Below are 72,089 nucleotides of genomic sequence, written 5' to 3' on the forward strand. Positions count from 1 at the left end.
TCTTCCTCCTGGGTGAGTAGTTCAGTCACAAAATCCTATAGCCAATGGTTGAGGGATAGAGGAAAAGAAATCTTAAGCTTTAGGTGTTTTGTTCTCAATTCACAGGGCTCACATTTCTCCAAACTGTTTCTTGCCTAGACTCAATGGATTTCCTAGAAAGTGTGCCATGATTTTTAAAGGATCACCAGAAATGTGGCTGATCCTTGGCCATCTAATGGCTAGCTGAATTCTGTCAGTTTGGATTGAAGAATTTCTTTGTATCTTCTAAGGGAGTAACAGAGAATAGACATATTTTTGCATTCCCCTTACTACTTTAACACCACTGGTTCTTTATAGGGGCATCCAAGGGGGGTTGTACTACATTTGTACTACAAGAGGTCATTACAGATATGGAGTGCACTCTAGCTTTCCCTTGGTTGGTCTAATGAGGCTACATATGCAATACATAATGGAGTACATCCACCATCGCCTGATCCACCTGACCCCTGCCACTTTGTCAATGCAGTCACAGAGCCTTTTACATGACCCCTATTGTAATGATGCAGTTCAACCAATATCCTGCAGAATCTCAAACACAGTAAACAACCCAAAGAGCAGACCACGTATTTCTTGACATGACCTCCTCCTCCCCCTTCGCCCTCTCCAAATCCCATCTGGACCACTGGCCCATCAGACATATGGGGGTCCTTTAACCAGCTGGAGAGATTTTCTTTGCTTGGAAGGGGTAGGGGGTCCCTTGTAGCCTAGACCAACAGCTGCTCCTAGGGTGTTGTTTGTGGCTAGGCCTGAAGAGGGAGGGACAAGTTGCCTCTAAGCCCAAGAGCTAATGGGGGGAAGGAGGCTGCTCTGTTTGGGAGGCAGATGCCTTTTTTTTTACTCACCGTCTACTCCTTCAGGGTAAGGAAGATGAGAACTCTATCGCCTCCAGGAAACAGTAACTGGGAGTCCTAAGCCTTAGCCTCCTGCCTTAACAGACAAAACAGAAATCTAATGATGTTCAATAACATCATATTATAGATGAAGAAATGGTGGTTATGCATTCCAAAAGAGGGCTGGGTATATTCCAAAGGTGCTGTGGTCCTGGCAGTGTCCAAGTTCTCTTTTTCTCATGACCCCTTATGCATCCCCCAGTAAAGGAATAGGCCACAGGCTGAGGCTCTCTTCCATTGTTTGGCACTTCAGGACTTTGTCCATCATGGCAGGATAAAGGATAGAGTGAGTGTGTGAGGGAGGGAGAGAGATTATATCAGATTGGTGCTTCCAAGGGTCTGTTATCTATAATACAGAGGATGTTGATGAATTCACACTGAGATGCTGGCTAAGATTTCCTTTGTACAAATGATCTGTTTCCCTCCCTGGGCTCTTTCTCCTTTACATGGACTGACCCTGATCCCAAAGTACAGTGACTTCCTCTTGCCCAACCTTGTTATAATCAAAAATGGAGTAGCCAATATTCACAAAAACAAAGAGAGAACTTGGAAAGGAAGAATAATATAGGCTGCTGGAGTCAACTTCTACCCAAATCACAAGTCCTTTCCATAATATCCCAACAAGAGACCATCTGGCTTCCACTCCCCAATGAACTCTTTCCCTATGATTGAATCCAAACTGGCACATTCTGTAACTTTTACAAGACTTCAATATAACTGGGTTTATTCTGTGGAAAAGTATGTAAGATTTGAAGTGAGGGGACATGGTTCAAATCCCAGCTAAGATCCTTATTGACTGTGTGACCATGGAAAAATCATTAGCCTCTCTGAGCCTCACAATTATCACCTAAAAAGTGGAGCAGATAATATTTGCACTGCCTACTTCATAGTTTTATGAAGGAAGCACCATGTAAACATGTAATAGGAGGCTTTTATTTAATGTGAGTCATTATTATCCCTGAGGACCATTCTGACACTCCCATCCCGTGGTGAGAATTGATGATTTCCAGACCCTAAGACAAAATTTGTCAGCCAATGCCAAGAGATTGGTTCAGGCTAGTGATTTAGGACAGTGATACAGCTAGTACTTTTAACTAATTTGAATAGAGGTAGAATTCTCTAGGAAGCATCATTCAAGCTGGACCATCATGGAGAAATTGATGGCTTCTATATGATGCTCCCAATTCCTTCTAAGACTCATCACCCCACTTCCTTGGTCATTTCACTGCTCAGAATTGAGGCTTGGGTTTCCTTTACCACATGTCATTCCCTTTACCAAAAGTTTGCTCCACTTAGGGGACCTGACCCCCAATCTATAAGACTCTCCCTCTTACTGGTACCTCCTTCTTCCTCCCTTTCAATTCTCTTGCTTTTCTAGTTCTTCCCTTGACCTTCCCAGTCTGTGTTGAAAGGATCAACAAGAATCTGAGAAAATCAATGTCAATCCTACCAATTTATGCTTGGTCAGATGATTTCTGGTGCCTCTTGACTTATTTCCCTCATTCTGATCCCTTAGCCTTGAACAACCTTCTCTCTCCCTTTGCCTTCTCCATGAACACATATTTCTTTCCTGTTTCCCTCCAGGTCAAGTCCTCTGATTCTGGATTTCCGCCTTTTTGCTTCAATCAACATTCTGTTGCTTAAATTTTTAAAGTCAATTTTTAGTTTTCCTGGTATTTGAATATATGAATGATTCCAAAGTAATTTCTATTAGTATTTGGGCTATTTTTATAACCCTCCCCCCTGAAAATTTGGCTCCCTAATTATATTTTGCTCAGGCTAAAGCTAAAATTATTTTTATTCTCTGAGTATATTCCTCTGAAGGCAAAATTGGCTGGGAAGGGAGAACTGACCACTCTTAGGGCAAAATTGACCACAAAGGACTTTGTGATAGCTATATTTATTTCTTGATTTTTGGGTTAGGTTTCTGAACAGCTCCTAGCATCCTCCTAAGAACTCAAACTCAGCAGTCGCTGTTTTAACCACAGTTATGATCAAACATGTACACTCTGTGTGCCAGCAGCCAGAACTGTGGTGACTGAGAGAAAGCAGGAGAGGGATGGAGAGGAAAAGGGGTGGGGGAAGTGGGCCTGGAGATAATAATAATAGCTAACAAAAATGAAAAGTCTTTAAGGACACCCTGGTTTGCACTTTAAGGTTTCCAAGGTAATTTATCTAGTTGGATCCTCAAAACAACCCTGTGAAGTAGATGCTGGTGCATCTTTTTACAGATGAGGAAACTAAGGCAGGGAGGAGTTAGATGATTAGCCTAAAGGTAATTCAGCTAGAAGATGTCTGAGACAGAATTTGAACTCAGAATTTTCCGACTCCCATCATATGCAATGTGCCTCCTAAGTGTACAAGAACCAAAGAAAGGGAGTGACCCTCCCTGGTCCAGTGGCCAGACAACACAGCTTCCCGAAGCTGGGGGGGGGGGGGGGGGGCTAGGGAATTGCTTCATTAAGGAGCCCTGACTCCCTTAGGCTAGACTTGCTGCCAGGGTTATGTCTAAGGAGGGTATTGGGCAATCATTGTATGACCCATCCCCACTCCCTCATCCAGGCTCCTTAACATTTTTATCTTGGTGAAATCCTGTTAAAAAGAATATTCTCTTGAAGGGGACAAGAAGAGGTAGTTTAAAAAAGGACAGCATGCCATCTGGGGACATGTTGAGGAACAGTTGTGGTTTCCAGGCAGTTAGATTCAACCTTGCCACATTGTGCATCTCTGTCTGTCTCTGTCTCTGTCTCTGTTTCTCTCTCTCTCTCTCTCTCTCTCTCTCTCTCTCTCTCTCTCTCTCTCTCTCTCATACACACACACACACACACACACACACACACACACACACACATTCGAATACACAGAGAGCTATTGATTACCTTGATTTCTCTCTATCATGGAGATAGCTCTTTATGCATGTAGCCCCAAGTTGTTTTAAGGGGTCTTGCTTCTTTTCCCAGCCTTCACCCTGTCCCTGCTTACTTCCCAAATGGAGAGCTGAGATGATCAAGGCTTTGTTGCAAAAGGAAAAAAACTTCTGCAGCAGAAGCCAAGATTCTAGAATAGAGCCCACTCTAGGGAAATAGTCTGTCAAATTATTTCAAGGAAATGGCATTTCGACAGTCACAGGAGGTTTTCTTCCCACTTCCTGCCATCTATTTCAATCTCTCTCTGACTCTGTTTCTCTCTCTCTCTCTCTCTCTCTCTCTCTCTCTCTCTCTCTCTTTCTCTCTCTCTCTGTCTGTCTGTCTGTCTCTCTCAGTGTATCTACTTGTCTACATGACTTTGTCTTTTTCTCTGCCTCTCTGTCTCTCTCTCTGTCTGTCTCTGTCTCTGTCTTTCTCTGTCTCTCTTTCTCTCTGTCTCTCTTGCTCTCTGTCTCTGTCTGTCTCTGTCTTTCTCTGTCTGTCTCTGTCTTTCCCTCTTTGTCTCTCTCTCTCTCTGTCTCTTTGTCTCTCTGTCTCTGTTTCTGTCTCTCTCTCTGTCTCTTTGTCTCTCTGTCTCTGTCTGTCTCTGTCTCTCTCTCTCTTTTTAATCTTCCCATTCTACCTTCCTCCCCTCCCCCCAAGTACTGTGGCATATTCCCTCCTCCCAGGTCAACTGAACCACTCCTTTTCTTTTGATCCTATCCTTTGAAAATCCCCAAATCTTAAGCCATTTAAAATTCCTCCCCTATATCCTGCCAACTGCAAATTCCCCTTCCCCAGGCTCCTGATATGACAATTTATGGAATTCTGGAAGCTAGTTGTGAATTAGGAAAAGAATGAGATAAACTGATAGCTATAGGAAGGACCTGGAACCTCATTTCTCTCATTTATACCCCCCCCAGGCTCCCCTATTCAGAAGACCGGGGAACAAATGCCACAGTGAAAAGAATGATGACTGAATCATGTTTGTCATCCCAGATCTGACTCTAGTTAGCTATATGGCCCTGGAAAAATATTTCTGCTTCTCTGGGGCCCATTTTCCTTATCTATACAAGTAGGATTGGGTTACTATGTTTTTGCCTTTCTTTAAATCTATGGTACTTAGTACCTTATAAATTCTTGTTGACTGACTGACCAACTATAAGAGTTGGAGGAATCCTTTAAGATTTCTTTACTCACCCCTCACCACTTCAACTTCTCTTTGTGTTTTGTCATATATCATTAGATTTGAAGCTCATTGAGGGAAGGAACTGTTTTTCTATTTTTTTTTTGTATTTGTATATCCCATGTTTGGGACATAGTGGGTGCTTAATAAGTGTTTATTGATGATTGACTCATTGTGGAGTGCAACACAAGAAACATATATCCATACATGAAAACTCCAGGGCATGTATATACAAGACTCATGAAAGCCCACTCTACCACAAGATCCAAACAAAGTTCCAGTGATTCAGCAAAGAGCTATCCAAACCTAACACTGAGTAAGATCACAGGCAGAAATCGGTGGTGAGACTACAGGACTCAGTCATAGCATCTCACAATATCATAGGATCATAAATCTAGAACTGGAAGGAACCTTAAAGACCATCTAGTCAAACCCCTCACTTTATAGAAGAGGAAAATGAGATCCAGGTTGGTGAAGTCACTTGCCATAAGTTACAAAGGCAGAAAAACTTAATAAATGTTTTCTCCCCATACTCTACCCCAATCAAAGTAGATAACATTTGTGTATATGTATAACCTTGGGTCCTTCCCACCTCCAATCACTTAGAAAGAGATAGGTAGATATATGATGATGATATTTGTCCTTTTTTCTTGAAGACCATGACATCAGGGAGTTGATACCATGACATGCCTGTAAATTAGATTTGAGTGAAGAGATGCTGTTCTAAGTCACCAGCCCCTATTTCTCCTCTGAAACCATCTGAGCCCAGTGGCCAAGAAATGGATCAGGACAACTGGAGATGACTCTGGATTTAAGATGACTAGGGTTAAGTGACTTGCTCAAGGTCACAAAACTGCTAAGTGTCAAGCAGCTGAGGCCAGATTTGAACTCAGGTCCTCCTGATTCCAAAGCTGGTGCTCTATTCACTGCACCACCCAGCTGCCCATAGATAGATAGATAGATAGATAGATAGATAGATAGATAGAGATAGATGAAGATAGAGATAGATGAACAGAGATAGCTAGATAGATGAGTGGATTGATATAGATAGATAAAACAAAAGCAAGGTGGGGAGGGGCCAAGGTAATATGTGTTTTCATACATACAGAGAAGTATATATATTTAATCCTAAAGATAAAATAGGTAATAGTTCTAGAACCATCAAAATATATTGAGATGGGGGAAGGTAAGGTCAGACCAGTACATAAAAAAATTATTTTGATAGAGAATAGATTGGAGAGGAGACTTGTGACAGGGATACCAATTTAGAAGCTATTGCAAAGGTGATGTATGAGATTCTAAGCCAAGTGATGTCTTGTGTGAGTGGAGAAAAGGAGATGGATGAGAGAAATGCTGCAAAGATAGAACCCGAAAGGTTTTGCAAGTGATTAGATAAGTTTAGGGAGGGAAAGTGAATAGTTCAGAATGACTTGGGAGCCTATAGCACTGGAGAAACGAGAGAAAAGATAAAGAACTTTTTTGGATAGTTGGATTTGAGATGTCAGAGGGACATCCAGTTTAAAAGGTCCATTAAGCAATTCTTGATTTGAGATTGGAGCTCAGGGAAGAAATTGGGGCTATTTATATAGATCTGGCAATCATCTACATAGAAGTGATAATTAGATCCATGAGGGTTGATGAGATCACTGAGAATGCAGAGAGAGAAGAGGAGGCCAGCACAGAACTTTGGTGTATATCCACATGGAGCATAATAGACTGAGGCAGAGGGGTGGCTAGGTGGCACAGTGGATAGAGCACCGGCCCTGGAGTCAGGAGTACCTGAGTTCAAATCTGACCTCAGATACTTAATAATTACCTAGCTGTGTGGCCTTGGGCAAGCCACTTAACCCCATTGCCTTGCAAAAACTAAAAATAAAAAAAAAAAAAAAAACAGAAAAAAAACTGAGGCAGAATGGTCAGATAGATATGAAGAGAATCAAGAGGGAACAGTATCCCAAAAACCCAGAGAAGAAAGAATATGTGGATCAGCAATACCAAATGCTACCCAAAAGTCTTAGAAAAGGCTGCCAAATTTATCAATTAAGAGTAATGAGCGGCAAAGGCAGGATTCAAGCCCACGTTCTCTGACTTTCCCATTTCTATTGCCTCCCTCAATATGCCCATTTGGGTTAAATCTCAATCTCACAGTTAAATGATAACTTGTAATACCTACCATTTATCTCATAAATTTTGACCCTTGATGATAACTCTTTTTATACTTTCCTATTTACTGCCTTGCATGTCTTTGAATATGCCTCTTATCTCGCAAACTAGACCATCAACTCTGAAAAACGATATATCTCAAAATCATATACTTCTTTAGCCTCCCAACAACTGCCCAGCATAATACCAGTTTCAGGGTGGCTGCTGAACATTTATTGCTGAGTTGAATTAAGGAAAGCTGGGGCTTAAATGTAATTTGTAGGGTTTTGTTATTTTTATTTAATTTTATTTTGTCTTGATAGAAAATCGTCTTTCATTATCATTCTATCATTTGCTTTTATATTTCAAAGAGCATGGAGGACCCATCAGTTGGCCTAACTAGGCAACTGGATGGAGAAGTGAGTAAACTGGCTCTGAAGAGAGGAGGACCTGAGTTCTAATCCATCCTCAGATATTTACTAGCTATGTGACTTTGGGCAAGTCACTTAATGTGATTATTTCAGATTCAGGATTATCTCCAGTTGTTCTGATCCATTTCTGGCCACTGGACCCAGATGACTCTGGAGGAAAAAGTGAGGCTGGTGACTTAACACTGGACCCTCCTCACTCAAATTCTTTTTTAAAAAAATTTTTTGGGGGCTGCTAGGTGGCACAGTGGAAAGAGCACTGGCCCTGGAGTCAGGAGTACCTGAATTCAAATCTGGTCTCAGACACTTAATAATTGCCTAGTTGTGTGGCCTTGGGCAAGCCACTTAACCCTGTTTGCCTTGCAAAAAACCTAAAAAAAAATCTTATTTATTTAAGGCAATGGGGTTAAGAGTGACTTTCCCAAGGTCACACAACCAGGCAATTATTAAGTATCTGAGGTCACATTTGATCTCGGGTCCTGCTGACTCCCGGGCAGTGCTCTATTATTCACTGCACCACCTAGGTATCCCCTCCTCACTCACATTCAATTGGCTTGCATGTCATGGTATCACCTTCTTGATGTCATTGTCTTTGAGAATGAAGGCCAGGGGCAGCTGGATTACATAGTGGATAGAGCACCAACTCTTGGAGTCAGGAGAACCTAGGTTCAAATCTGGCCTCAGACACTTAATATTTACTTAGCTGTGTGACCTTAGGTAAGTTATTTAACCCCATTGCCTTGCACAAACAACAAAAGGACAGAATGAAGGACATTATCATCAGAAAGACCACCAGATTAGGAGATATGGGACCCCAAAGGATGAATTCTTGTTTTGCTACTGACTGGGAAGTCTTGGAGGAGTCCTATATCTATTCTGTTTCTCAAGAGCCTTAGTTTCCTCATCCGTAAAGTGAGGGACTAGTAACCTTCAAGACTCATGCCAACCCTAATATTCCCTGTGACCTTGGCCAAGGGAAGCATCATCTATATGATGAGAGAGTTGGACTAGAAGACCTTTAAGGTCTTTTCCAGTTATAAATCGTACAGGAAAGCGTCATCCTGTAGCACAGGGCCAACAGTTCTGGAAGAGATTGAAAGAAGATGGGCCAAAAACTTCAGCAGATATCAAATGGAGTTGATTTGCTTCATCCATCTCTGTCCCAAGGAATTCCAGAAAAGCAACACTCAAGTGACACGAATCAGTCCCAGAATTTACTTGAACGCATCGTCAAGAGGCCGCTATCAGAAGACCAACACCCTCCGTGCCAGGCCCCTGGAGCAAGTAGCCACTTTCCAAGCAGGGGCCCTAGCCAGAGTGGATGACCTCAGCCACTTCCAAGCGAGAAGAAGAAAGTTCCAGGAGGTGAGCGAGACAGGTGTCCAAGGGAGCTGGCTTGGAAGCAATCTTGACCCTTGACCATACGCGATCTCCCTCAGAGTATTGCCGGCTGCTGGGGGAAGCGGTGTCCATCAGAACTGTCTCCCCGGACACGGGTGAAGGAAGGGAGGGAGGTTCTGGTTTTGAAAGGTGCCCTCCCTAGACGAGGCTCAGGTCCACGGGAAAATTCCCTGGAGGGGAATTATGCAGCGTGGCAGACAAGACCGGTTGAGCTGGCTAGCCTTTCTGTTGGCGACCGAGGCGAGGAGCTAAGCCTAGGAGCCCAGGAGAGGGGACAGGGGAGCGGGGGATGGGAGGCAGCCAGGGGAGACTCCCAGCTATTCTGCCCAAAACCTGGGATCCTCGGCACAGAAGCCCGGGGGGGGGGGGGGGGGGGGGGGCGAGACGAGAAGACAACAAGTTGAGGGCTGGGGGGGAGGGAAGAAGGGAGAGGAGGAGGTGGGGGGAGGCGTGTGCGGCTCTGTGCGCCTATGCCTCGCTGTCTGACTAACTGGCCCCTTTCCAAGGTGATTTCCCATAAACCACATGCTCCGAGAGGCCGCTTTAAAAGGCCGAGCCCGCCCGGGCCAGTGGCGCTCAGCTCGGCTCCAGAAAGTGAAAGCTGGCCTCGGGGCTCCGGCGGCGCCCCCGGATTATCCCTCTGGTCGGCCGGCCCCCCTGCGCCCCTGCGCCCCCTCGGAGCCCCCGGACAGTCGCCCCGATGTCCCCGCGGGGCGCGGGCGGGAGCTGCCCACGCACGGTAAGCTGGGCTCCCCGGAGCCCCGCTGGCCCGGGCTCGCCCTCTCCTTGCTTTCCGCCCCATCTTTCTCTTCCTTTGCTTTCTGCTCGGCTGCCCCCACCCCCATGCCGAGCAGCCACTGGCGGGATTCCTCCGGGGGTCCCTCCGCCGTCCCCTCCTCCACCCCAGCCCCCTCCAGCCGGTGACCCGCGGACCGCTGCGGGGCTGGTCTCGAGTGGGCGCAAAGTCCGGGAGGCGCGGGGCGCCGCTGCCCGGCCAGGGATGCTATTCCTCCCATTCTCCGGAGAGGAAGACGGTGGCCCCCGGGCAGCGGCTGGGAAGGGCCCTCGGCGGGCTCTGGGCCCCATCCCGTCGCTAAATGAGAGGGAGGGGCTCGGACCTCGGCTGGCTCTCCCGGTGGGCTTGGCCTCCTGCCTGGGGTCTGCTCCCGGGGTTATAGAAGCCAGACCGTTAGGGGGGGACCAGGGCCGGGAGGCCACGGCGCTGGCAGCCGCGGCAGCGTTGGGGCAGCCGCGAGGAAGCGCTGCCCAGCTCAGAGGATGCCCAAGTCGATGCCAGGCAGCCTGGCCTCGGTAGCCACAGAGGGGAGCTGAGACGGAGACCTTGGGACAGGCAAGCAGGGACGTGTCTCCAGCGACTGGAGTGACCCGGAGAGCTTGCCCCCCCACTCTCTGAGGGAGCAGAGATCCGGCAGGGGACAGCCGAGCCTCCCTCTCCTTAGTTAGCTTGGAAGTGACTGGGGAAAGCGGAATTGAATGCTGGTCCACTTGGGCAAGGGGCAAGAGGAAAGCAGAATTAGCACAGGGATGAGCCAGAGAGAGCTTCTGGTGCTTTTCCCCAGACGGCTGAAGCACCCCCCCCCCCCCCAAACACACAACACAGAGGCTGGTGCCACAGGCCAGCCTAACCCAGGGCTGCAAGCAGTCCCCATGCAGAGCAGCATCCCAGGGCTGAAATGGAAGGAAAAGCTTCCAGGCTTCTTCTCACAGCTAGAGCATGGGGGTGCTTAGATGTATACGGGGTCCTTGCCTCCCCCATTACTCAGATGGAGCTCTCTGGAGCACAGAACACAAAGGGGATGCCAAGGGAGAACTGGGAGGGGAAAGAACAACAATCCTTGTTCCGGTAATAAATGAGAGAAAGGTACTGACGGGGAACCCGTAGCCTGACTGAGAGAAAGAACAGGGACTGAAAGAGAAAGAGATCGGAAGGGGAGGGGGCAGATTGAAAGAAGGGAAGGGTAGAAAAGAGGCCAGCAATAACACTGCTGAAAGGAGAGGGAGGAACTGCAGGTAGGATGGCATGCAGAGAAACCCAAAAGGGAAATGGGGTTAAAAGAAGGAAAGAACCTGAATCAAGGGTGGGAGGTCAGAGGTTTTGAGAAGAGAGGGTGAAAGTCGGGCTGAAGATGTCTTTCCTCTTTGGCCTCAGCTGGGCTGCAAGTTGCTGTTCCGAAAGGGCGGGTAGGGATCCAGCTAACTGAGCCACTAGCCCGGCCTGTAGTAAAGATTCCTTTCTGAGCAAGGGAGGTTGGGAGGGGAAGGGAAGAGAGCTGGCCAGATGCAGGCTAGAAAGTTAACCCTTGGGTGCCCATTCACATTTTAATGAAGAACAAATGCAGGAGGGTAGAGATGCTCAGGGGCTCCTTTGAATACCTTCACTGCTGACTTTGTTAACAAAATCCCAGTTACACTCGGGACCAGTGAGGTAGTTAGTTGCTTGTAAATGTGGAAGATGCCCCTTCATCCAATACACTGTCCCTTCCTTAACACCATTGCATAGATTTCATCAGAATCAGTTTATTCCATTGCTCTCCCTGTGGTCCTTTTCTAAAGTGCAAATACTCCTCAGAAGAAAGAGAATGAGTGCCTGGCCTACCAGTGGGACAGGGTATTGTGTGGCACATAGAGCTCCGAACTTAGATTCAGGGAGACCTGAGTTCAAAAGCTTCCTCAGAAACTAGCAATGACCCCAGTCATTTCACTTCTCTGGGTCTCAGCTTCATCACTTGTAAAAATGATGGGGTTGAACTAAATAACCTTCGAGGTCCCTTCCAGTTCTAAATATGATTTTTTCTGAGAGCTAAGATATAGGTTAGAGCTCTAGGGAGCTGAGGTGGTGATGGGGACAGTGTCTCTTCTCTAACACCACAAATTTTCAAGGGTCAGTTCTGGTTGCCTTATCACCACTAATATCTTAAGTCTTTCTGTAGTAGAGTCTTGTCTTATTCCAAAATTTTTATCAGAAATACATTCCATAACTCCCCTTCTTTCCAGATCTACTTCGAACCTTTACTGAGTCAGTAGTACTGATAGCAACTTCTGTTGATTCTCAGACCCTCTGAGAATCCCTTAGCATGGGATAGGGTCATGTTGGCTTTGCCTTCTGCTTATCACTAAAGTGAGAGCTGAGATCTCAGGATGCCAGATCCAGGTTGCTGGTTCCAAAATCTGAATAGGGTCAAGAAAGAGAGATTTGCTTAATCAGTCCCTGGATCCTATTTTTCTTCTGAGCTACAGGATCGTAAATTTAAAACTGGAGGCCAACAAGTCTAATCTTTTTTACAGATGAAGAAACTGAGACTCAGAGAGATTAAGAGACATCTAAGGTCATACAATTAGTAAATGCTAGAGATGGGACCACTTGTAGACTATGTGATCTTACTCCAAATATCCATGGTATCTCAGTGTACCATGTGTTTAGCCTTCTCCCCAAGGAGTCATGTTCTTGGGTTGTCTCCAAATTTTGATCCTTTGGTCATGTTCCAATAACTGCCTCCTCACTATCTCACAAGCATCTTCTCTGTCTAAATCTTACTTATCCTTTAAGGACCAGATCACGTCTTACTTCTTCCATGAAGCCTTCTTGTTTATTCCAGTGAATTCTATTCTCTTTCTTCCCTGCTTGCCCAAGCATAGAGTGAACTATAGATTTTGACACTTTGGGAGAAATCATCTTATGCTAGGTTTGTATCATTCTCTATACATTTTTCTAATTTTCTCTAGTTGTTCCATGTATTTGCATTTTGTCTCCTCCATAGAACTGTTATGAAGATTAAATGAGATCATTTAAAGACTATATAAATGCTATCTGCTATTAGTATCACCTAAAGGATAAACTGACTCTGTCTTCCTCTTTTCTTTAGGTCTGCCCTCGTTTCTCACTGTCTTACCTCCAGACCCTCTTTCTTTCCCTCTGCAACTTTATTCCCTCTTTCACCACTTCTTTTTCCCTCTTTCAGCCCATTATTCCCTTCCCTTACTCCTTCTACCTTTATCCTTTCCTTTAAGTCTGGCTTTTAGTTCTCTGTCCATTCCTTCTCTCCTTGTTCCCTATGCATTTCTTGTATATCTCAACTCTTAAGCACTATGCTGTCCACAGTAGCTGGGGAGGGAAGATGAAACCTGTTCCTGAGTTTCAGGAAAGTTCTCTGACCAACCCCAACATTTTATATTCCTAAGCCAGGGGAGAGTGGGCCATACCAGCTTTTTGTTAGGAAAACTAGTTGTTAGGAAGGCACACCAAAGAGCCCAGGGAAAGCCTTGGTGTCTCTCCTCCCAATCCCTGTTTGGAGATAAGAGAAATGCAAGATTGTAGGGAGTTAGGAAGAGAAAATGACAGAGATCCAGAGAACTGTGAAACCTGTGAGGGAGAGCAGGATGCCAAATGTTCTTTCTTCTCCTGCTCACTTTTCATGGAGCATGTCTAGAGTATAATAGGGCAGGTGAGAACCCTCAGGGTGGATGCTAGGAAGTGATCTAAAGGTGATAAGAGTCAGACTGGCAGGGAAGGAAGCTCAACATGCTAGATGCCAGCTAAAGAATAGCCCAGGGAGACTGGCACCTCTGGTTCTGATTAATCTATTGGATTGGATCTGATGGCACACCCATTGCTGTGGGGTCTCTGGCAAGGGGATTGGTTCCACAATGAAACTAAATCTAGACAATAATATTTTCCAGGGGAAGAGCCAGAGGCTAGCCTGGAATGGGCAAAGAAGAAGAAAAGAGATGAGGTTTGATGTGAGAGAATAATTCAGGCTTTCAAGGTCAGATCTAGAATAAGAACCTAGGTCTTAGGAGACTGGAATATCTGAGTCTCAAAGAACCTAGCTCTGTTCTAAGTTGTTTGAGAACAAAATAAAGGGTAGACCTAACTCTTGCCTTCAAGGAGATTATGATGCAATGAAAGAGATGAAATAGGCAGGTCTTGTCATTGGAAGAACAGAATGACTTTAAGAATCACCTGGGTAGGGGCGGCTAGGTGGCATAGTGGATAAAGCACCAGCCCTGGAGTCAGGAGTACCTGGGTTCAAATCCAGTCTCAGACACTTAATAATTACCTAGCTGTGTGGCCTTGGGCAAGTCACTTAACTCTATTTGCCTTGCAAAAACCTAAAAAAAAAGAATCACCTGGGTAAATAATCTGGGCAAATTAACTGGGGTATATATGTAACACAGATGTGCAGAGTGAGGCTGCAAAAAAAGGCATGAGGAATTTGGATTTGTGGGAACCAGCTATTTTGGGGCCTAAGTGAGAAGAAACTGATCCTACAATTGACAGAATCAAGACTATTGTCATTTGATTTCTGAGGAAGACAAAAAATTTGATGGGTAGCTAAGGGACAGGGATCAGATTGACCCCTGAGTCATGGCTGGAAAGAAGACCTCAGGTTTTATCTCCCAGGAAGGACATAGGAGCCATTCTTGAATCTTCCTTGGCCTTCTCTATTTCAGACATGGCTGGGCTCTTGGCTTCTGCTGGCTAGTCTCCTGGTGGTCTGGAGCTTCCCTACTCATGGGCCAGAAAGATGTAACCGTCTTATTACGGATTATCACCTAACAAAACTGCAGGAGCTGGTGAGTGTATGTCCAGGCTCTCACCCCTCCCCCCCAACTTTCTTGATCCTTTCCCTTGGGAAATTGGTCTAACTGTAGCATGGGGGGAATGAGTCCAAGGGAAGTGGAGCTCTAGGGTAGAGTGAAGCAAGTGAAGACAAGTCCTTAATCAGTTTCCCCTCCCTTTTGTTTTATGGGAAGGGAAAGAAAGGCTTATACTATTTTTGAGCTTGGAAGACACAGTAGGAAGATGGTAGATGGCAGAGGTAGAAGAGATGGGAAAAGAGACTGTATTAAGGCAAAAATTCTAGAACCATAATTTGGGTAGAGGGATCCATATTGAGGAAGTGCTATTAGCACTTGTCTGTCATTTGTATAGAAACAGCAGAGCAAAGTGCCTGGGTTATTAAGAATAGCTAGTTAAAATAGAAACTTATCTCCTTCACGTTGTCCTACCTCACCTCTTCCCTACAATTCCTGATTCTGTCTTCTCCCCATCTCTCATTTTCTCAACCCCTACCCCAAGCCTACCAACTGAAAGGATCAAGTTTGAGATCTTTGGCCAGGTTACAAAAAGTTTTAGTGACAATTTTAAAATGTCAATTATTTGTGGTCCTTGACTTTCCTCTATCTATGCAGAGGACCAGGGGGAGAAGGGAGCCCTGAGTCCCAATTCCCCATGCCCTTGTGTACAATGGCCTGAGAATTCCCTGACCCTTGCCATTACCTTAGTTAATGATTACTCAGGAAAGTGACCCCAGGACTTCAGCAAACATTTCTGGCCCTTTCTCTGCCTCAGCAGGATGTCTTCTAGAAGGGAACTTTGCGAGGAGCCACCAAGAGGTGCTTGCTATGCACAGACTAGTCCCCTGCATGAACCCAAGTGTATCACTGACCTGATGCTGGCATTCCTGCCTTAGAAGACATAATTTTTGATTTATGATGAAAGGGAAGGAAGGATGTAATATATATATGTATATATATGTATGTATATATACATACATATATATGTATATATTAGGAGGAAAGAAACCTAGATTATATTTCTAGAGGAATCTGGATCTAAAGTCAAAGGGTTCTAAGTTCAAATCTTGACTCTCCTGCTTCTCATCTTAGCATAGAGATTTGAATGAGATGATTTTTAAAGTCTCTTCCAAGATGATTGCAGGATCTTCTCCCCCCCCCCCAGCTCTCCCCTTGAGTTTTAGGGACTGAGGTGCCCTCTGGGATTCAGAGTCCTCTCCTGCTGCTCTAGACAGAATCACTGGTTCTTGGGATTTAAAGAACCCTAAGAAACCATCTGACCCAACCAATGGATGATGAGTAAGCTTAGGGACATTCAGATGTACAACCAAGCATGACTTGTACTGTCTCTGTGGTCATGGCAGGACTTCCACAGCACCCAGGCAGCAATCCAGAGAGGATGTAGGGCCACTGTTTATGAGGTCTGGCTCCAGGGCACTGGCCATCAGACTGGGTCTCATATTTACCATCCCACAAGTTCTTTGGACCTGATTCCCCACAAAGTCCCCCTTCTCTAGATCCTCTGGATTCCAGAACTACAGCATTAACCTGTGTTTCCCGGATGAGGCCCAGAGACTTGCTCTCTGAACCTCTAGAAAAACTTCCCCTTACTTCCAGATGTGGGAATTAGAAAGGAAAGGGTTTCTTGTCCTACTCTTCTTCCCCAAGAACATACATAAACCTGAGCAGAGGACCTTGCTCCTGGTACAACAGACCACCCTCTCTCTTCCTTGATTCCATTTTTCCAATGGGTCCTTCTGTACCTTCATTGAAGTTTTATCACTAGTTTAGTGTCAGCTTCTACAGGAGGAAATGCTATTGCATCAGGAGATGGCAGAAAGAAATCCTAAAGACTTTTCTCCCCTTCATTAATCCTTGAATTCCTATATGCAGATCCCTTGAAAGACTAAGGTCTCTCTCCTTGAGTTTTTGTTTCTTAACTTGGCTACTGTCCTATTCCTCCTCCCTGGGGTCCTCCAACCATTCCCTTCATTGCTCTTTTCCCAAAAGGATGGTCTTCCTCCTCTTTCTTCATTCTTAGACACACTAAAATGTTTTTATATAATTTTGTTATTTAGAGGAACCTCAGAAATAAACTGACTTTTCTTCACTAAAGTGTCTGTATCTGTGTGTGTGTGTGTGTGTGTGTGTGTGTGTGTGTGTGTGTGTGTGTTTATGGTTAAGAAAACCATGGTCTATTGAGGTTTAGCATCCTGCTCAAGGTCACACCGGTAGTATAAAGGTGAAGAAGAATTTGAACCTCAAAAAGAGACTCTGATCTATTAAGCACATTCTGTATGCCAGACTCCGTGGGGATGCAAAGACAAAAACAAAAGTATCCCTGCCCTCCAGAGGCTTATAGTTTATAAGGGGAGACCCCATGCACACAATATAAACACATAAATATCTATAAAATAAGTACAAGGTAATTTAGAGGGGAGTAAGCAGCATTTGTGGGAGGGGAAGGGGAAGAGGGGGAGATATGAGGGGCTTCAAGGAAATTGGAGATATTAAAAGGAAGGGAAGAGGGAGTGCATTCCTGGCAAATGGTACAGCCCATGCAAAGGCACAAAGATGAGAGAGAGTGGGGGAGGGGCATGTTTCTAGTTAGAGATGGCACTTGAACTGAGCCTCAGAGAGATCCAATGCTGTTTGCCTTCTACCTTCCTGCATTCAGGAAAGATGCTCTGGACCTCCTCCAATTACCCATAGTTCCATTTCTTTCAGATTGACAGCCAGATGGAAACGTCTTGCCATATTACCTTTAAGTTTGCAGACCAGGACCAGCTGGTGAGTGACAGCTGTTGGCTTAGCATGTTGAAGGAACTCTCCCTAGACATGATCCTTTGCCCAGAAGAGCAGAGCAGCTGAGAGCAGGGTTTCCCTCCCCCTCAGTAGCCTTGGCACATCCCCAGGGGCCCAGGCTGGAGGGCTTAGCATCAGATCTCTGCTGTTCCCTCACCTTCTCAGATACTAGAAAAGAAACAAATGCAGGTTATTCTGTAGATCATGAAATGCTCCTGGGAACTACTTCACCTAAGCCTAAAGGAGTAAAATTGGCCAAATATTCAAGAGTTGATGAATTCTTGAGGTTCTGAGGACTGAGGGAGACTGCTACACTGGGATCCATCTAGAGACTTGTTTTCTTTGGTCCTGATCTCTTTTTTGGCATATAGAGCCAAGTTAGCAAATCTGGCTACTTGAAGAAGCGGGGAGGTGGAGAGAGAGAGCCAGAGAGAAAGAGAAAGACAGACAGACAGGCAAGCAGACAAGCAGACAGACAGAGACAGGGACAGAGATAGAAACCAAGACAGAGAGACAAAGAGAGGGAGAGAGGGAGAAGAATGAGGATCAGGAGGAAGGAGGAAGGGAAGAGAAGGAGGGTGAAAAGAAAGAAGGAAGGAAGGAAGTGAGGGAGGGAGGAAAGAAAAAAGGAGAGAAGGAAGAAGGGAGGGAAGGAGGAAAGGAAGGAAGGAAAGAAGGGGGAAGGAAAGAGAAAGAAGGAGGAAAGGGGAGGGAGTAAAAGAAGAAAGAAGGGAGGGAGAAATAAAGGAAGGGAAAGAAGGAGGGAGGAAAAAGGCAAGGAAGAAAAGGGAGGAAAGAAGGAAGAAAGGTATAGGGAGATGCTGAGAGAGGAAGAATAGGGAGTGCAAAGTAACAAAAAAACAGTGATGGGAAGAAGGAGGGAGAGAGTGAAAGAAGCAAGATAAAGGGGAAGAAGATGGAAAGAAAAAGAACAGGCATAGAGGGAGGGAGGAAATCAAAGCATTAGAGAAAAATAAAAGAGGGAAGGCAGGAAGACAGGGAGAAAAGAAAGAGTGGGGAAAGAGAGGGAGAGAAAAAGAACAGAAAGGGAAGAGGGAGGGAGGGAGAGAAGGATGGGAGTGGGGGGGAAGGGACTGGACTTTAGGCTCTGTTGGTCCCAGAAACAATTTTCAAGCTCATGTTTTTCAGAAAGATTCCATCTGCTACCTTAAGAAGGCATTTCCCCTGATCCAGGACATTTTTGAAGAAATCATTCGCTTCAAGGACAATTCTCAAAATTACAAGACCTCCAGGATTCTACACGAACTCTATCTGAATCTGAGGGATGATGGGTGTGTCAACAGGGAGCATGAGAAGAGAGATGAGGTTGGAGTTGCCTCTTCTTCCATGCCTTCTGCACCCCTCTCATCCTCTTCCCCTTATCCCCAAGGGGTAGAAGAAGCAATGGGAGGGAAGGAAGGGAGGAGAGAAGGCCCAGGGGTGAGGAAAGTACAATGGAACCCAAGAACAAGAGATGGGGGTTTGGGAGGACCAGAGGGACAGGACTTCTCCATTGGAAAGAGATCCTTACCTGGGATACAACTTGGTTGTCAACCTCATTGAAGACTGAGGGATTTTAGGGACTCCTCTGAACTCTAATGGGTAATCTCTGGGGTCATGTTCTTTGAGAGTGAGGTGGTTAAAGCTTTTAGGACAGCTACTAACTGACTTTCCCTCCATATTCCTCCTTCACACCCCTCAATACCCTGCCAGGTCCACACTGCCTCCCTTCCCCAATATTGTACCCCTGTGCCTAAAGGATGCTGGAAGAGAAATAAGGAAGTTTAGGGGGGGGAGAGAGGAAAGTAAGCAGGTCCCTGACCTGAGCCCTTGACTCTCTTTCTTTCCTCTTCCTTCTTCCAGCTGGGGAGTCTTCCTCTAGCCTTTAGTTTTTTTTTCCTCCAGGCCCTCACATTAGGCAGTTGGGTGGGGAGGCTGCTGAGGTCCTGGGGCTCCTCAGGCTTGTAGCTGTAGGGTGATGAGTGAACCTAGGTCCTGGGTGCCTCCATCCATCTCCTCTGATAGGTGATCTCTGACCTGGATGGTCGGGGCGGGGGTGAGAAAGGGAGAGAGACAGAGAAAGGCAAAATGGGACAAAGGGAGAAAGGACAACACCTATACAACACCTTCATCAAGATGTCCCCTTTCTTTCCTCTCTCCCATCCCCAGGCCTGTATTAGGACTTTCAATAGCACCCCTGTCCAGATACTGGAGAAGGTTCAAGATATCTTTGTAGAAACAAGGAGACTCCTTGATAATGACTGGCGGGTCTTCAATCGTGATTGCACCAGTAGTTTTGAAAAATGTGACAGTTCAGGTAAGAGAGGGCTGGGGAATGCCAGGGGAGAGGGCTGGGAGATGAGGCTTGGGAGGCAAGAGAAGGGCATCAAGGTTCCAGGGGGTTAGGGGTCCCTATGGGACTGAGGAACAGGGCAGAGCAATACTTAGATGACTTCAATAGCCCTGGGGCAGTGATTCTGCCTGAGCTCATATGTGTGCATTGCTATTTCCATGAATATGTGTGTGGGGGGGTACTTTATATGTGCTCATGGGCATTAACAGTCAAATGTGCTTTCCAGGCTGTGCCCACACGCACACGTGCTTGCTTGTCTATGCATCTACAGATTGGAAGGGCCTAGGGAGTCAGAATTTTGAGGTCCAAGGCTGGGAGGGTGGAAGGGTTCTACCTAGGCATCTGGGGGAGCCCAGAAACTTTGCATGGATCATGACTAGAGGTGCCTGGCTTAGGACATGGTATTCAGAGGAAAGTGGACTCTGGGAGTCACAGTCCTTACCCTGGGATCCCTACTAGAAATTCTCTGGGATAGAGATGACCCCGGGAGGCACCACCCCCACTCCTGCTCAGGGCAGTCATTACTCAGCCTCCCCAAGTGTCAGTTCTAGGGGTGAAGGCAGGATGAGGGGGGAGTGTCCCTTTGAACTCCGGCCCCTTTGCCCAGCATATGCATTTACTCTCTGTCCTCGTGTCCACGTACCAATGTCATGAGTGCCAGCTTGCCACGCCTGTCCTTGTTCCCTGTCTCAGCCAGTGCCTCTCTGGTCTCTGTCAGAGATAGGCGCTGCCCTCTCCTACTCCGCAAGATTCTAGGGCCTCCTCCTAGGAGTGGCCAAGGTCTCACGCTCCCTGGTGATGGCTAAGCACCTATGGGCCTCAGGCTTTCTCAATTGGGCTCTGGCCTATTCCTTCCTGTCTACTGGCCAGCCAGCCTCTCCCTCTCTTTCTGTCTCCCTTCTCATGTTGCCCCCTGGGTTCCATGAGCCCATCTCTCTGCTCTCTAATCTGCATGCAGGGCTCTGGGTCGAGTGCGTGACCTGGAGACCGTTTCTCAGCCTCCTTCACCTGGCTGCCTTAAATCTCTGCTTTGGTCCCTGGAATCTCGGGGTGGCTGTTGCCCTGGGCCATCTGTCCCTTAACACCCTCCCCACCCTTAACCAAATCTAACTAGTCTCACTGTCTTACCTGTCTCCTCCAAAGCCTGCTTCCCTTGCTCTCTAGTCACTGGACTCCACTGTTTCCTTCTCTGTTTCTAATGAGGCATGTCCAGTTGGCATCTTCTTCCCTTTTCCCTTCTCAGTAACCTAGATGCTGAGTAGGGGGGTGGTGAGGGGACCCCCAGCTTCATTCTCCCTTTCTTGGCACCCTTTGGGAAAGCTGGGCTATAGGCTGGTGACTCTATCTCCCCTCCCTTCCCTCTCTCTCTCCCCCTTTCTCTCTGTGGTTCTTTCAGATGTGGTGACCAAGCCTGATTGCAACTGCCTGTCCCCCAGAACCACCCCTAGCAGTAAGCTGGCCTCTGTCCCCATCCATAGCTCCCTCTCTCCCTCCACAGCCCCAGTGGCCAACTTGGCCTGGGGAGACTCTGAGGGGACAGAGGGCAAACCCCTCCTGCCCAGTGACCTGCCACCTCAAACAACAACCCAGGGCAATGCCAGGCGCCGATTCCCCCGGAGCACCTGTGGAAGCGTGGAGTCATTGGAGACTACGGGCACGCTCTCTGCTTCCCAGCCCCTGGTGGGATCTGAGATGGAGCCCGGGAGCAACAAGTCTCCCCCTGACTTGTCCGATTCCCCTAGGATAAAGGGCCTTCTCAACTCTGCACTCAACACTGACTCAGCTCTAGGGGATGCCTCAGGTGATGTCAGCCCTGGGTCTCAAGAAACAGAGGCTCCCCTTTTCCTCTTGGGAGGGGGACCTATCCAGACAGGGACCGCAGATCCAGATGAGCTCCTCGCCACTCCCTCGACGCCTGTTCTTGCACAGGGACTGCTGGCCCAAGTGAGGAATGACCACCTACAGGATGAGGGCAGTAACCCATTGGCTGGCCAGGCCAGAGATTATTCATCAGAGGAGATGGATGGAGGTATCCAGGGCCTGGGCTCACCCACTACCCCGCCGCTGCACTCTGAGGAAACCCAGGGCATCTCCAGCCTCCCTGATCAGCCTGGTTTCCCCAGAAGCCTCTCCTGGGGCATTCCCCGCCCCCAAGAGGAGCTGAAGGGCAAGAGAAGTACTAGGGTCCGGAGGAGCATCACCAAGCTGGAAGGAGGAAGAGGAGGACAAGGTTTGGAGAGAGGCGAAGGCCCAGGCGGGGCCCCCAAAGGCTTTAACTCGCTTCCTTTGACTGACACAGGCCCCAAGAGGCAGAATGTGGGAAGCCCTGTCCTTCAGCCCCAGGGTTCTTTCTCCTATGTACTGGTATCCAGCATCCTCCTGGTCCTCCTAGCAGTGGGCGGCCTCCTGTTCTACAGGCAGAGGCAGCGGGTAAGAGAGCAGAAGGTGGTTTGGAAGGAGGGAGGGGATGGGCTATGGATTTGAATTGGGGTCAATGCTAGACTTGAGAATGATGTCTAATTTGGGATCAAAACCTATACTGTTTTTAAGACTAATGTTAGGGTGAGGAGTTTGTGACTAAGATGAGTGTCTGACTTAAGAACAGGGTTTGGGGGGGGTATCTTGGCTGGGATTCTTTAGACACTGGAAGAAATAAAATTGGATGGAGTAAGAGAGAATGATCTTAGAATCAAAGCATGAATTGATTAAGTACAGGACTGAACCCTTGGAGATCATTGTGAAAGGGAGATAGGATACGGAAATATATTCATAGGATCATACACTTAGACTTGGAAGGGATATTAGAGATAAGGAGAGGAGAAACCTGAGGAGCAACTAGACCAAGAAATGAAAATGGACTTAAAAAGCACTGCTGTGTACCAGATACTGTTTTAGGGATAAAAATACAAAGAATGCAATAATTCTACTTGTAAGAAGCTTATAGTCTAATGGAGAAGACAATGAATACACATACAAGAGAGGAGGAGAGAGTTCCTCAAAAAAAAAAAAGGAGTCATTCCAATCAGCAAGGATAAGAGGGTAGTCAGAAGACTCAGATATGACAGGGAACTCAGTGACGATGAAGACAGAGAAGAAACACTTCAGTTAAGCAAAAAGATTATCAGAGATCGTAGTGGGTTCAATTTTTGTGTAAAGGTAAAACAAATCTGAGCAATAACAATAGTTCGCCATGTATAGAGCCCTTTAATGTTTGCAAATCACTTTACAAGTGTTAGCTTATTTTACTCTCAAAGCAACCCTGGGTGATAGGTGCTATCGTTTTTCCCATTTTATAGAGGGGGGAAACTGAGGCAACAAGATCCTTTATCAAGGTCACACATCTGGTAAATTTCTGAGACTAGATGTGAATTCAGGTCTTCCTGACTCTCGGCTCCACCTTATCAACTGTGCCATCTAACTGTCCAATAAGGGACACTCTAAAAGAGTTGGTTAGACAGCTCATCTGAAAGGTTTTGAGATGATTGGTATAAAATAGAGGAGAATCTGGAGGGAATGAATGGGGGTAAGGCAATCCAGGCATATTGGTAGTAGAAAAGGACCCAGCACCAAAGGGGAGAGAATAGCAAAAGGTAGAGATGGCTTGAGAATTGACTAGAGAGCATAAAATGGGAGCTGAGGCTCCAAGCAGGATGGGAAACCCCAAAACTGGGGTCAGAGAATAAGAAGTCAGGGACCATCCTTCAGCACAGCTTCTGGACACTCCTCTGGCAGGCAGGCAGCTTTAGGGTCTAGGTAGGCAGGACAGGAGCTCTGACAAAACTTTGAGGTTCTTGTACAAGGGGAGTCTATGAGGGACCGCAGTGACTACAGATCTGAGGCACAGAATGGCAGAATGTCCAGGGTTTGTAAATGTGAACATGTACTGAATGGATGGGGTGGGGGTGGGGAGGAAACTTGGAAACCCTTCAACCAGTTCTCTTAGAAGATGGATAGGGGTAGGGGGGATTTTCACTTTTACTTACTCTGACCTTGTCCTCTACCCTAAACTAAGCCTGTTATTTCCTTTCCCCAGAACCGCCAGGAGCTACAGCCAGCAGAAATACCTATGGAGCTGCCAGAGATCAGGTGGGTTTGGACATCTCTGGGACTTGAGGTTGGTCACTTAGAAGAGACCTAGGTATGGGGGGGGGGGGTTCTGCCTGGCTATACCTGCTTTAGAGGTGAGGCCTTTGTCTTGAAACCTGTTGCTATTCAGGGGATTCACACATTTGACTCAGGAAACCCTTGCTTCAGTAATGTGAGAAGGGTTGTGTATTGGGATAGGGGAGAGGGGAAGAGGAAGAACTTACTGTGCTGTCTTCCCAAATAACTGTAGCCATTTGGTCAGGAATCTGCAGCCTTTTTGTTGGACTTTACTGAACCAGTATCCTGGGTCTCTTGAATCTGGTGGGAGTGGTTTATTCATTTGCACCCACTGGGCCCGCTGTCCCCCTGCCAGTGCTGAAATGTCATCCCATTCTTTTCTTCTGCCAGAAGCCCCCTGAACCAGGAAGAGGACAGACAGGTGGAGTTGCCAGTGTAGAGGTCGTAATGAGGTGAGGACCTGGCTTTGAGTTCATCCTATGCTCGCCGCCCCTCTCCCCATATGAGCACTCACAAATACTCAGTATTATCAGTGGCACCCCAATTCTTTCCCCACATTTTGACACTCCTTTTTCTTTTCTTGTCTTGATTCCAGTCTGTCACCAAGTTCTGCTGAGTCTTTCTTTATAATGTCTTAAGTCTTGCCTTTTCTCATAGCCATTATCCTCGGCTCAGTCATTATTGCCTCTTGCATGAATCACTGCCAAAGATTTTTCTGTGCCCTTGGCTGAGTTCCACTCCCCATTTCCTATTCCCTGATATCCAAACAGCAGCTAAAATAACATTCCTCAAGGACTGCCTCTATCACATCTTTACCCTGCTTTGGAGTTTCTAATAGTTTCATTTCGCCACCCGTATGAGATCTTTGATTGTCCTCCTTTCTTCTGCAGACATAGTTCACCAACTTCATTTCTTTCTCCCTATAACCCTTTAAGATTCCTACATTCCAGTCAAACTAATATGCTTATCTCTGCCCACATGTGATTTGCTCATTCCCAATTTCCTACCTTTAGAATCATAGCAACTTAAAGCTGGAAAGGACCTTATAGATTATATATAGTCCAACCTTCCTCCCAGCGCAGAATACCTTTGACAGATGGTCATGCGAAGTCTCTCCTTTAATACTTCCAGTACCCAGGAGCTCACTACTTTGCAAAGCAGACCATTCCATTGTTGAACAGCTGTAATTATTATAAAGTTTTTAATAAAAGTTTTTTATTCCTTAAATTAAGCCAAAACCTACCTCCCTGTAATTTTTCTTTCTTTGAATCTAATTCTGCCTCCTTTAAAATAGTAAGGAATAAATCTATTCTGTCTTCCAGTTGATAAATCTTTAAAATATTTGAAGACAGATATAATATCTGTCCCCCTCCTAACCCATTTAAATGATAAATACTCTTCTCCATGAGAAATATTGTCAGTTTTTCTCAAACATTTCTCATTTGATATGGTTTCCAGACCCATCCCCATCTTGGTTATCCTTCTCTGGACATAGTCAATGCCCACCTTAAAATGTGGCAACCAGAACTTCACAGATGTAGTCTGACCATCTCAGAATATAATAGGACTATTACTTTTTTTTGATCTGTATATTATAATTCCACTCAGGCCACATTAAGAAAATTATAATCTTTTTAAACAGCTATGTCACACTATTAGATCATCTTGGACTACTGATCAACTAAAACCTTCCTGGTTTTTTTTTTTTCATATGAACTGTTGCTAATAGGTCTTTCTCATCCTACATTTGGGCAATTGATTATTCCAGCCTAAATATAGAACTTTACATTTATGCCTATTCAGCTTCATCTCATTAATTTCAATATAAAATTCAAATCTATTAGGATCAATTTTGAATTTTGATTCTTTTATCCGTTGTCAGCTGTTCCTCCCAGCTCTGTGTTATCCACAGATTTGATAAGTTTACCTTCCATATCTTCATCTAAGTCTTTGACCGACATGTTGCACTTTCATTCCTTGTATGTGGCTTCCCTTTCCACTACCAATATGTGTCTCTCACCTCCTTCAAAACCAGATTCAGAACACCCCTTCTCCAAGAAAATGTCCCTGATTGAACCCAATGACACTAATTGTTCCTTTATTTCATGTCCTCTCAGAACTTATGTATTCAGTTAATACTGTATCAATTTGCCCTTATTTGGATGTTACTTTGTAAGTGTTTTGTAATTGATATTCTAAATGTAATATTTTTCTATCTCTTCAAGTAGATTGTAAGCTCCTTGAGAGTAGAAACTCTCTTTTCTCTGTTTTTTTTGTACTCTTTCTGACCCAAGTGCCTAGTACAGGACTCTACACTTAGTGAACACTCAATAAATGTTATTGACTGACTGACCTAGGGCAAATCACTTAACCTCTTTGGGCCTCAGTTTCCTCATCTGTAAAATAAGGAGGTTGGACTAAATGATCCCACCCAGCTCTAAAGTCTTAATTCTAGGACTGACTCATTGACTCACTGATTGACCCTTTGATATTACTGACTCATGTTCCCATATCAATATCTGAGAATGGACAGTACAATAAGAAATGTTAGGAACAATGCAAATGCTCAAAACCATAGGGAATAAAAAAAAAGTCAATGAGGGTACCCTATCTATCCATGGTAAAACTATGACTTCCCATAGTCCTCCCTTCCCATCCCTTTTCCTCACCCCCCCCCCATGATAGTATTAAGAGGACTGAAGATGAATGGACAGGGATCTGTGGGGGGGATAAAATTGCTCAGTATCTGCCCCCAAACCCTGTTTAAACCTTCTTCCTGTTCCCTTGGTTACCAGTTTGCTTTTTCCTATCCCACACCCCAGAGCTATCACTCACAAGATTCTGTTTCCAGGGACTCAAGATAAGACTCGAATTGGGGGGGGAAGGGATGGGAATGGAATAGGATGGGAACCCCAGTTGAAAACCCCAGGTCAGTGAAGCTTTCCCTCAGGTAACGCCTGGGCCTGATGCCAGCATCTTCAGGGACATCCAGTGCTAGTCCCAACACGACTGTTTTATCTCGTTGCACAGTCTGCTTCTTGCTCTCAAAGCATTCCAACAATAAGGGACCTGGAGTCTGGGGCATGAGGGAATGGGACTTACCAATATGTCAGACCTCAAGCAGTGTTGGTGTCCTGGTCTGACCTTAGTCTGACTCTTATCCAGTTGACGATACTGTTTGGTTTCTAGTGCAGATCCCCCAATAGGGAAAGAAGAGGGGACACTATGCTCTGAGCTCCCCTATTTATAAACCCTCCCCTTGAAATACAAGAGTTCTGTCAGCTGGACCCAAAACCAATTTGAGGGTGAGGCTACAAGCTAAATCTAAAGTTAAACTTTTGGTCAGAATCCAGGGGATTTCTGCTCTGGGAACAGAGTGCTCTGAGAATTCTGGACCTAGCTATTGGACAAGGGGAGTTGGCAGGGTGGGGATGTCATGGATGACATGGGGGTGGAAGGGAAGGGAGTGCCAAATCTCTCCAAGTCCAGGGAAGCTTTGACCTCTGGGTTCTCATTCCAGATGGGAAACTTAGAATTTCCCTGTTTTGGCCTGCCTGCTGCACTTTTCTATTCAAAGTCATTATATCCTTTTTATCTACATTACCTATATTCCTTCGTATTCAAAGATGACATTGTCTAGGATGCTAGATGTCTGAGCTAAGGGCTGGAAAGAAAATTCCCTTTCTCTTCCGGGGAGAATATTTAATAATAGAAAAACAGAAAGTGAGGAATCTAGCAGAAGGGATAATGGCAATTCACTTGTCCTTTCCCTAGACTCCCAGGAGGCTAGACTGAAGAAGCTTCCTTCTGACTGACAAGTAACCCTCCCCCATTGCCCTTTTTGTCTCCTGTGGCTGGAACCTCTGCCAGTGCTTGTCTGTTGCCTTTTCCTCTCCTCTGGCCCCTTGGTCAGAGGCTCCTTGGTGGAGACAGGAGATGAGGCCATTCTGGGAAATCGGCAGTGGTGTGGGCTCCTGCCAAAGAATCTGGGTCCTTTGTGGTGACTAGGGTGGCTTGGAAGGGGGAGGGAATGCATGGAAGGAAGTTATTTCCTGCAACAACCATCAATGTCCCACAGGAACGCAACCCCTCTCCCTATACCATCCCACACCAGCCCCCTCCACTGGTGGCCCTAGAGACCTCTTCCTCTTTCTATACCTCCACCCTGCTCCATGCTGATCAGCCTTTTTTCTCTCCCTGTAGCTGGGCCCACAGGACAGTCCCTCCATGGGAGGAGAAGCCGTGGGGGCTTCCCGACACCCCCAAGCCTGTTCTCCCAGGATCTCAGCCCGCCCACCACGGAGTCCCCCGACCTGGACTGGACAGGACAGGAGCAGGCGAGGGGGAAAAGCCCTCTACCACCCATTCTTTGTCCTCTTACTCTTTATTGACTGAGAGAGGAAGGGAGGATGCACAAGAAGCTACAGATATTTATTATTATTATTATTATTTTGGCCCTGGAGGCCAGCATCCATGCTTCAGGGAGTGCCAGCAAAGGCATACTCAGAGTCTTCTGCCCTCAGAGACTGACCCACAGGGCAGCCTGGGGAGGAAGGGTAACCTACAGCCCCCTCCCATTCCTCCATTCCCTTTCATACTGAGCCTGGACCAAGGGAGAAGAGGGCTATTGGGTGGGAAACAGTCTTTAGGTAGGTATTGTTGGGAAAGCCTGGCCTGGAGTTCCTCATTGCTGCCAGGGCAAGAGCTTTGCAGAGAAATGGGCTCCCATCTTGTTTATGAAGTACCAAGAAATCCAAGCAGGCCAAAGCATGTCCCAAGAGGAAGGAGTGTCTCAAGGCTCCCAGGGCAATGCAGCTTAGCCTTCGTTTCCCAAAAAGGGGTGCAGCCCTCAAGATGGGAGGAGGAGACAGATGCCAACACCTTGCTGGTCTACACAGACTCTGGGGAGGTGTCTACACCCTTCTCCTGAACCAGTGTTCTCAGTCCCCTCTGAGTGACAACTTGGGAGCCATAGCCCACAATAGCTCCTTGTCACCTTTGAGTCAGGTCTCTTTGGGGACTCAGCTTCTGAGAAGCCCTATTCCCCAAATTGTGATGCCAGCCAAGATCTGTGTTGAAAACAGAGCTCAGCAATCATTGTGTCCCAACCTACCCCCATCATAGCCTGGGCTCTCTTCCCATCTTCCCTCACAATTGTTAGCTGGGTCCTAGAGCTGCCCCAGAATAGCTGGGTAGCAGGAACCAGCCATCTGATGAAGGAAACCTTTGCACTGTGAATATTGAATCTTCTCGCTGTACTGTCCTGACCCCTTCCCCTAGGCAGTGTCTGTCCCTTGCCTCCTGTGCACATGAAACTCCGGAGCTGGTCTCATGATGATGAAGGGATTCCCCCACCCTTCCCTCCACTACCATGTTTTGATGCACAAACATGATCGATACCATGGGCTGGCTCCCATGGACACTAGTTCCCTGGAGAGAGGGTAAATGATACTCATTGGTCTACCTGCTACAAACTGAGTCTTCCTGTTGGGAGACCTTGGCTTCTGTGTCTCACACTTTGACATTCCAAAAAGAAAGAAGATAGAACTTTTGCTTTTGAATGACTGGAGTGGAGGACATCATGATGGAACCTATGACTTTTTGAACCTGTGTGTATGTCTATCTGTGGTGATGGAGTTTGGAGCTATGTCTTTGCTCAATCACTTTTCCCCTGAATTAATCTCCCATTTGACCAATCTCCTTGTTCTCTCCACCCTTTGGAAGAACAGAAGAACAAGTTTTCTCACTAGATTTTCTCTTGAAGATGATGTGCGTGATGAGTTTCTCAGTCTGGTTTTCACCTTGAGCCTTCCTTCCTGGACTCAGCTCTTAATCTTTTCTCTTTTCAGTACCCCCTTATTAACTTTCTTCCAAGCCCCACTTGTTTCCTTCTCCTCCCTGCTTTCTCCTTCTTCATGCTCATCTTCATGCAGACTTCATGCGGGGCCCTGCCCTTCTGGCTCACCTGACCCTCCCTCCCCAGGTATAGTCCAGCTTCTCACTGCCCAGAGTCAAAGAAGAAAGCTTAGCCTGGCACCATCTTGAAGCTAGTTTCACTGGTTTAGTGGCTTGAAGTCTCAGTTTCTTCATCTGTAAAAGAAGGGGAGTGATCTTTGTCCTTCTCTACTGCTGTGTGTGGGGGGGTATGAAGTCATTAAACATTGGAGAAGTGGTAAGGGTGGGTGAAGATGCTCTCTATTATGCCTTTTTCTATTCCCTTTATTCCCTACTTCTACCAGTGCCTTACTTATATCCTGTCATTTTGTTCATGAGTCTTTCTAAGACTGGTTAAGTGAGAAAATCCAGTGTATTTTCACCCTGTTCAGGCTGTGTTACTCATCCTCAAGCCTCAGACCCCTAGGGCAAAGGGAGCTGGATTCCCTACCTGCTACCTGGGGCCCAGGATTACATCAGAGATCCTCTAGAGTCCAAGTTCACCCACTGGAAATGGTCGTATCTCTGCTCTAAGAAGGAGCTCTGAGGGGAGAGAGTTGACTGGGAGGGCAGACCTACAACAAGAAGAAATCTCCCCCTGGGCCTCATTTTTTTGACCTCAGCATTTTCTTTTTTGATGTTAGATAAATATCTATTTACAATGAAAACTTTGAGGACATAGAAAAATATGTTTATTTTCTTTTAAATCTATACTGTGCAAAAAAGGCCAAAATAGGAAGTCCAGCATTCCAGATGCTCTTAGTACATTGGTAGGTGAGATGAATGATCCCTCCCCCAGACCTCGGTGAGTCCCTCCATCTGTCTCTTCTTCCTCTGACCAAACCTCCACCCCACTTCCCTAGGGAAAGCAAGAGGAGCTGGGGCCTTGCACTGTATGATTGTTTTAATACTTGGAAATGATGAATTATTTTATATATAAAGTCATTTAAGGATTTATTTAAAAGAAATAGGAAGCTGCTTGTATGTTTAATAATAAATGCAGACAAAACCATGTATGTGTCATGACAAGAATTGAATTTGAGATCCCAATGAAGCCTGGGGAAAGAAAAAGGGGTAAGCAAAGACTTCTGGAAAGAGACACAATGCAGCAAGCTTCCTCTGTTGCTTACGAATTTGGGTCAGGGAAGATGAGGGTATTATTTCTTTAGGATTGCAGTCCTTGATCAAGTGCCAAATATAACACATCTATACCCCAAGTACTGTAACACATCTATCATAAAAATAGACAAAAATCAATGGGGTTCCTACAATGTGCTGTCTTGGAAGGTAATAAGGTCATTGGAATCTTTGGACCAAAAATAGATAACCACTATTTGTGGATAAATTGGAGAGGAAATTCTTTCAGATATGGGATGAACAAGAGGGAGTGTGGTATAGTGAATAGAATGTTGAACCTAGAATCAGAAAGATCTGGGTTTGACTCCTACCTCATACATTTCTTAGTTATATAACTCTGGGCAAATCATTTTAACTGCTCTCTGCCTTTGTTTCCTTATGTGTAAAATGAAATAGTTGGATTCAATGGCCTCAAAGATCTTTTCTGTTCTACACCTACATCTGTTCAGTAAGGCCCCTTCTAGTCCTGAAATACTATGATGATACGTATAGATCCCTTCCCACATAGATACACACACATATATTATGTTTCTACATCTACACATACACACACACACACACACACACACACACTAGTTTACCTTTAAAAAGATTGGTTATGTTCCACCTGAATATTCTTTTGAGGGCTCTAGAATAGAGCTCTTCTTCATCTTCTGGATCCTGTTGTTCTCTAAGAGGTGTTGAACCAGCCAATTCTAGCAGGGTTCTGGGTCTCCATTTGTTGAATGACTGGAGCAAATTAGTCTAATATCAGGAACTTAGAGCAGATCATTGCCACTGCCCCTGAAGACATACTAGTCCTGGTGAGCATCACGAGTGGGCAGACTAGTTGGGAAAGGCGGGAGGGTACAGCAGGCTGGAGGCTAAGGTTACGGTTACTATGAAGAAAAGCAATTGGTCAAAAGCAATGCCTTGGGAAGGGAGTGGTGGCTTCCCTAGGACAGATCAAACCACATACCAAATGCTGAATTTTTTGGGGGGAAAGGGAACTCTGAGAGGGTGGGCTTAGAATTGAGGACTCTGAGCTAGCCCTCAGAAAGGGGATAGTGCTGAGAAGCAATTATAGTTTCCCCTTTGTATGACCATTTCCTTTCCTCAATGATACTTTTTCCGCTCACATTCCTATTAGTTGTTGGTACCCACACATTCTTTTCTTTTTCTTCTACTGGATCTCTTTTCAGAAAAGAATCATATTTGATCATTGATCCTAAGATGTAAAATGTGACCTCTACCAGGAATATTTGCCAAAGTAATGAACCTCTAATATTTTTTAGTAGCTAAGTGTAGGGGGGTGGGGATAAAAAGCAAGATGAAATATATTTGAGGGAATGTGGGGTAGTGGGGCTTTCTGGAAGTCCAACACCAGATGGAGCTGAGACCCTGAAAGGAGCTATCTTTCTGAGGGAAGCCTTAACCATGTGGTAGTGGAAAGGGTCAGTAAGCATCTCCTGACAGAGATAAGACAAAGGTACTTTGGAGTCATGGGAGAAGAAGCCAAAAGGGCAGTGCCAATATAACTTAGGAAGTCCAAGTTTAGGGTAGGAAAAAGGACAATATTTAATACTCTGGGTTATGGAAGGGATTGGGGTAGAGTTAGTAATCAAGCCAGGAAAAGAGCAGGTCCCAGGAGGGACATATCTTTTGGGAAAAGGAGCAGAAGCCACAAGTTATTTGTAGGATAGTGAATGGTTTGGAGATGATACAAGAAGCCATGGCTAAAGAAGTAGTAGAGAAACCAAAGGGACAAAGGAACTTCTGCTTAGCTTAGTCAGGAACTTTGGGAAGAATTGATGGTTGGCAAAGGGTATTTGGGAGACCCTGGCTTCGTGCCTACAGGCAAAGAGGTTAATCTAAACCCTTGACCACTATCCGGCCAGAAGCAGGAATGGTGAATCAGAGGGGGCTAGTGAAAATTCTGAGGTTAACCTCACACAGTCTGAGTACCCTGCAGGGAAGGCATCTGAGACAAAGAATGCTGGGATCTAGATCTAGCATTATGGGATGTTTGGAAAATAAAGAGCAGGTCCTGGGAATGGGAGTGATGAAATGAGCAATCAATCAATCAGAAAAGAATTGAAATACCTACTATGTGTTAGACTCAGTGATAAGCACTGGAAATAGCCTGAAAGGAAAGGTATTGACTAGTTCACTACTTCTTGGATACTAAAATACACCAGTCCTATTTCCCCCCCTTCCCCCTAAATGGTAGCTAGAGTCTTCAAAAGATTGTCAAAGACAGAGTGGTGTAGGATAATGTAGCATATTGTAAGAAATGTCAAAGCAAAAAAGGCATATCTTTTCCTGGACAGTCATTTGATAGAACAAGAGTTTGCTTCCTTCTTTCCTTCCTTCATTTCCCACCTTCTGGGAGGTGTTAAAGACTGATCTCTGTTGTCCTGAGCAGTGAATATTGTATCACTTTCACAACAGAAAGCAAAGCAAGCATCTTGTCCAGGTTACCACTGACCAGGAAATCCTCATTCCAAACTTTCAAAGTCAAGGAAGAATGGGGCAAAATTCCAGGTCATTCTGAGAAAGGTATAGATGTGCCTTTGATTATAGCCTGATAGATACCAGAGGTAAACTGGACACACTCACTTTTCTTTATATGTCACTAGTTGCCATCACTGATCCTGGTATCATGTGACTTCTACCATCATGGTAATGCCATGTGCTTCTTCAACTTCAGAGGAGGGGAAGAGACCATAGACTATATAATAAATGAAAAAAAATTAATTAAAAAATATCAAAATACAGACAGTTCCTGACCTCCGTAAATTTACATTCTAGGGGCGGCTAGGTGGCATAGTGGATAAAGCACCAGTCTTGGAGTCAGGAGTACCTGGGTTCAAATCCGGTCTCAGACACTTAATAATTACCTAGCTGTGTGGCCTTGGGCAAGCCACTTAACCCCATTTGCCTTGCAAAAAACTAAAAAAAAATTTACATTCTAATAAGGGAAGACAAGGCAATGGTGGTCAGAGAACAGTGTTCTAGAGGGGGGAGCTACAGTGATGACGAATGGAGTCACAAGGTAATTAATTGATTGGCCTGTGCTTCCTGGGAATGATCACCTTGATTTGATTATTATCCCTAAAAGGAATGATAGAAAGATGGGGAAAGAGAGGATATTCAGGTGGAAACTCAGCCAGAAAGAAGGTGATCAGAAAGAAGCAGTCAGCAGGATAGGGATGGGTCATTTTAGGTATATGGAGAATGAGAATGAGAATGAGAACACGAGACCCTAGGAAAAGAATTAGAGAGCCTGATTGTAGGCATGGCATGAAAGTGTTAGTCAGAAGAGTCCAAGCTCATAGAGACAGAACTGAAAGCGTACTTAGAGGTCATTTAGTTCAACAACATTATTTAAAATATAACAGACTTTTCCTATGCATGCCCAGACCATTTAAGATGGAAACATGTGGAGGTGGGAAAAGTCTATTTCTATTGGCTTCACAGTCACTGTTGGTGGAATTTGTAAACTGATCCAACTATTCTGGAGAACCATTTGAAGCCATGCCCCAAAGCTATAAAATTGTACCTTTTCTTTAATACAGCAATAGCAATACTAGGTCTGTATCCCAAAAAGATCAAAGAAAAAAAGGAGCTATTTGTACAAAAAATATTTATAGCAGCTCTTTTTTTTTGGTAGCAAAGAACTGGGAATTGAGGGGATGCTCATCAATTAGTAAACGGATAAACAAGTTATGGTATAAGATTATAATGATATACTATTGTGCTATAAGAAATGATGAAGGAGATAGTTCCAGAAAATCTTGGGAATACTTATTTGAACTGATTCAAAGTGAAGTGAGCAGAATCAGAAGAACACTATATGTATTATCATAGTAATGATAACCAATTGTGAAATATTTAGCTACTCTGATCAACTCATGATTGATTCATGATAAATTCCAAATGACTCATGAAAATGCCAACCATTTTCAGAGGAAGAACCGATGAATCCTGAGTACAGATTGAAGCATTTTTATTGCATTATTGTTTGACTTTTCTTTGCAATATGACTAATAAGGAAATGTGGTTTGCATGACTTCACATGTATGCTAGGTATCATATTACTGGTCTACTGAACAGGTGAGGGAAGGAGAAATTTGGAACTGAAAATGAAAAGTGAATGTTATAAAAATGTTTTTTTAAAAAGAAGAAACCAGGGTGCCATGACTCAAGCCTAGCAGGGTATTGGACTATTCACTACACTACCTAGATCTGCCTAGACAAGACTAATGAACTGGCCTAAGTTTCCTTTCATTTATTTGCATCCAACATATACTTCAAGATCCAGTTCAAGGCTATCCTCATGCACAGAGACTTATCAATGTATTCCAAGGCACTCTGGGACTGCTTTGTATTTTGTTGTACTTCTGTCAGTACAAGTAAAATGTTCTGAACATAGTAGGTAATTGAATAAAGCTCATTCATCATGAATTATGTGGGTCTGGTGTCCTGGGATGAAAAGCTTCAGGAAGACAATGCATCAAGGATCCTGTGTGATAAGTGGGGAAGTTGACCTTTGCTCTCCTTGATCAAATTCCTGTTTGTATGATCCATGTCATCAATACTAAATTCACCAGGAAATAAGGTAGAGACATCTCAGAGTGAGCAGCCAATGGAGAACGTAAAAAGGCAGTTCCAGTGTCTGATCAAGGACAGAAAACTCTTCTCCAGAAGTTTTATTTTTTCATTTTTTCATTTCCTTTTGGTTCCTCATCATTTTCTTTCTTTTTGGTCGTTATTGGATCTAGGGTGGTCCCTGGTGTGTTTGCTTTGTTTTCTTTTATATAATAGACTCTAGGAACCCATCATTCCTTCTACCTTTCCACTGAGGATTGGTCTAGGTAAAACTTCTACTCTCATGTATCTCTAAGCTGATAAAGTTTTTTGGCATCAGTCTTACTTTTTCTGATTATGAGTTTCTTGGATGAAGACATTGGGAATCTGTTTCTCATGCAACTAATTAGAGGCTTAATGGAGTCTCCCCAGTCTCAAGGGAGCAAGAAAAGTATCTGGCTAAGTGTAAAAATCAATAGGCTCAGGAGAATAGAGCTAAAGGACTGGGGAAGGCCGTGAAGGGATCATGAGCTTGAGAAATCTGGGAGATAGACCTTCACAGGTGAGAGGAGAGCTATCAATCTTGAACAAGTCAAATGGAAATATTGCTTTGTAAAAAAGCAGTAAGGAAATCAGAAAGGAAGGAAGGGAAAAGGGAGGGAAGAAGGAAGGAAAGGAAAAAAGAAGGGAAGAGGGGAGCAAAGTAAGGAGGAAGGCAGGGAGGGAGAAAGGACAGAAAGGTAAGAAAGAAGGAAGTAAGGAAGGGAGGGAAGGAGAGAAGGAAGAAATGAAGGAAGGATGGAATTTAACTTAATTTTAAATTAAATTTAAAATAAAGAAGTACAGTACAATACAGTACTGGTAGTACATTAGAATCAACAATAGACTTGAAATCAGAGGAACCAAAGTCAAAGACTAACTCTGTGTGATCTGAATTTGCTCCAGGCTTAACAGTTCTCATCTATCAAATGAGGAGGATGATCTCTAAGGTTCCTTCCACCTCATTCCCCTCACACATCTCATTCCCCTTACACACTTCATTCCCCTTATACACTGGGCCATCAAACTCCAAAAAGGTATGGGACAAGGACCAGGAGAAGGCGTTTTATTTGTAATAAGGTAATAACATTGTTGTAATGATAATAACAATGAACGTCTAGAGAGTTCTCATTTGTCTTATGATATTTTAATATATTATTATTACTAGATATATAATTACTAGATAGATATAATTATTAGTAGATATAATTACTAGATATAACTTTTCATTCAGTTAATCATTCATTCACATCAAATTTTTTTTAAATCATTTAGAACTATATACCTTATGTATGTTATGGAACACTATTATTCTATTAGAAACTAGGAGGAATGGGAATTCAGGGAAACCTGGAAGGATTTGCATGAACTGATGCTGAGCGAGATGAGCAAAACCAGAAAAACATCATACACCCTGATGGCAGTATGGAGGTGATGACCAACCTTGATGGACTTTCTCATTCCATCAGTGCAACAATCAAGGACAATTTGGGGGTATCTGTGATGGAGAATGCCATTTGTATCCAGAGAAATAATCATGGTGTTTGAACAAAGACCAAAGATTATTACCTTTAATTTAGGGGAAAAAACCCTTATCTTACTATGTAATTCTGCTATCTCTCATACTTTATTTTTCTTCCTTAAGGATATGATTTCACTCTCATCACATTCAACTTAGATCAGTGTATACCATGGAAACATTGTAAAGACTAACAAACTGCCTTCTATGGGGTGGGGGGGAAGGGAAAGAAGATTGGGGGGGAAATTGTAAAACTCAAATAAATGAAATCTTAAAGCAAGAGTAAAAAAAAACTACATACCTGTGCTACCTGACTTCCTAATCGGGATAGTATAGTCCCAGTACAGTAGGTTAGAAAAAGCAGTTGGATTTGAAATCAGAGGACCTGGTTCAAATATTGGTTCTACTATTTATTGGCAGTGTGACTGGATCAATCCCCCAGCCTTTCTGAGTCTACCTATAAAATGAGAAAGTTGGAAGAGATGTTCTATTAGAGGTCTCTTTTAGTACTAAAATTGTTTGAAAACATCTTCCCTGTGACTATTGGCCCATCAGAAGTCTGAGTCGGGGCAGCTAGGTGGTGCAGTGGATAAAGCATGGGCCCTGGAGTCAGGAGTACCTGGGCTCAAATCCGGTCTCAGACACTTAATTACCTAGCCATGTGGCCTTGGGCAAGCCACTTAACCCCATTTGCCTTGCAAAAAAAAAAAAAAAAAAAAAACCTAAAAAAAATTTAAAAAAAATAAGTCTGTAATATGTAATAATATGTATGTAATAATTTCAAAACTTGCATGAATCAGTGATTTAATCTAAGAGGCAGATCACAATTCCTCTGCCTTTTCATACTGTCCATTCCCTGTAAATCTCTCATAAAAGATCTGTTCTATGTTCTGGAAATTTCCCTCTAGGTCAGCCATTGTCAAAGTCTGGGAATCCCTGATGTTTTTAGGTCCCTCTCAAGGTCAAAACTATTTTCATAACAATTCTAAGATTTTACTCACCTATTAACATCCTATTCCTTTTTCAAGTACATATATCTATGAGACCAAATTTTCTCCATTTATTTCAACCAAAACAATCTATCATGATAGACTGAATGAAGGAACAGGTATGAGAGTCTGCTATTGATCCAGACATTAAAGAGATTTTCAAATATATATAAATGCCATTCCCAAATGTTTTTGCTTTGGAAAATGTAGTTATTTTCACAAAATATCATTTATGGCTACCAGGTAATGGGTTTATTATTGCTCTTTTTAAATGATTAATACATATTTTAAAATTCTGCCTGTTTTAATTTCTAATATGATAAACAATGTGGTATGTTGGATGGAACCAGCTTGTACTCCTCTCAAGGGTCAGTTGTTAAATTTTCAGTTAGAACACTTATATCTCAGAATTTAGCAAACATTGCAAATGAGAACTTGACTTATTAGTTTGTTCATTATTTAAACTTTAGAAAATTATAGAGATGATATTAATGCAGGTGAAACTTAAACTTGAAAGTGTGTCGGGCGTGTGTGTGTGTGTGTGTGTGTGTGTGTGTGTGTGTGTGTGTGTGTGTGTGATGTGTTTCTGGAGCTTCATCTCTGTGTTTCAACATTTACCAGACCATCCTAAATATAGCCTACAAAATTCAATGTGCATTGCAATCCTTTGCAGCATCTCTTTGATGATAATTTTTATACTTCCAGTACATAAATCATCATCACTGATACTCTATAGACTTCTTATGTCTAACATGAATCTCTCCATTGTCCTTTGGGGCCCTGAGGTTTTAATTCTTTGGAGACTAAGGTATTCCATACTTCATTGACATAAATCATCCTCAGAATGAATGGACTTGCCATTGATTGAGGAATGGCTAAATGAACTGTGGTACACAAATGTAATGAAATATTATTGCACTATGCAACAATCAATGTGAAGATTTTAATATGAAATAATCTAGAGATAACTCGGGAAGCAGGAAAATAATATACATATTAACAACAATTTAAGTAGAAAAAACAAAGACCCAACACTGAATTCTGTTTAAGGACAAATTTGATCCAGAGAAGAGTTGAGACAATGTACTTACTTCCTTACCCTTTTTGTAGAGATAAGGGACTAGAAGAGTTGAATATTACATATAGTGTCAGAACCAGTTGTTATTTTGCTTGATTTTGTTAACTCCTTTTTTGGTCATTCATTGTGTTAAAAAATTTTATTTTAAATATCAAATAAAATCATTTTTTATTCTAAAATCAAATAAAATTACTGAAAAAGTGAATTGTACATTATACGGTGAATTTCTGTTACATATGTACATACAATTTCTGTTGCTTTTTCCTTTTAAGGGTGTAAATTTTTTTTTTAAGTTCCTAGTGCTATTCATGAGTTCAATGAAATTATTTGCTTTCAATTTTGTTATTCCCTTTTTTCATTTTCAGAATTTTAAACTTGGCATTTAGTTGTGAAGTTTTGATTTGTTGTTTTTCCAGATATTTTAGTTTTATATCTAATTCATCAATCTGCTGTTTCTCTCTTTTGTTGATGAAAGTACATAGATAAATACCCTTCTTCCAAGGACAGTTTTAAAAACATCTCAAAAGTTTTGAAATGCTATCTTACTTCTTTTATTTTTTTGATGAAGTGTTTTATTGTTCCTATGATATGATCTTTGACTCATCAGTTTTTTAGATTAAATTATTTGGTTTCCAATTTATTTAATAATTCTTTTTTCAGAGATCTTTTATTGAATAGCTTGACTGTGTTGTGATTAGCAAAGGATGTGTTAAATATTCTACCTTTTTGCATTTATTTGTTAGTTTTTTTTGATCTAAGACAGTATGTGATCATTTTTTGTAGGGATCCTAGATGCTGCTTAGAAATATGTCTACTCATATCTGTTCCCATTCGATATCAAATATCTATTACATCAAACTTTTCTAAAATTCTATTCAGATCTTAAATTTTTTCTTGTTTATCTTTCTGTTAGCTTTTTCCAGGTCACTGAGGCATCCCAGTTTCATAGTTTTACTGTCTACTTCTCCCTATAATTTTTAAAAATTTTCTTCGAAGTATTTAAATGCTATGCCTTTTGGTACATATTTGCTAATTATTGACATTTATGCACTGTCTTTATGCATTTTTTAGTTCTTCATCTCTTTTAATCATATCTATTTTTTATTTTTGCCTTGTGTGAAATCATGACTGCTATTCTTGCCTTTTTTTGTTGGCCATATTAAAAAGAAAATATAGATTTAAAATACAATTTAAAAAATATGAGCTTTTACTTCATTCAGAAAATGGATGTTGCTACATGGTTCCAATTAATTTGTAATAATTTCTTCAAAGGACTTTCATTGAATTATTTCTTTAATTACAAAAAAGACAATCCAATATGATCTCTTCCTCCTTTAGAATTCTGGAACCAGCATATTATCTATCCTTAATCTCATTATTTATGCAGCTACAGACAAGCTCATTAGGCTGTCCTTCCAGCTACGTGCTATGGCTTAGATGATTCAAGTCAATAAGTGTTTCAGAAGCAACTGCTATTTGCCAAGTACTGTGCTTGCCACTGGAGATTCAAAGAAAGGCAAAAACAAAATAAAACTCTCTCTGTTCTCAGAGAATTCACAGTTTAATGGAGGAGAAAACATGCAGGCAATTATATACAAATAAGATGTATAATGAGATAAAATGGAGATACCCACAGAAGGAAGGTACTATAATTGAAGGACAATAGATTTCTTTATCCACTTTATTATTCATGCTACCATGATCAAGAAAAATATTTTTTTGTGTGATTGTGGATCTTGATTAAAAGGTTCTTCTGTATTCCAGAGCTTGATGGATCTCAATAAGCAAATAGGAGTATGTGGAAAACTTTATTGTCTATAGAGATCTCTATTCCATTTGCATTCTCTGCTTATCATCTCCATCATGATTGCAAATAGCTCTGACCGAAATATCTTGTTTTATGCTAATTTTTGATGTTTATAATCAGAAGAGCCTTCAAAAATAGTTATTTCTGTTTTAGCACCTTTCCCCCCCAATAAAGTAAAGTCATTTCTGATTTAATTATATAGAGAGCCTTAAGTACTCTAAGTACTGGGGCACCGTGAAAGTCTCTCTTAACAACTTTAGAACTGATTTGTAAGGCATGGGAGACACTGGCACAGGACCACCCAGCATGGTGTGCCCTCATCAGAGAAAGTGCTGAGCTCTATGAGCAAAGCAGAATTAAAGTAGGTCAAAGGAATTGTGAGATACAGAAGTTTAGAATAAATACCCCAGGTATTCACCTGGACTACTTGTGCCCAAACTGTGGTAGAGCATTATGAACTTGTATTGATTTAATCAGTCACAGTCGGAGGCACTGTAATTTGTCTCAAACATAGTGATGTCATTTTGGTCTTCTTTGCTAATGAAGGACAAAAAGCATACCTATATCATCCAAGTACCATCTTGTCAATTATATTCAACCCTTTAACTATCCTAAGAAAAATACATTTCTCAAGAGTTACCCCTTGTAGGGTAATTTACAATTTACTGTTCTTGACATTTGTTTTTCACTCCTTTCCATTTACCTTTTTATGCATCTTTTGAGTCTTGTAATTGAAAATAGAATTTGCTGTTCAGTTCTGGTCTTTTTATCAGGAAATTTTGGAAGGTTTCTCTTTCATTGAAAATCCATCTTGAGGGCAGCTAGGTGGCGCAGTGGATAGAGCACTGGATCTGGAGTCAGGAGTTCAAATCCAGCCTCAGACACTTAATAATTACCTAGCTGTGTGGCTTTGAGCAAGCCACTTAACCCCATTGCCTTGCAAAAAAAAAAAACCCTAAAAAAAAAAATTCATCTTGAGGGCAACTAGGTGGCCCAGTGGGTAGAGCACCGGCCCTGGAGTCAGGAGTACCTGAGTTCAAATCCAACCTCAGACATTTAATAATGACCTAGCTGTGTGGCCTTGGGCAAGCCACTTAACCACTCTGCCTTGAAAAAAAAAAAGTCCATCTTGCCCCCTGACAAAATATGTTGAATTTTGCAGGTAGTAAATTCTTAATTGTAATCCAAGGTCCTTTGCCCTTGGAAATATCATATTCCAGGCCCTCTGCTTCTTTAATGTTGAAACTGATAAGTCCTGTGTAATTTTTATTGTGCTTCCTTTGTATTTAAATTGTTTCTTTTTGAGTATTTGCAGTATTTTTTTCCTTTATTTGAGAATTCTGGAATTTGATTGTAATAGTCTTTGGAGCGTTTATCCTGGGGTCTCTTTCTGAAAGGCGTTCTGTGTATTCTTTCAAGAGCTATTTTTTACTTCTTGATCTAGTATATTTGCACCTTTCCTGTTTTTAACAAGAAAAGGAGTCATCTTGTTGGAGGATAACCTAGAGAATAGCATTTTGCTATTATTAATCACAATTGTTTGTAATTAACAAACATTAAGAATTGTGAGATATTACATTCTTTATACTTGTTCAGATAATGGTGTAATTATAAAGATGTAATATATAGTAGAATATGGTAGAATTTATAAAAAAAAAAAGGCTTCCTATTCCCATCTCATATTTCACAGCTATCCAGACTAGGATATCCTCTATCTGTTTGTATATTATTCTCATAAAGTTTTTGAATAGATAAGGAAGTAGGTATATAGGTAGATAATTATTATTTTACTCTATATTGTTTCCCTGCCCCCCCCGGTAATGCTATAATTTTTCCATATTATTCAGTAACTTCCCTTCTTTCAGATATCTTGAGAATCAAATATCTTGACATGTAATAACCTACATTACATGAGAAAATCTGGATTTTCTGGCACTAAAACATTTTATGATTTATAAAAATCATATTAAAAGAGTCTGCTATCCTCCACTTATCTGTTTGATCTTAAGTGACTGGTTACATGACCTATTACTTTCTGTAGATTAGGTTAGGGTAAGAGAGGATAAGGTTTGGACAAAAATTTGGTGGCTCTTATGCTTTCCCCTTCCCTATCTTAGTCTTAACTCTTACAGAGCAGCCTAGGCAATGTTTTAAATATATGAAGATGAACCTGGATGCAAGAGAGAATATTCTCCTCCTTCCCCTATTCATGTTGCCACCATGTGTTAGGGCAACATGTGAGTTTAAAGGATAGAAATAAACACAACACAACTTTAACATTCAGTCCAATTGAGTAACTCATGGATCAAAAAAAAATCATAACTATAAGCTCTTGAAGGAACCCTAGAAGGCATTCTTAGGCAACACAGCATCCCCCAAATGGAGATTAACCAACCTCCATTAAATGAACTCCATTGGAGGTAAATCCACTATCTTTCAACTAAATCAAATGCTTCCTTGCTTTTGAATTTTTTCTAATTGTTAGGTTTACAATCTTTTATATGAAACCAAAATCTGAATCTGTTAGGGACTAACCTATCACTCTGAGTTTTACCCTCAGATCTAGCAAAACAAGTACAATTTCTCATCCATATAATAGACCTTTAGATTTATGGAAACAACTGTTAAATACCTCATTAACCTTTTCAAAATGATTTTAAACATCCTGATTCCTTCAACTGTGTCTTCTGGCTAAGCACCAGCTTATCAGTCAATATCCTATTTAATTGAAACTTTGATTTGGATATTTCCTAGGTCACAATTCATCCTTGCCAGCTCATCCTGGATAACCATCCAGGTCCTCCCAAAAGTTCACCAGAGGGTCCACCAATCATGCTAGAGGCTTCCCTTACTCTCTCTTGATATCATGAGTATGCCAGTAGACAACCTTTGTCTTTTGTCCAACCTATCTTTTCTTTTTGTTAAACACTTCATGGATTCTTGCTTTTTGAACTTCCTTAATAATTAGAAGTTGAGTTTTGCTTATACCCACTATTTGGCTTTCTATTTCCCTAAGTTTTATACATACATACATGTAACATATATACATATATACATGTGACACATACATGCATGCAAAATAAAGACATACACATGGCCAATATAACATATGCATGTGCATATTGAATACATAATATATTCTATTCTCATACATGTATGCATATATTTATATGTATTCAATTCTTTAGAGATAGTTGTGCTTCACATTTCAGAAAAAATATTGGTATTTAAAAGATGGGCTTTTGTTTCTGGAAGAAGCATAAGGTCATTAAAGAAGCACTGGAATTTCTTGGAGGTGATTCAACTATTTTCTCTTTGTTTCTGTTTAATTATAGGCCTAATATACCCATTTGGACCATCTATTCCAGATATGGGTGCTTGTTTATTTATGGACAAGTTCTATGGATTGTCTGCTATAATCTAAGTGGTTGACATTCTTCATCCACTTGATCTCTCCTGTGTGAATGGTCAAGTTCAACTCTTTTTAGGGGACTCTGAAATGTTCTGGGACTTGATGCAATTGGCATAAATTTGTATAAACTGGAGCAAATGGAAAACCTCATCATCCAGAAGGATTCCTTCTTCAACTTGGACTTTATGTTGGAACTCCTCTATCATGGTGATAAACACCTTTGTGGATCACACTTCAGACTTTATGTCTTACCTGATGTTTATAGTCAGAAGCTTGTTGAACAGGGTTACCAAAGAATTTTTGCTTAATAAGGCTTTCCCTCTGCTATGCACACACACACACACACACACACACACACACACACACACACACACACACAGAGATATAGACATAAACACTCTCTTCCTTCCCACTCACCCCCCCTTTTCCCCAACTGCTTTTTTTCTTGCAAATTAATAAAACTGTGCCAGGGACTTGACCTCAGGGAGTAAGGCTCAAACTATGTTTTCCATGATGCAACTTTCTGGTGGATATGTTGATGTGGCTTCCTGATCACATCAGCACATAAAAAGGCCCACCCACGGGAGCTGGGGTTCTTCAGACTCTGAAGATGTCTCCAGATCATGGGAATTATCCATTCTGCTCAGTTTGAGAAAGTGTGTTTCCATATGAAGATGAGGCAAGCCATGTCTACCCAAGCTAAGTGTTGAAGTATATTTGTTGAATATCCTTTCTCTGCTATGACCAAATAAATCTATTTTTATTAACTGTTGAATGATTTACAAGTACAACAAACTAAGAGAGGATAGACCCAAGTCAGGAGTGCCCATTACAAGGGTTACTTCTGTTATATCTTTCAAGTAATTTTCAATGATTTTCATGCATACACGGGAGGACCTATCAATGCTTTTCCTAAATAGGGTACTCAGATTTAATACCAGAGAAGGTAGATGAGTTCTAAGATTCATAATGAAATCTTTAGTGACTTTATTTGTGGGAGAAATCTCTTCCCCCCACCACCACCCCCCTACCTGTGTGCCTTTTTCTCAGTGCAGGCGTCCAAAGGACCATGTTCCAGAGAACCTATTGAATCTGGCTCATTTGCCTTCTAGAAGTTTGTCTCTGAGGAGACAAAGTTCCTCAATAACCTGACTAGGGATGACAACCTCTGTGATTTCATTTATATCCAGATGCAAAGGGCACATCACAAGTGATCTGGATAATATGATTAATAATAATTAGTTAGAATTTATATAGTGCTTCAAGGTTTGGAAAGAAACACACAAATATGTTTATGTATGTGATATATATGTATATTTGATTATATGAGATATATGCATATACATGTTTGTCTATGCATATTCAAGCATACATATACCTCACCTTCAGAGATTTCTAGTCATCCTGATTCATATCTGGCCATTGGACTCAGATGACTCTGGAGGAGAAAGTGAGACTGGTGACTTAGCACAGCTTCCCCTCACTCAAATCCAATTCACTACTTGTCATGGCATCACCTCCCTGATGTCATGGCCTTCATCTAGAATGAAGAACAAGCAACATCATTATATATGTTTGTGTGTATATATATACATATATATATATATATATATATAATTTGATTCTCCTAATAACTCCTATGAGGTAGATTCGATTATTATCCTCATTTTATAGATAAGGAAACTTAGGCTGAGAAATATTAAGTGATTTACTGAGGTCCATGCAGCTAATAATATTTTGAGGCAGGATTTCAACTCATATCTTCCTACCTGTTTCCTGGCTCCAATAATCTATCCATCCGCACCTTGCTGCCTCTTCTCTTGGTTCTCCTGGAAGCTAAGAAGGATGAAACTCTGTGAAACTTCTAAACCTATCTCTGCTGGAAAATTATGTATCTAAATTATGGTTAGCAGGGTCTGAAGACCTCAGTAAATATTGACATAAGCCTTTGGCCCCAAATGTTCCCAGGTTTCTAAGGGCCATACCACAAGGGGAAAGAGAGGCCTCTCTTAAACCTGCTTCTCCCAACAGTCTGACAGCTTGAGAATGCAGGAAGGCAAAGGTGTGGTAACCCCAGAGCCCACAAAATGTCAGTGTGTTTATGAAGTCTTGACCAAATGTGTAAATAAGCTTGATGAGCTGAAAGCAGAGGAATATATATTTCCACTGAAGTATTTTCCTCTGTTCTCTTTAACACTGATATTTTTCCTCTGAGTTATTCTCCATTCAAGCAATTACTAAGCATCTATTTGCATTGTGAAGGAAATAAATATTTACTGAGCACCAACTGTATGATAGGCACAATGTTCCAAATGCTATCTCTTGGACCTCACAACATCTCTGTGAGGTTAGGACAATTAAGTTCTCCATTTTACAGATAGGGAAACTGAGACAGAGGTGAAGGGTCCCAACAGGGTACAACAGGTAGTAAGTGTCTAGGTCAAGTTTGAAGTTAGGTCTTTCTGGCTTCAGGCCCAGCACTCTAAGCACTGTGCCACCAAACTGTTCACTTGGAGGTGGAAATACAAAAGTGAGGCACCCCTTGCCTTCAAGAGGCTTACATTCTGATAAGGAAATAGAATACAGATAGAAAAGGGAGTTTAGAAAGGAGTCAGAGTGATGTAGATAGAGACAAACTGACCAGGTCTTAATCTAATTTTAATTTGATTTAATTTAAAGAGGCCAAGAAGGTCTCCCATTGCATCCTGGACCTTTGATCCTTATCTTGATTTTTGTCTTGACACTGAGTCTCTGGAGGAGAGAGGGAGGTGGATGACTGATAATTCTGCCCAGTTAAATCTAATTCACTTGCAAGTCAAGACTTCAGCCCCATGATATCTTTGGTCCTCTTCCAGAAATAAGGACAAACAATAATAACAGAGCCATAGACCTTCTCTGAACGGAAGGTGGTATTGATTTGATTACAGCTAAGTCTAAATTAGTATGACTAATGAATTCCTTTCAAATGGCCTCATTATTTGAATTCAAATTCACACTGCATAGTTCCACTGGGCTTGACCCAATTACCATATTTGATATAATTATAACTTGGAATAGCTTTCATTCAAATAAGTGAGAACACTTTACAGAATCCATCATTCTTACAAATTGGGACCTAGCTCTATTTTTCCCATAATAAGATAAGAAAAAGAAAGAAGGAAGGACTCAGCTCCAGGGCAATGGAATCTGATATTCATTCCTCTGAGCAAAGAACAGTTTTCTTTCTGATTCATTTCTAAGAAAAATTCCCTAATTTATCTGAGCTCCTGAATTTCCACTGGGGCAGTCACATCTGATGGGCTCATTTAAGAATTCTTGGATCTCAGTTAGGTTTCTATACTATATTATAGCTCTCATTTCCTACCAGGCGTTATCTGTAATGAGGTATGATGTAAAAAATAGAATCAATTCAATACAATATCATAATTTCAGAGCTGGAAGGGACTTCAGAGATAAACCCCTTGTTTTACAGATAAGGAAACTGAGGCAATGAAGACTTTTAGCCACATTTGTCTTCGGTCATATTTTCTCTGAATTCAAGTTTACCAATACTTTGAGGACCAAATGCTTACCGGAAAACACACCACTGATTATCACAGATTGGTAACCTCTTCTCTTTACCCATTCTTTTTTTGTCTATTATATACTTTATGAACATAATAGACAAGGCAGAATCATTGTGAAGATCAAGAGACATTTGGAAAGTGTTTAGCACAGCTTCTGGAACAAAACACTTGATGTACTCTACTTCCATAGAGGTGAGACCATTTGTCACTCATTCTTTCCTTGTATTTTATGTCTTTTCTTTATGGTAGGTCACATTTTTTACTAGCAAAATTTACTTCATTTACTATAAAATAACCTCTCTAAAATATACTGGACTTATGTGTCGAGCTTTGGTTGTTTCTGACAAAATCATTAAAAAAAATCATTAAAAATGTTATTTGTTCGTGGTACTTTGAAGCTAAGGCTAAATTCTCAAACCAGTTGCATGATTTAAAAGATTTATTTACTTAATGAGTTATTTGATAGAATGAATAGGTGTGTGTGTATGTGTTTTAAGTTTACTGGCCATTTTATTCACAAAATAATAGATTTAGATATGAGACCTTGGAGATCATCCAGTCTAAGCTCATCATTTAACAAGAGGAAACTGAGAGAGAGGGTGCTTATAAGATTTGTACACAGGTAGCAGGTGTCAGAGAGGAAGATGTGAATCTAGGACCTCTGCTTCCAAATCTAACACTTTTTTACAATAGATGACAACTATTCAGATCCTCTTACTCCAAATCCATTTTTTGCAGCATCATGTTGCTTTTCATTTGAATGCTAAGTCTGATTTGTCCCCAAACCACAACCTGAAAGTAGCATAAATGTTCAGCAATGTTGAATCATTTTCATGATAATTGCCAGAATGTTTAGGCCTCCTCTAATAAGCCACATGCTCATGAGCCACATGCTAACATCATTCCTAAATGTATCTCATTAACAAAATTAATAAAATTACAACACAGAAAATACATGAATAAATGGTGAAATCAGCAAACAAACAAAAGATGAATGAGTAATGGAGTAATGACAAGTTTGACCAAATTGTGTCCAATTCAAAGGAAGCCTCTCTGGAGGACTATTACTGATTCCATTTCTTCTACTTTTGGAGACACCCATTACATTTTTTCAACAGCTCTGATTGTTTGGAAGTTTCTCCTAGCATGAGACTACATTCGCCTCTTTTCATCTTCCACCAATTGTTACTTGTTCTGCACTCTGGTAACAAGTAGGCCAAATCTAGTACCACTTCTATATTTCATGATGTTTAATTTTCTACGGTTGGGTTAAAGACAAAAATCAACAACGGGATTGGCTAAAAGACTACAGTTAATGAGATTTTCAGACTTTGGTGGACAGCAGTAGGTTCTAGGTGACTCATGCTGAGTCAGTATGAGTCAACTGTGTGTGTGTTATATGTGTGTTATATGTGTGTGTGCGTGATAGAGAGAGAGAGAGAAAGAGGAGAGACAGAGAGAGAGAGAGAGAGAGAGAGAGAGAGAGAGAGAGAGTGAGATGGTCACTAACTAGCTAATGAGATTATAGAAATGTGACCATAGAGGTGATAAAACTCTATTCTGCTCAGGTTACCTTTAGAGTACTGTGTCCAGTTCTAGGAGTCATATTTTAAGGATGATGACAAGCTGCAATATGTCCGGAGGAGGACAGCCATGATTGTGAATCACCATCAGGGGCCATTAAAGGTATTGCAGATATTTAGCCTAGAGAAGAGCGGCTTCAGGAAGAATATGATAATTGTCTTCAAATATTTAAAGGATTGCATGTGGAAGAAGATTTAGATTTATTTTATTTGGCTCCATAGGACAGTGGTAGGAGCAATGGGTGGAAAGTTGTTACCAGGCAGATTTTGGCTCACTAGAAGGAAAAACTTACTGAGAATTTGAGCTGTCCAAAAACAGAATGCCTCTTCTTAATGTAGTGTGAATTTAGTTCTCAGCTTTTATTGAACTAAAATTCCTTTTTTTTTTGACTTGTATCTGGAGGTCTAAGTTTCTCTTAGATTTACATTTACATTTGGGATAATAGTTCATTTCCTATCCTCATGCCCTCGCCCAAGCTGTTTGTCACTGACTAGAATGCAATACCCCTTTACTCGCTTCTCTTGGAATCCCTCATTTCCTTCAAAAATCTAAAGTTTCACTTTCTTTGTGAGACATTTCTTGATCCCCATAAGCAGCTAGTCCCTTCTCCACCCCTCACCCTCAGAAATATCCTGGATATTAAACTTTTAATCAGAAAATTTCACAGCAAAGATTTTTTTTCTAGTTAATTCTAATGGGCCATCTCCACTCATCCTGATTCATAACTGGCCACTGATTCTCAGATAGCTCTGGAGGAGAAAGGGAGGCTGGCGACTTAGCACAGCACCCCTCACTCCAATCCAATTGATGTGTTTGTTGGGCATCACCTTCCTTGATGTCAGGGTCTTCTTTGAGAATGAAGGACAAACATCATCATCAATAGCAGAAACAAGCCAGGAAGGTCAAGAAAGAGGAAACAATACTCTGCCCAATTTCCAACACAAATACTTGAACAAAATTCTAAGAACACCACCAGACCAAGCTGAAATCAAGAAATCCAAGGAGAAGTCACAATGGCGCATCTTTGGAGTCCAAGGCCATAAATTCATACCCTAGCAGAAACTGTGAAGCAATTGTGGGCCAGTATAACAGACTTAGCCTCCAGGGCTACAAACAGGTCAGAATGTCCCACAACTGATCAAAAGCTTAACCTCAAGCCTAAAATGGTTTTAGTGGACTGGAGTGTGGAGAGGCTCAGATGAGATAAGAATGAAAAGCATTTGCAAACCTTAAAGGATTATATAAAAACCAACTATTGGCTTTTATACTGCTGCTACTACTATTAACTTACAGCACCCTATCACCAGTCTGATGATGACTTCATTCTCCAAAATTTTTGCTGAGCTCCTTTTGAGATCACGTCTATAGACCAATACAAGGATGAGCTAGTAAAAGTTTAACTGGGCTCACCAAGGGAAAAACTTATGTATATACACTTTAAAGAAAAAAATGCAGTTTTAGCACTTTTTAAAAATATTGTGGCAATACTGGGTTCTGAGGTATAAATGCTGAAAATTTAACAATTGACTCTCAAAAACCTGTCTTTAACAGCATCTTTTTCTCTAGGTCATCTGCCATAATCTCTAAGACTCGATCTATCCAGAGAATAATATTAGATCAGTAATGTGGGTTGTTTAGTCAAGGTCTCCCAGAATGAATTATGGTTTGAGACCCTGGCTTAGGCTAACAAAGGAGTATGGGAGTCTCCAAGAAAGACCAGATCAAGGACTCAGTCCCCAGGACTTTGAACAGGACTGGGCTGGCATCTCAGGGTCTTTCAGAACAGATTAGACTATAGCACCAAAATGAGTTTGACCTCACAGTTTACTCGGAGTAGATTGGTTATTTAGCCCTGTGCCTAGAATAAGGATTAGCCTAAACTGCAATCACACTGATATTGTTTAACCTTTCTGCTAACTAAATAGGCCTGAGATCAATATTAGTTTTAGGAAAGAAATCCCAAAATAAGAACTTCCAGAAACATTATAGACAAAATACAGAACTTCTAGACCACAAAACAAATGAACAGAAATTGCCAGAAAGAAAGAATTCAAGGACCAAGGAGCCATATTAACACAAGATTTAACAGCTGCCACTTAAAAATGAATGGAAGCCATGGAACATGATATTCCAAAAGCCCAAAAAAGATAGGGTTACAGCTAAGAATAATTTACTCAACAAAACTGAGTATAATCCTATTTTTAATAGAGAACTTCAAAAAGTTCCTAAAGAAAAAGATCAAAGCTGAATAGAAACTTTGAAATATAAAAGCATAAAATGTTAAGTGAACAAGTGGAAAGGACTTGATAAGGATGAAGGGTTTACATTCTAATGGGGAGGGTATGATATAAGTGATAGCTAGGTAAAACAGTAGTTAAGAGCACTGGGTCTGGGGTCATGAAGATCTGACTTCAAATCCAACCAGAACTATTTAATAACTTTGAGAACCTGAGCAAGTTACTTAATACCTGTTTACCTCAGATTCTTCAATTGAAAAATGGGAGTGATAATAATAGCATCTCCTAAGAGTTGTTGCGAGGATCAAATAAGATAATATTTGCAAAGCTTCTGGCATGTACAAAGTGTTTTATAAATATTAGCTATTATTATTATCTATTAAATGTCTCCTCAGAACTTTAATGTCAGTAGAGTCAAAGAGAGATTTAAATAAGTCAGAAGACCTTTCTTTTGTTTTAATGATCTTAAAAAATAAAAGGAAAGAGAAGAAAAAACACACTAGAGAATAAAGGAAAAAATAAAGGGCTTCTGCTTAATAGTTTATATAATCAGGGTATGTAAGAAAATGATGATACGAAAATTGTGGAAGGAGTTGGTAGAACAAGTGTCACTTGAACCTCACTTTTTTAGATAAAGGAGAAAGGTATATACGCACATACACACATTCATATACACAAAGAATTTAATTCAATTCAATAGAGAAATATAAAAGAACTAGAAGAGTGAACAGAGGGAAAGAAAAGGAAGGGTAAATTTAAGGAAGGATTATTCATAAGCAAAACAAATCCTCAACTCAGAGAGCAGGGCTTACGTAAAGGGCTTTAAAAGGAAAGAAAAAACGATAAGAACCTCTGACTAAGGTCTGAATGAGGTGAAGGAAACAAGACAAGAAAGTAAAATATGGTTGTGGTAAACTGTAGTTTCAAACATTTGGAGGATCAGGTTCCCTTTAAACTCTTAAAAATTATGAGGACCTCAAAGAGCTTTTGTTTATGAGGTCTATACCTATTGATATTTACTGTGATAGGAATAAAAGCATCTTAGTACTATTAGGAAAACAGATTTGATCTCTTAGATCCCTGGAAAGGGTCTGGACAACACTTTAAGAACCACTGGCATGCTTCTGAACCTCAACCATCTTCATTTTAAAGAGGGCATGAGAATGGAGAATATCATTAAAAACAAACTAGACAATTTTGATTACATTAAATTAAAAAACTTTTGCATAGAAAAAAACCACTGTAGCCAAGATCAAAAGAAATGTAGTAAATTGGGAAACAATTTTTACAACTAGTATTTTTGACAAAAGACTCATTTCTAAAATATACAGAGAACTGAGTCAAATTTTTTTAAAAACAAGCCATTCCCCAATTGACAAATGGTCAAAGGATATGCAAAGGCAACATACAGATAAGGAAATCAAAGAGATCCATACTCATATGAAAAATTGCTCTAAATCACTACTTATTAGAGAAATGCAAATTAAAGCATCTCTGAGGTGCCACTTCACACCTCTCAGACTGGTCAATATGACCAGAAAGGACAATGATCAATGTTGGAAAGGATGTGGGAAATCTGGGATACTAATACATTGTTGGTGGAGCTGTGAACTCAACCAACCTTTCTGGAGAGCAATTTAGAATTACACCCAAAGGACAACAAAAAATGTGCATACCCTTTGATCCAGCAATACCACTACTGGGTCTATACCCTGAAGAGATTATGAAAAAAGGGTAAAAAACAACACCTGTACAAAAATATTCATAGCAGTCCTGTTTGTGGTGGCATAAGTGAATGTCCTTCAATTGGGGAATGGCTTAACAAACTGTGGTATATGTATGTGATGGAACACTATTATGCTATTAGAAACCAGGAGAGATGGGAATTCAGAGAAGCCTGGAAGGATTTGCATGAACTGATGCTGAGTGAGATGAGCAGGACCAGAAAAACATTGTACCCCCTAACAGCAACATGAGAGTGATGGTCAACCTTAATGGACTTGCTCATTCCATCAGTGCAACAATCAGGCACAATTTAGGGGTTTCTGTGATGGAGAATACCATCTGTATCCAGAGAAAGAATTGTGGAGTTTGAACAAAGACCAAAGACCTTTAATTTTAAAAAAAAGTTATTATGTAATCTTACTACTCTTGTATTTTATTTTCTTTCTTAAGGATATGATTTCTCTCTCAACACATTCAATTTAGAGCAACATATAGCATGGAAACAATGTAAAAACTAATAGACTGCCTTCTGTGGCGGGGCGGGGTGGGAGGGAAGCAAGATTAGGGGAAAAATTGTAAAATTCAAAATAAATAAAATCTTTTGTAAAAAAAGAGGGCATGAGAATCAGAGAGGTGAAAGGTATATCAGAATAATATGGAGGGAAATACAAAATTAATGATCATAACTGTGAATGTGATAACCCTGCCTATAAAGCAGAAGAGGATAGAAGAATGAATTAGAACTGTGGTTGACAAAAGTGTGGACCAAGGGTCACATATAGACTGCTACCTGTATCAGTGAGGTTCTCGAGCTAAGGTTTATGAAAAGGGATTTAAATAAAGTTTAATTGTATCTAAAAATGTAAAAACCATTCTTAGTTCACAGATCCTACAAAAACAAGGAGCAGAAGGGAGATGGAAAGTTGAATTTGGCTTACAGGTCATAGCTTGCAGATCCTTGGATTAGAAAACAGAAACCAAAAATATGTTGTTTACAAGAAACACACCTGAAACAAAGGCTCCCTCAGAGCTAAAATAAGGAACTAAAGCAAAATTTATTAGGCTTCAGTTGGTCTCAAAAAAAAAATGGAGTGCCAATCATTAGATCAAGTAAGGCAACAGGAAAGATAGACTTGATAGATCCTAACAATTTTGTCTGTATAAATCCTTCAATTTTATATAATCAAAATTCTCCATTTTTATCCCCTATGATCCTTCTTATCTTAGGTTTGGTCAAGAACTCTTCCCCTATTCGTGGACATGGGTGATAGCTTCTAATCAATTCCTCAATTTGTTTATGATATGACCTTTCCTATCTTAATCTAAGAATTTTAAGTTGTCTTAAAAACATAATTTGGGGATTTAAAAGTTTGAAGACCCAAATTGTACCTTTTGACACAGAATCTTTCAAAATCAGGTTTCAAACAGCAATGTCTCCTCCCCACCACTTACTTCTATGTAACCCTTTTTCCTTTTTTAACAAAATGCAAACCATTTGAATTACTGGCTTTGTGTTAGAGGTTCCAACACCCTGAACATCCTAGAGATGTTTTTGGAGAAACATAATTTGATTTGAGGCCATCTGCAGAATTCCAGACTACATATTTGACCAGTATTTGACCTTTAGGCTTCCAAGAGATCTTAGATATTTTTCCTCAAATTATATGTGATATTTTTATTTGATTAAGTCATTATTGGTTATGCTGCCATCAATCTGATTTATAAATATTTTTTCCATAAATATTACCAGACGTCTTCTTGATTAGCCTGCCTAAGTTCTGGAGTAAGATACTAGAGTTGGAAGGGACATTGAATATCATCTTATCCCACCCTCTTATTTTACAAGGAGGAAATAATAAATCATATTTATATAACATTTTAAGGTTTACAAGATGACTCTGTGAGATAAGTCATATGGGCATTATTTTATTGTGGTGACACAAAGACATCAGTTGAAGTGGTTTACAACTTGAAGAAGGTAAAGCATTTAATAATTTAATTAATTTAATTTAATAATGTCTACAATGGGCCAGTCACTGTACTAAATGCTGGTGACATAAATCCAAGCAAAAAAGAAAGATAACCTCTGCCTTCAGGGAGCTTACATTTTATTGAAGAATGACAACACACAAAAGGGAACTAGAAAGGGAAGGGAGAGGGGACGAAGGAACTCCCATATGGGCAAGGTATGGAAGTCCAGAAAGTCAAAAACTCATCCAGAAGGGGAATGAATCTTGACCAACCTGGGCACTCTCCATGATGGAGGTTGCAGAAGGAACCTACCTTAAGGGAGAAGCAGGTTGATGTGATAGATAGATTCTCTAGAATGGAAGAGACCCCAGGTGCTGAGGAAAGTTCAGAGATGAGATGAGTGTTGAAATATAGAAAGTCTGAAGCACAGCTGGGAAGAAAGAAAATAGAGGTTCAAGGAATGTCACTTGGTATAACAAGCAGAAAGAGTTCCTGGATTTAACATCTACAATTCAAATATTTACTTTGCTATTTACGAGTATGAACTTGAACTTGGGTAATTCATTTACCTTCTTTAGACCTTGTTTATTTAGTTATAAAGGGAAGAAAAATTAATATTCCAAATCAGTGATCTCAAACAAAAAGAGAGAAGCAGATCCTTGCAGGTTACATATTGACTTGGAAAACCACAAGTTAACATTATTGATATATTAATTTTATTTATTTTGTTAAACATTTCCCAATTACATTTTAATCTGGTTCAGGTTTCACTTGGGAGTTTTGCTGGTATCATGAGGCCCATCATTTGAGACCTCTGAATTAGAATATCTGCAGAAAAATGTGGAACTCAAAATTTTACAAAAAGTCAATTTTGAAAGTTTTTACATGATTTTGGGAAAAAATTAATTTGATTTAAAAAAATAAAGAAGTACTATCACCAAGAATGATGTCCTGCCCTGTAAATTTGTTCTTTAAATAGTCTTTAAAGTTCTTGAAGAATTTTACAAATTAATATCTCATTTATTCTCACAACAATCTAGGGAGGTGGGTGCTATTATTATCCTCATTTTACAGATAAAACAACTAAGGTACAATAGAAATTATTGGGGCTCAAATAACTAGCAAGTATTTGATGCTGGATTTGAACTCTGGTCTTCCTAAATCCAGGTCTAGTTCTATTTCTTGAGCCATCTAGCTACCTCTAACTAGGCCTCATCAAAGCCAGAATTCTAACTGACTTGGGTCTTCTGGATTAACTTCAAACTTAAATATGGGGAAATAAAGTGGCTTGTGAATAGTTATATAGCTTATCTTTGTCAGAGGCACATGTTCTATTGATGCAAGGTAGGACCTACAATTTTAGTTTTAGCTTGGTAGCTAAATTTCGGAGATTTCTCAAGGTGTGAAGAGAAGGTTACAGAGACTGAAGCAAAGGGAAAAGACCCAAGGGTCACATTTATCCTAACTTAATCCCCTTCCCTCGCCCCCCCCCCCATTGACCCACCTTCATTAGTGAGGAATGTGTTCTTTACAATCTAAACTAATAAATTAATTTAAGGATAAAAGCATATAATTCAAACAGAAACAGGATTATCCCTTCAGCCCCAGGAATTGAATGGACATCCGGACTTCAACAGATAAGGTGGGGTCAGTTGACTCTTCACCAATATTCCAGAAGTTGCTTGTCAAGGGAGGAGGGGCACATAGTTCAACTATTTTCTAATCTATAATATTCTACTGAAGAAATCTCAGACTCATAGCTATGTATCCAGTTCACCTAGCTAAGGGTTCAGGGGGATATTCCTGAGGGGGTCAGAAATAATTTTCTAATACAGTTAACTCAAGTCTAATCCAGTATTTCCCCCAATGTTAATTATGAATACCATTTGCGATATGGTGTGAATGAATATGAATATGAAAGTGATATTTGCTGAAAAAAAATAAGGTAAGAATAGGAATGCAAAAACATCATTTTCACATCTTTATCACCTCAATTCTTAGGGTCAGTGGGGCTTAAGCTTCAAGTGGTTTCTACAAAACATTCATTCCATGAAATTCTCTTCTGACTATGACACAATCAATTAGCAGAGTTGTTCCTTCATTTGTGGTTCACAGTAACCTAGTATCAGTCTGTTACTGGGCTGGGTCAAGTAGGTTGCTCCTCAGAGGTGTGTGAACATACCAGATTCATCTTCCAACAAGTTCTAGTATGGATACCATTCTTGGACCTCTCTGGTTGATGATTCTTGCAAATCTTTTTTTTTTTGCAAGGCAGTGGGGTTAAGTGGTTTGCCCAAGGCCACACAGCTAGGTCATTATTAAGTGTCTGAGGCTGGATTTGAACTCAGGTTCTCCTAACTCCAAGGCTGGTGCTCTGTCCACTGCACCACCTAGCTGTCCCCTGCAAATCTTTTGAAGTTCAAAAATTTTTTTGCGTCATCTGTTCCGATTCCATTAAGTCAACACTTAAGAGCATTAAAGTTTAGATACAACAGAATGAGAAAAACACTTCTTCCCTCATCACAGTCACAGCCCCAGCGAAAAGAGTAGACCATTGGTGCTCTCTTTATCTCTTGATCCTTGATTCTTCTCTCTTGGTCTTGACACTTATCTCTTAGTCTTGGATACTATCTCTCTTCACCTGGAGACTTAGATCAGTAATTGCCTCAAGCAATACTGAACATGAATTCTCCCAGGACTAGGACCCTCACTGGTCAGTTCCCCCCTCCCCTCCCCCTCCAGAGTCAAACACATAGTAGGTATTTGATGCTTACTGAATTGATAGAATTACTAAATGTGGATTTAGATGACTGTGGAAAGGGAGTAATTTTGATCTCAAATGGAGGGATACTGGTTTTCCAATAAGAAAATGACTAAGGATTGGAACTGCAGAAACCCACTTGCCAACTTGGGAATCAAGCCTACAATAGAAATCAATTAAAAGCCTGTTTCTGTTAATTTGGAGCAATGGAATAATTTGTCTGAAGTTGTCTAACTTGTTACCCCGTTTCCTCACATGATAGTAGAATAGTTTAGACAGCTGTTTAAACATTCTAAACAGCTGTCTGAGCATATGTGGTAATAAAGATAGAGCACAGAGGAAAGGACACTGCTAGGGAAATGAAGGGGAAAACCAACCTTTCCAAGGATGAATGTTGAACACAAACTACTCTCCAGCCCTGAGGTTGTTGGCAAGGGGATGCCTTGTTTTGTCACTCTGATCTTAATATGTCATTACTTTAAAAATCTATGATGACATTCATGTGAATACTCTACCTACCAAAGAAAGATCCAGAACCTCGTGTCACTTAATAGGCAGCCTTCTGAGTATGCAGCCATTACTTTTTTCAGTTTGATGATGAGCCTTTTGGAACTTAACTAGACTGGTCTCTGATAGATGGTGGCTTACAGCTCATGTCTTGAGCCTGCACTTGATACAATAATGCAATTCCACCTTGTTCTTTCCTGAGATTTACCTTAGCAAAACAACCAGTTCCCTGAATAGCACAGGACAATTACTTAGACTTAGAATAAATAAGGAAGAGAGAACCTGCTGTTCATTGCTACAACTGGCTTCTGGCATTCCTTTAGCTTTTTTCCATTTTTTTACCCACTCTGACCCTATAACTTCAAAATCTAGGTCAATATCATATATCTATCAACTACTATTCTCTAGTTAAAGTATTCATCCAGGGTAGATGGCTTAACAATCAACTCTATGGAACAATAAAAACAATATATGCACAATGTACTTTTGGGTTTAATCTGCTTTTAAATGCAATTGCAATCCAATATTAAGATAAATAGAAAAGAGAAAATAATTAACAGAGAGAAGGCACAGGAAGTAGGGGTTGGGGAAGAAAAGACACTAGAATTAAGAGAAGTTGGGGATTGAATTCATACATGTTAAATGCAGAATAATGTAAGGCAGTTGCATTATATTTTCTCTATCCCTTTCTTCAGTCTAGACAATTAATAAAACAATAAATCAATCTGGGCTTTGAGGGAGAACTGGAGAAATGTCAAGGTTGTATATTCTTTCTTCTGGTTTGAAAGTGGTATCAGACTAGAATTATATCTATCAGCCCCCACTAAATATAGCTATGGGAAATAAGATTTAGTGTTCCCTTAACCAGAATGCTTTTGTTTAAACCCCAAGTGTTCTGGCCAGAAACCCCAAGGGTCTTCCCCTCCCAGACTGGCTCTTTGGAGAAGGTAAACTAGATCATCTTTTGCCTCAATTCTTAACCTAGTCTTTAATCACTGAATGGGTGTTGCCTATGACAACTTGAGAATTTGGGAAATATCTTAGCTTAAAAAGGTCAAGGTCTATCACTGCATCTAGGCCATCACCAGTCATCCTGACCTTTGTCTTGCCACTGGTCTTAAAATGACTCTGGAGGAGAGAATGAGGCTGATTCTCTGCACAGTACTGCCTCACTTAATTCCAATTTACTTGCAAGTCAAGACATCATCCTCCTGATGTCATTGGTCCTCTTCAAGAACAAAGGACAAAGAACAACACTCCTACCTCAAATGGGTTTCTTTTAAACCCTGTGCAGATGCATGTTCCCACAGGATGAGATCTCAATCTTTACGTTAATAAAGAGTATTTGAATAAAAGTAGGCAGGTAGATGGCACAGGGAATAGGGTCAGACATGAAGTCAGGAAAACTAATCTTCCAGAATTCAAATCTGATTTCAGACACTAGCGGCACAACCCTGGTCAAGTCCCTTAATCTGTTTGCCTCAATTTCCTCATCTGTAAATTGAGTTGGAAAAGGAAATGGCAAATCTCTCCAGTAGCTTTGCCAAGAAAGCATCAAATGGAATCACGAAGAGATGGGAACGAATGAAATGAACAACAACAACAACAAATTTAACAAAATGGTGATATTTAGTTGGGAGAAGAGAAAACTTAATATTGAGGAAAATACTGGATTAGATACTTGAGTTAATAGCATTAGAAAATTGGATAAAAAAGGTAAGAATGATTCAATTGGCTCCACAGGACAAAATTATGACCAAAACTATTTTTATCTTAATGAAAAACTTCCCAATAGTTAGATTTGTTTTGATATAAAGAACTATCTTACAGGAGGCATAAGTTCTTCATCACTGGAAGTCTTCACTCAGAGGTTAAAAGACAACTGGATGAACTCATAATTGGAATCAATATCCAATGGGTACATATGATTCCATTTAGAAACACAAACTCCTTAAAGTTGGAAGGAATTCAATAATTACCCAGGGTCATCTATTCAAAGATCCTTTCTGATACCTGAATCCCCTCTAGGACATTCTATTCAACCAAAAGGGAAAATGACAATCACTGGGGGTGCCATGGGAAATCATGAATGACAGGACATGAACATACTGTTGCTAAAGTTATGAAATGATCCAACCATTCTGGAAAACAATTTGAAACTATATCCACCACTCACTTACTGATCTTACTGACTTCTTTTAAGTTCCAACTAAAATTCCATCTTTGCCTGGATGGACAAACTTCCCCAGCTCCCCTTCATTCCTGTGCCTTCCCTCTGTTAATTATTTCCTATTGAGTTTGTGTATATAGCTTGTTCTGTATATACTTGTTGAATGTTGTCTCCCCGTCTCCACCATTTGATTGTAAGCTCTTTAAGGGCAGGGATTGTCTTTTGCTTCTTTTTTCCCCCAGTGCAGTATGACTGACATAGAAGGTGCTTAATACATTTTTATCTGTTGATTTATTGATATCCATAAATTATGTATCCCCTTTGATTCTGCAATGCAAATACCATATTTATCCCAAATAGATTAAAAAAAAGAGAAAGAACTCCTTAGAACAAAATTATTATAGTAGGATAGAGCACTAACCCTGGAGTCAGGAGTACCTGAGTTCAAATCTGACCTCAAACACTTAATAATTACCTAACTGTGTGACCTTGGACAAGTCACTTAACCTCATTGCCTTGCAAAAATTCAAAAAATGTATTTCAGCAGTACTTTTTGTTGCAGTAAAGATCTGAAAATAAAGTGGGTATCCAGCTGTAGTTTAGTCAATAAACAATTTTAGCACTTTCTCTGTACCAGGGAGTATTCTAAGATATTAGGGATTTAAAAAAAAAATCAGTAGCACAGTTTCGACTGCCAAGAAGTTCATAGTCTAATTTATGTTTGAGCTTTAGGTGATACATGTTAAAAAATAATCTTGGAAGGAATGGGAAGGGGCTTTTGGAGAGGCTTCCTGCAGAAATGGAATTTTTAGCTATCTCCCCTCCCCCATCTTCTCTAGGCATTTTATAATTTATTTTTATTTAGTATTTTATTTTTCCCTGAGTACATACAAAGACAATTTTTAACATTAATTTTGAGTTCCATATTCTATCCCTTCCTCCCACCCTATGTCCCTCATTGTGAAAGCAAGCAATTTTTATGTCATAAATGTGGAGTCATGAAAAACATTTCCATTTTAGTCATATTGTGAAAAAAAAACATAACCCCCCCCCAAAAAAAATAGAAACCTCAAGAAAAATAATGTTAAAAAAGTATGTTTCAATCTATGTTCAGACATCATCAGCTCTTTCTCTGGGGATAGATAGCATTCTTCATCATAAGTCCTTCAGAGTTTTCTTGGGTCTCAGCTTAGCTTAGTCTTTATTTTTTCTTTTTTAGGTTTTTGCAAGGTAAATGGGGTTAAGTGGCTTGCCCAAGGCCACAGGGCTAGGTAATTATTAGATGTCTGAGGTTGGATTTCAACGCAGGTACTCCAGACTCCAAGGCCGGTGCGCTATCCACTGCGCCACCTAGCCACCCCCTACTTAGCTTAGTCTTGAAGGAATTGAGGGGAAACCAGGAGGAAGAGTAGGCAGAGGAAGAGCACTGAAGACAAAAGAACCCAAGTGGGAGAGGGGATGTTACTTTTTTAGGGACCTAAAGTTTTCCTGCGAGTGATAGCTTACTGACCCTTTTAAAATTGGCCTTTGTTGAGAAAGCCATCTACAAAGAACATGATGTCTTTGTTATTTTCCAGAGAAACCAGTTTTTTCTCATCCTATCCCAAAGCCCATAATTGGAAGATGAAGGGTTTTTCTTAACAAACAATCAAAAAGCTAGTGGATTGTGTAGAGTACTTGGAGAAGAAAAAAGTGTAAGAAGACTGAAAAGATAGGAGAGGGGAAGCTTGTAAAGTTTTTTAGTGCCAACAAATGGGAAGTGGCTTAACAAATTATTATATATGAAGGTAACGGAATAGGACTGAAAAGATGACAAGGGGAAAAACTAAGGGAAATCCGGGAAGACTAGCATGGATGACACAGAGTCAAGCGAGTAGAATTAGAACTTTTGTAGACAATGACTACAGGCACTGTAAAGGACTTAAGAAAGTGGATTGACACAATGATGACCATTACCTCAGAAGACTGATAGTTATTCATGAATCCATCTTAGCAGAGAGGTGATAGATAAGGAGACAAAACGAGATATATGTTTTCACAATCAATCTGAGGTTTCTTTTATGTGATTTTGCTTACTTATTCTAGGAAAAAGCTTTTGGTTTTCTTACTATAAAAAAAAAAAAGGAAAAAAATGAAGCAATCATTAAGAAATAAACAGAAGAGGCGGCTAGGTGGAGCAGTGGATAAAGCACCAGCCTTGGAGTCAGGAGTACCTGGGTTCAAATCCGGTCTCAGATACTTAATAATTACCTAGCCGTGTGGCCTTGGGCAAGCCACTTAACCCCATTTGTCTTGCAAAAGAAAAAGAAATAAACAGAAAAGAGCCCAGGAATGTTTTCCAGGACACAGATAAGAAGAGCAAAGTTAGAACTACAGTGTTAAATTTTAATTATAAACATAAAAAGGGTAGATATAGTTTTTAAAAACCACAAGAATTCACATTTTTACATATATTTCTCTTTTTAACATATCAAAATTTTCATATTTAAGTTAATAAAATAAAAAGGGAAACAAAAAATAAAATCTCTTATAAATGTAATCTCTGCTTGAAGAACTCTAGGGATTTTATGTTTCAATCTGAGGTTTATAAAGCTCTTCATTTTTCTTTTTTGACCCAGGCCTATGATTTCTTTGTTGTAAAACACTCCCACTGTGGAAGCCACCTCTGTGTTGCAGATTGATTATTCATTTAGCACTTGCTCTGAAATGGTTTCAAGGAGTTGCCTGGAATATGGCTGGCTCATGATCACAAAACTAACATGTGTTACAGACAGGACTTGAAGTCACATTTTCCTGACTCTAAGGCTAAGCCTCCATCCACTCAAACTGTGAATATATCTCAGCATATTTTGTCTGAAATAAATAGCCTATGTATAACTTTGGGATAGGATGAGAAAGAACCTGTTTCTCTGGAAAATAATTAAGCCAAGGACATCAGGTTCTTTGTAGATGGCTTTCTCAACAAAGGCCAGCTTTAAAAGGGTCAGTAAGATATCACTCACAGGAAAACTCTAGGTCCCTAAAAAAGTAACATCCCCTCTCCCACTTGGGTTCTTTTGTCATTGGGGTCTCTGTCTTCACTTTCAACTATTTCCTGTGAATGTTTTGTTCCCAGCATAGACCAATGGTTGTTGATAGGCATTTTGGCTGTAAACATATCAGTTTTAACGATCTGACTGTTTTAGTGCCAGCTGATGAAAAATGGTCTTGTGCTCCTGGAAGAGCTTCAGCAATCCATTATGCAACACTCACTGATATTTTTCCTACAATTTTGCCACCAAACCTGCTCTGTTTGCCCACCACATTTGCAGCAACATCTAGGGTTGGATCATGGTTCAAGAGAGAGTCAGGAAAAGCCTCCTGAGGCCAGGTCTTTGTGTAACATTTCCAGGGGTTCAGTTGTATTCCTGGCTCCTTCACCTAACAAAGTGAGAGGTGCCTTGTTAGAAGATTCAAGATGATGAGTCAGAATCGGCAGAATCCAGTTCTTGTCCCAACTTTGCCAGCAACTTATTATATGACCTTGGGTAAGTCGCTTCTCTCTGGGACTCAGTTTTCTCATTTATAAAATAATGGGGATCTCTGAGGTCCCTTTAGGTGAAGTTTCCCTTTTCCACCAGACTATCAAGAGTTAAAGGTCAAATTAAACAGAATTTATAACAGTAATAGCTAAAGGGAACCTTGCAAGTTTTGTAGACCAACACCCTTAATTTACAGATAAGATTTATGGAGTGTGGAGGCAGATTTCTTTAAAGAGGAAAATATTTACACAGAACTACCACCTCACTATGAAAGGAGATAATTATTGGCAGTTAGAAGGGCCAGGATAGAAAGCCAGGACTCAATCTTATGTTTCTAGCACCTTGTTCACTCTACAGAAGGAAAGTCAGTGAAGGCTAGGCTCTCTCTCTCTCTCTCTCTCTCTCTCTCTCTCTCTCTCTCTCTCTCTCTCCCCCTCCTCTCCTGCCTCCACAGCTCAGGGATACTTTGAATTTAAACAAAGCAGCTAGGCCTAAAGAGAGGATGGACTTCTTTGGTTTCTAGGCTAGCTGAATAACCCAAGAAAGCCTACTAACTCATAGAAATGGACCGGGGCAGGATCATCTCATCACCCCCCCCCTTTTGCCCTATTTTGCCACACTTTATATAGAAAGATTCTAAGTCCTGGTGAGGTTAATAATTGAAGGACATGATGATGTTTGTCCTTCCTTCTCAAAAAAGACCATGTCATCAGGGAGATGATGCTGTGACATGTTTTTGAATTGGATTTGAGTGAGGGGGGCTGTGCTAAGTCACCAGCCTCACTCCCCTGGGAGCCATCTGGATCCAGTGGCCAGAATCAGGATGACTGAAAATGACCCTGGAGGCAATCAGGGTTAGGTGAAATGGCCAAGATCACACAGCTAGCAAGAGTCAAGTATCTGAGACTGGATTTGAACTCAAGGTCAGTGCTCTACTCATCTAATACTGAATTGGGAATTAGAAGGATCAAATCCTGGGTTTGAGACTGACCAGAAATATGACCATATAAAAATAATTTAACTCTCTAGGACTAAGATTCCTATTATATCAAATAAGGCAAAAGGGAGAAAAAGGAAGCCTGAGGAGATGACTTTTAATATCTCTTGCAACTCTAAATCTTATGGTACTGCCCTCATCCATATCTCTTCTATGAGTCAGCTAGCCAATACCAGAGATTGAGGGCCTCCTACCTATAGGGTTTAGAAACACTGAGGAAGGAAAGACTAGTTATCTGTCCTCAGAGACCACCCTACCCCAGGTTACCTGATGCCTCTGAATATGACATGGCACTTACAAGGAAAATACAAATAAAAACACATCTCTAAGAGTAGGTTTCTCCTCAACTTCTTTAGAAAGTTTCTGAAGACATCTAAAGACTCTGAGCCAAGAGTACAATGAAAAGTGTGATGATCTGAAGGGATGAAAACTGTCAAAGTATGGATTTTAAAGATTGCAATGATTTCTTTCTTCAACCCTCCTCCTTCTCCCCTCCCTTTCCCCCAACACACACATATAACTCCTCCTTGTTTTTCCCTTCAAGATTCTCTGGATAATAGTAACACTATGTACTCAAAGCTTATTTCATTTAGAACTCTCAGGCTCTTTACAAGCCTTCAAGATTCCTATCACCTTTCTTAGATTTAGGGAAAACTGAAACTCAGAAAAGGAAATTACTTTGCCAAGAATTTAAGGAGGTAGGGTAGAGAAGATATGTGGTTGTTGATATCTGCAGGAGACCTATTAAATTGCTATTCTCTCAGACCAGAAAGGCTGTGTTGACCCCTAGTAGTAAGTTCTATTTGTAGTTTGAAAAGGCATGAGATCATTCTGGATGCTAAGGAACTCTTCTCTCACTGTTGCAGAATGGGACAGATGCTAGGAATGAAGAAACTTAACTCTTTCTCCCAGGAAGAGGATGGGGTCTGCTAAGGCAGAAGTCAAAGCAGAATCTAAGGGCTCTAAGGACTAGGGATAGAGTGGGGAGAGGGGAGATGTGTTGTTGGTTAGGCAGAGATCTGAGAAACAATGCGGACAGTCTTTCTCCCTGCTCCAGTCTGGTGAAACTAGTAAGAGAGCTAGGGAGAGGGCAAAAGGAGCCTGAAATGGTTAATAGTTTGTTGAAAAACAGGGAGACTCCCTCCTCCAGAGGCCCAGCTGGCTGCAGAGCTGTGAGCCCAGGCTCCAACGGGTGATGCAATGCAGGCCCGCCCTACACAAGCAAGGGCATTGAAGGCTAGGCTTCCTCTTTCTCTTAGCTCAGCCAAGGGACGATGGACTTCTTTGGGTTCTAGGCTAGTTGGATGACCTAAGAGAGTCTGCTAACTCATAGAAATGGACCAAGGCAGCATCATATGATTCAGAGCTGGAAGAATCATTAAAGATCATCTCATCAACCCCTCTTTGCCCTGCTTTGTCTCACTTTATAGAGGAAGAACTTGAGTCCTAGTGAGGTTAATAACTGTTGAATTATTACTCTACTTTCTCCTTACCACCCCTTCACCTGTTCTGTACTCAGGTTAAACTTTGATCCCCCTTACCCCTTTCTATGGTGGGTCACTGTGATCACCACTCACCACTCCTTTTTGGTGAGCTAACCCAAAATAAATTACCAAAAGGCTACCTGTCTTATTTCATTAAGAAAAAAAAGATACCTACTGAGATATCCCATAATCCTTGCCAACTCTTGTCTACTTCAATTCCTGTAAGGTAGGTGTGTAATTCCTGTTCTAATACTGGGTGTAGGTGTGTGTGTGAGAGAGAGCAACAGAGAGGCGTTTCTCAGCTCCCAGGTATCCTGGCACGACCTGCTCAGATGAACTGCTCTTCCCTAGTCTTGAGAGAAAAATAGCTGGACAAGAGTGTTAGGAAGACAGAAGTTCAAAAAACCTCTTGGCAACTCCAGAAGATTTGGCAAGCCTCAAATGAACCTGGAAATATCTAACTCCCAGATTTCCCTCATCACTCAACACTGATAAAGTGTCATGGACATTGAGGGTGAAATAGTTTCCCTGGCAAAAGTAGATTTAGGAGCTGATAGGTATTAATCACAAGAGAAAAAGCTTGGAAGGTTATCTGACCTGCTGCATGGGAATTTAGGTCTCTGGATTTCCTTTTGGAGGTTGGGCAGAGGTCTGATCAGCAGCTAAGCTTTAAGACAGGCTTTATAACTTCCACCTTGGCTCAGAAATTCAAACTTTCTTTCTCTCTTCTCCTAAACACACACACACACATACACACACACACACACACACACACACACATCCATACCCCTCTGTTCCTAGAAAAGTATAAAAAATAGGATAATAAATGGTAAAAAAAAAGATTTCCTTGAAGATAATTTGTTGCACTATATGTCATCCCGATAGCTTATCAGTCATTATTTATTAGGTTGCAATGCTTAGAATTTAACATATTTGTCTTTATCTATCTTACCAGTCTTTAATTATAAATACCAAAGTCATACAAAGTTTGATGTATGCATATATATGTTTATAAAAAGAGATCTTTGATAAAGCACAGGAAAAAAAAAGACATTTGAGAAGGCAGTTGATAGGCTACTGTCTGGCCACATTCTGCCGGGGTTTTTGGACTTAACCAAGGCCTGGGAAAGGAGCAGATGTTCCCAGCTGGGGCAGCTCCAGGCCCTGAGGCAAAAAAAGTCCAATCTCAGTGCAAACAAACATTTAACACCAGCAATAAAAGGTCTTGCTGTCTCTACATCTTCACATGTATTCCGGGAACCCAGACCCAGGCAGTTAAACCTGTGCCAATAACCAATCCCTGTGTTCCAATACCATAGCAACAGCCCTACTCTCTTCAAAGCCTTAGGTTTTCCAGCCTAGTCACAGAGTCTGACTAATGACATTTCTCCATAGGAAGAAGCAGTATGAGATGGCAGAGTGGTTATCTTATCAAGGAGCTTTGAGACAGGCAATTGTTATTGAATCAAAGTCAAGTCCAATTCTTCATGATCCCTCTTGGGGTTTTCTTGGCAAAGATACTGGAGTGGTCTGCCATTTCCTCTCCATTTATTTGACAGGTGAAGCAACTGAGGCAAACTGAGTTAAGTGATTTGCCCAGCGTCACACAACTAGTAAATGTCTATAGTTGGACTTGAACTCAGGTCCTCCTGACTCCAGAGCCAGTGCTCTATCTACTGTACCATCTAGCTCCAGGTTCTAATCCTGCTTTTGAAACCAGTAGTATCAGTGGGTAAGTCACATTTTTATCAGGTTAAAGCAGTCTTTGAAGGCTTAGAGTGTCTCCCACATTGGTGGTTCCCCACACTGATGAAAATATAGGTTTGAGTTCACAAAGATAATGGGGAATTCCCTATGGCAATCTACCAATGAAGAGTAACAGGATTCTTTTGAGATCTACTTCCCCATAAGTGCTTCTACTACTTTTCCTCTTCTCTGCAATCTGGCTCATCAGTGAATTGAAAACTACTCTCTCCAAAGTTACTAATGTTCTCTTAATTGCTTACTTTAATGGCCTTTTTTCAGTCCACATCATTCTTGTTCTCTCTGCAGACATTAACACTGTTGATCACCTTCTTCTCCTCAAAACTCTCTTTTCTCTGGGTTTTTCATGATGCTGATCTTTCCTGATTTTCCTCCTTTGCTGGATCTTCCTCATGGTCATGCCTGCTAACCATGAGTATCTCCCAAGGCTCTGTTTTAGATCCTTTCCTCTTCTCCCTCTACACTATTTCATCTGATGAGCTCATTGGTTCCCATGGGTTCAGTTATCACCTCTATTTTGATGATTCTGAAAATTATTTATCCAGCCCTAACCTCTCTGCTGACCTCTAGTCTAGCATCTCCAAGCGCCTCTTGGATGTCTCCAAATGAACATCCTGTACATTTTAAACTAAACAAGTCCAAAGTTGAACTCATTAACATTCAATTCTTCCCAGCTTTCTATTAAGATGACTACCATCTTCCCCAGTTGCTCATGCTCACTCTTTCATCTCCCTTCATTCCTCATATCTTATCTTGCAGGTCTTGTTGGGTTATCTTTTTAACACATCTCATGTATGTCCCCTTCTCTTCAATGACAATTCAGGTCCTTATTATTTCACACATTATCCCCAAAGCCTTCTGATTGGTATTCCTGTTTCAAGTTCTCCTTCTATAAAAAAAAAAAACCTTTATGGGGAGGCTAGGTGGTGTAGTGGATAAAGCACCAGCCCTGGAGTCAGGAGTACCTGGGTTCAAATCCAGTCTCAGACACTTAATAATTACCTAGCTGTGTGGCCTTAGGCAAGCCACTTAACCCCGTTTGCCTTACAAAAACCTAAAAAAAAACAAGTTCTTCTATTCCCACTGCAGTGTATCCTCTATGAGCTATCAAAATGGTTGAGCAGCTAGGTAGTGCAGTGGATAGAGCATTGGCCTTGGAGTTAAGAGAACAGGAGTTCAAACGCAGCCTCTGACACTAGCTGTGTGACTTAACCCTGATGGCCTCATATTCAGGACCATCTCCAATCTTCCTGATTCATATCTGGTCATTGGACCAAGATAGCTCTGGAGGAGAAAGTGAGATTGGTGACTTAGCACAGCAGCCACTCACTTAAATCCAATTCATATGCTTGTCATGGCATCATTTTCTCCAATATCATGGTTTTCTTTGAGAATGAAGGACACATATCATCATTATCAAATAGATCTTCCTAAAATTCAGATCCAACCACACCATGCTCACCTACTCCAATTCAATCAACTACAGTAATTCCCTATTATCCTCAGTATCAGATATAAAATTCTCTATTTGTTTTCTAAAGTCATTCCTAACCTGCCCCCTTTCTCCCTTTCCATTCTTCTTATACCTTATTCCCTTCATATACTCTAAGACATAGTGACATTGGCCTCCTTCCTGTATCTCAGAAAATATACCCTTCTCCCAACTTTGCATTTTCACTGTCTGCCTTATCTGTAATTCTCTCCATCATTTCTATCTGCTGTTTTTCCTAACTTCTTTTAAGTTCTATCGAAAATCCCACCTTTTACATGGAGTCTTTTTACAAATCCCTCTACATAAACAAATTCCTAATGCCTTTCATCTGAGAATACTTCCTACTTGTCCTCTAATATCTTGTTTGCATAAAATTATTTACATATCATCTTCCCCAATAGATCATGAACTCTTGAGAGCAAAGACTTTTTTACTTTCTTTGTATCTCCACCACTTAGCACATGATATTTTTTTATTTGATTTGACAATGGTATTAAGGAGTTACCTGGGATACTTAAAGGTTAAGTGACTTGCCACTATGTGTCAGAGATGAGATTTGAACCCTAGTCTTTCTGTCTGCTCACATGATCTTTACCTGATCAATATTGGAGGGAGTTGCAGGAAGAAGAGAGAAAGGAAGAGAAAACTCTTTCCCCCAAAAAAGGGTTAATTCCCTCCTGGAAGTTGTTTAACCACTTGACTGACCAATTGATGGGTCAAGTGATTCTAACTCAACTTGCTGTGTTACAGTCTCAGACATGTGCTTGAGTCTTCAGGCAGTTACAAGAAATTTCTTTCATGTCTCATCTGTCTTTATCTAAAGGTCCCAAATCCCTGGGATTCTTTCACATTTATTAGGGGCTTAGTCACACCTAGATTTTGTTTGATTCCATTACTTGGAATGAAAGTGGAAACTTTCACTTTCATAATATTCTTTCTTCCATGCCACACAGATTTCTTTTGAATCATGAGAATCACATGTAATCTGGTTATTAAACCTTTAATACTTGCTGTGTCCAAAAGGTGATGTCTTATATAACAGAGTACTCTTTCCTAAGTCATAGTCCTATTTTACCAAATGGATTTGAAAGCGCTCCCCTGACTTGTCCACAATGACGTCTAACTTCCCACTGCCTCACTAGAATGGGTCTTAGTAAGAGATGAATTAGGGACATGGAAAGTAGAAGTAATGAATTGAGTCAAGTGGAAGAAGGGAGAGTAAGAGAATTGGAAATTGAAGGCAGTAAGAAAATGAGAACTTCCCCATCAACTGTGGAATGGCTAAACAGGTTGTGGTACATGGATGTAATGAAATAAGAAATGATCAGCAGGTGGAATTCAGAAAAACCTGGAAAGACTTGGATGAACTGATGCTGATTGAAGTGAGCTTAATCAGGAGAATATTTTGTATGGTAACCACAATTGTGTAATGGTCAACTACGATAGACTTAGCTCTTCTCAGCAATACAATGTATGATCCAAGACAATTCCCAAAGACTCATGATGGAAAATGCTATCCATATCCAGAGAAAGAATTATTGGAGTCTGAATGCAGTGTAAAGCATACTTTTTTTTTACTTTTTTTGTTCTTTTTTTCCCACTAACTTTTCTATTTTGTTCTTATTCTTCTTTCATGACAAGACTAATGTAGAAATATGTTTAACATGATTATACATATATAACATATATCCAATTGCTTGCAGTCTTGGAAGGGTAGAGGGAAAGGAGGAAAAGAGAAAAATTTGGAACCCAAAATCTTATAAAAATGAATATTGAAAACTATCTTTACATGTAATTGAAGAAAATAAAACATTATTAATTGGGAAGAAAAAAGAAAAAAAGGCATATAAGGGAATTAACACCTGTATTTTAATTTCTTCTTCTAGAAAGCAAATATTTAGTGGAAGACTGAGAGAAATACTGCTTATGGATTTTTTGTTATGCCAGTCATTCATAATTATTTAGTTTTTATCC

At 41.1% G+C, this 72,089-nt stretch overlaps 1 protein-coding gene and 2 long non-coding RNA genes across 3 annotated transcripts in view; 2 read left to right on the forward strand and 1 right to left on the reverse strand.

Annotated features, from left to right (window-relative positions):
• Nucleotides 1-9,517: 9,517 nt before the first annotated feature.
• CSF1 (colony stimulating factor 1) lies at nucleotides 9,518-30,798 on the forward strand. Its single transcript, XM_074188364.1, is given in 10 exon segments — nucleotides 9,518-9,663; nucleotides 9,665-9,731; nucleotides 14,465-14,587; nucleotides 17,318-17,380; nucleotides 18,545-18,721; nucleotides 19,565-19,712; nucleotides 21,145-22,178; nucleotides 23,782-23,834; nucleotides 24,243-24,304; nucleotides 28,056-30,798. Coding segments are annotated over 9 exon segments (1,860 nt in total). The 3' UTR covers nucleotides 24,292-24,304; nucleotides 28,056-30,798.
• Nucleotides 30,799-45,698: 14,900 nt separating this feature from the next.
• On the reverse strand, nucleotides 45,699-55,834 carry LOC141490038 (uncharacterized). Its single transcript, XR_012469053.1, has 3 exons — nucleotides 55,732-55,834; nucleotides 46,106-46,172; nucleotides 45,699-45,876 (listed from the first exon to the last, which is right to left on the reverse strand). It is a non-coding gene; the product is annotated as an uncharacterized LOC141490038 (long non-coding RNA).
• Nucleotides 55,835-64,160: 8,326 nt separating this feature from the next.
• The window catches only part of LOC141488361 (uncharacterized), a 24,244-nt gene continuing 16,315 nt past the window's right edge, over nucleotides 64,161-72,089 (forward strand). Inside the window, exon 1 of the long non-coding RNA XR_012468657.1 lies at nucleotides 64,161-64,384. This is a non-coding gene — a long non-coding RNA (uncharacterized LOC141488361). The remainder of the gene's footprint in view (nucleotides 64,385-72,089) is intronic.

The sequence above is a fragment of the Macrotis lagotis genome, chromosome 5, assembly GCF_037893015.1.
Source record: "Macrotis lagotis isolate mMagLag1 chromosome 5, bilby.v1.9.chrom.fasta, whole genome shotgun sequence".
NCBI lineage: Eukaryota > Metazoa > Chordata > Mammalia > Peramelemorphia > Peramelidae > Macrotis > Macrotis lagotis.